General features: G+C 46.0%; 1 non-coding gene and 1 pseudogene across 1 annotated transcript; both read right to left on the minus strand.

Moving 5' to 3' along the window:
- Positions 1 to 28,611: 28,611 nt before the first annotated feature.
- Positions 28,612 to 28,728, minus strand: LOC147747355 (5S ribosomal RNA; annotated as a pseudogene).
- A 241-nt stretch (positions 28,729 to 28,969) lies between these two features.
- LOC147747356 (U6 spliceosomal RNA) lies at positions 28,970 to 29,076 on the minus strand. The gene has a single exon (XR_015300371.1). It is a non-coding gene; the product is annotated as a U6 spliceosomal RNA (small nuclear RNA).
- Positions 29,077 to 72,089: the final 43,013 nt, after the last annotated feature.

The following is a 72,089-nucleotide window of genomic DNA, read 5'->3' on the forward strand; positions in this document are numbered from 1 at the left end:
GATGTCCACAGACAGAACCGCCGGCACTCCCTCCCCATCCAAGATGGCATCCATTATTCCCACCAGGCGGCGGATATTCATCGCCGTGCTCCTCGTGGGTATAAACCCGGCCTGGTCCCTGTGCACCAGGCCTGTCATATGCGGGGCCAGTCTGGTGGCTAGGATGCGACTCAGGATCTTATAGTCCACCGTCAGCATGGACAGCGGGCGATAAGACCTCACGTCCGCGGCATCCCGGCCAGGCTTGAGGAGCGGTACTATCAAGGCCTCCCGCATGGAGCCAGGCAATGCCCCCCTCTCGAAGGCTTCCGTATACACCACCAGCAGCCTGGGCGCCAGAATGTCCGCATAGTGTTGATAGAACTCGATTGGCAGTCCGTCCACCCCGGGCGTCTTGTTACGGGCCATATGTTTAATGGCCACCCGAATTTCCGTAAGCGTGATCGGGCTACCCAGTTCCTTCGCGTCCTCCTCGTCCAGGACCGGAAGCGGCCTCTCCCCCAGGTACTCCGCGATGTCCTGAACCCCCACCCCCAGCTGACTCCGGTACAGTTCCTCATAATATCCCCTGAAGCGGTCCAATATAGCTGCCTGGGAGTACACCATCTCTCCCTGCGCATTATTAATGCTGAGGATCGGGCAGCCCCTAAGTTCCGGGTTAGCTAGTCTGGCCAAGAGGGTGCCCACCTTGTCCCTTTCTGCGTGTGCCCTGATAATGTACTGCCTATAGTCGTAACATCTCAAACGTTCCGTCTCCGCGGCTACCACTTCCTTCGCCTCCAACAACTGGGCCTGTAAACCTGGCCTAGTTGGCCTGCGGCGCTCCAAGTCCCTCAAAGCTTCCTCCGCTTTCATTAGGTCATTCAGCACAGTCGTACGAGCATTCGAGAACCTGCCCAAACACACCCCTCTCACCACCACTTTCATTGCATCCCATTCAGTAGATCTACTCGCAGCCGTGCCTTCATTCACACCGAAATAACTATCAATGCCTTGCCGGACCGCCTCGTCAAACACAGAATCCTCCAGCGTCTCCGGCCGAAGCCGCCATGTTGGTATTACTGAGCGCTCCCTCTGCCACTGAATATGCACCAATAGGGGGTTATGATCGGATATAGTCCTAGCCAGGTACTCCGCATGGGTAATCAACGGGGCTAGGGATCCCCCGCAAAGCACCGAATCGATCCTGACATGTAGATCATGGAGAGCGGAATAAAAGGAATAATCCCTGGTTCCCCTGTGCCTCTCCCGCCAGACATCCAGCAACCCCCATCGTTCTTGCCAGTCCTTCCTGTGCGCGGCCAGCCTGCGCACAGGAGAGTCTACTAGGGGGGGATGGGACCTATCCAGAGCAACATCAGTAATCGAGTTGAAGTCCCCCCCTAGCACTATCGGACCCGCCAGGAAAGAGGCCAAGGACCCCGAGAGGCCATCAAAGTATCGGCCTTGGTCAGTGTTCGGTGCATAAACACAACAGAAAACCACATCCCGTCCATATAACCTCCCCTCCACCGCCACAAACCTGCCATCCGGATCTATTGCCTGATTCAGCACCTGGAAGGGTACCCCCGCCCTCACCCAGATCAAGACCCCCCTGGCATACGCTGTGTAAGTGGTGCCAAAGACCTGGCCCCACCATCTTTTCTGCAAGGCAGCGCACTCTTTTTTGGTGAGATGAGTCTCCTGGAGCATAGCAATCTGAACCCCCCTGCGTACTAGGTATGCATGTACTTTGTGACGTTTCACCATAGTCCGCAGCCCCCGGACATTCCACGTTAGGCATTTCAAGTTAGGTAATGTCCCCATTCCAACTCCGTACAGTCCGAATCAAAGAACAACGGTCCATGGCCCCCCCAATGCAGTTGCCCCCCCCCAAACAGTCCCAAAACTGAAACATTCCCCAAACCCCACTCCCCAGGACAGAGCACACGAACCCAATGGCCGCCCCCATCCAAACCTTGATCCAACTCCTCACACACTTACCCTGTGGTCTCCACCACAGTCGACCTTAAGGGCCTAAGGGGGGTGAGTCGCCGCCGACCCCAGCTAGCGGAGCCCGCGTCCCGCACTTCATCCCCTCCAAAACACACAGCTCCCCCTCCCGGCAACCCGCCCCCCAGCAACAGGATAACACCCTACCATGAAGTCCCGATCTAGTCCCAGTTCTCTCTCAGCCGCAAAAAATAACCTCCGAAGTCTGTGGGGTTACTATCGGCCCTTTCTGGCTCTCCGCCTCCGAAAGTTCCTCTCCTGTTCGGCTGCCTTCCCCTCCCGAGTCCGTTTCGGCCCGTTCACTGTTCTGTTGCGACCCTGTAATGGCCGCCGTCGCTGCGAGTGCATCCCTCTTCTCCGCCGCCATTTGAGCCTCCCGTTTCTCCCGCTGGCGCCTGTTGCGGGATCTGATGCGTTGTGACTGCCGCACCCGGGGCTGCTTGGGTTGGTCTCGCCGACTTTGGTGTGATCTGTCCGTCCCCGCTCTGTACGACTCAAGCCATTGCCAAACTTCGTCCGGAGTCTGGAAAAAGTGCGTGGTGCCATCCATGATAATCCGCAGCTTGGCCGGGTAGAGCAAGGAGTACTGGATGCCTTCCTCCCTGAGCTCCTTCTTCACAGCAAGGAACGATGCCCTGTCCTTCTGGACCGCCTGCGTATAGTCCGGGAAGATCGTTACCTTGCTGTTCTCCACCTCATAAGGGCCCGACATCCTGGCCCGCTGGATGAGGAGATCTCGGTCCTTGTAGTGGAGGAGCCGCACCACCATCGGTCGGGGGGGGGCGGCCAAGCCCCGGCGGGCGAGCGGGCACCCGGTGAGCTCGCTCCAGAGTGAAAAATGGAGTAAGCCCCTCCGGCGCCACCACAGTGCGAAACCAGTTCTCCATGTAGGCCACCGCATCCTCCCCCTCAATCCGTTCCGGCAGGCCTACGACCCGCACGTTGTTCCGCCTATTGCGGCCTTCGGCATCCTCCGCCCTCCGCTCCAGTGTGCCCAGTCGGGCCAAAATGTCCGTGATCCTGTGCTCCGCTGTCACCACCGATGGCTTCAGGTCCAGCAACAGTTGGTCATGATCCTTGACCCGATCCGCCAGCTTCGCGTGATCCGCGCGTAGCAGCCCCAGGCCCGTGGCCACTTGGGCAATGTCATTGTGCAATGCCTCCTTAGTGGAGGTGATCGCCTCAAGGATGGCATCCAAACGCCGGTTCAGCCGCTGTTCCTGGTCAAGCTCCGTGGAGGGACTCTCACTCAGCCGAGTCGATGTCGCCGAGTCCCCCTCGCGGCTCCCGGGCATCGGCCCTCCGATAGCCGCCATGTCAGGGCGCTGCGTCACAAGTCCGGTCACCCGTTCTGCGGGTACGCCCGTGGGTCCGTGCCGGCCACCGGGCACCGGGCAGTACTATGTCCCCGACGACGTTCACAGGAACAATGGCCAGGCGGACGAGCTCCGTTCCGTCACCCCCTTGGCCTGCGGGGGGAAGTATGAGTCTTAGGGCGGTGGCCGACGAGGGCCCCCGATCTTCTGGGTGAATCGGGTCAGCGTCCCCTGGTCTCAGGGCATCGCCCCGCCAATCCTAGTGCGTCGGGCAGCCGGGTGCAGGGTCCCTTGCTACTTGGCGACAACCGGGCTCAGGGCTGAAGTTCGGGACCGTCCGACCTCCTCGCCGCCATTTTCTTCACACCCTGGGCTACACCTCGGCCGCCTCCTCTCTCGATCTCCTCGGGGCCAGCAGTCCCCCAGCGACTCTCCGATTACGCCCAGCTGTCCCCTTACACTTCAGAGGGCAGGAGCGTCGTCTCCGGGTCGCCTAGGGTCCCGAAAAACAGGAGAATTAGCGGGATTCCGCGCGGAGCTGCGAGCTCACGCCGCCATCCCGATCGGCGTCCAAGCCACGCCCCCAACACTAGTGGAGAGTCTTCAAGGAATCTTCCATTTAGTACCCTGAAGTTAAGATGTTCTTTTTTTATTTTTATTTTAGACCACCTATGAGGCATCTGTTTTTGCTGTTCGTCTTCCCGTGGGATGTTCAGCTTTGAGTCGGCATGTTCCAAAGTAGGGATTGAATACGCACTTCCTTCCTCCTCAACATAGCCAGGAGGTGCTGGTTTAGGTCCCCCATGAGAATAAAGTTTGATATTTCTAGTTTGCTTATGTAGCTTAATAGTTTGTTGATTAGGTGTTCTAAGTCTTTTGCTTTGCGCTTTGGGTGGATGAAAGCATTGACTATCACTGCCTCGTCTTGTGCTCCCCAAAGGGAGAGAGTAATCTTGACTGCTGTAGTGGCCGGTGAGGCAGGGCTGACTTTCTCCGCTGACGTTGTGCAGGTTGTGCATATATAGGATGCCAGTCCTCCTGATGAATGTCCAAAGTCTCCTACCCTTTACGACTGGTGTTGCGAAGCACATAAAACATTTCAAGTGGATCGGGTCTGCGAGCCAAGTTTCATGCAGCATAATTATGTCAAATGATTTGAGGTACTGCAGGAAATCTGTATCTGAAATTTGGATTGTCAGCCCATTGACATTCCATGAGCAGAGGCGGAATACGGTTTGGTTTGCCCTGGTGCCTAAATCCTTCTGTATGTATTGTCAGTGGGTGCCCCGGAGGGTGGTTATAGTTCTTGAAATCATCTCAAGGGCTGGATACCTTCTTCGGGGGGCTGGTGCTGCCTGAGTGCTGACTTGTTGGTTTTCCATTGAGGTTGTCCTCCATTGTGGTGAAATCCCCAAAGCCCTCTAAACACTGAGTTGGTGCTCCTGGGAGGGTTGGTTGCTGCAGACCTCGGACTAGGAGCTAGCAGCAGAGATGGATATCCTGAGTTTTGGTGAGGGGCATTTGGAATTTCGGAGCATCTGACATCACGCGTTCCTGAGAGAGATGTGGCGAGAGCGCTGACGAACACCGAGGTACTGAGGTGCTGCTGTACCACTAGCTGCCTCCCTGCCTGCACAACCCGCCCCAACCTACACCGACCTCCGTGGATCACAGACCACATTGCGGGGGACAAGAGGAGGCTGGAGGTTGGTGCTCAGGGTGAGAGACCGGGAAGTCAGCGAGGCCCAGGAAAGGGGTGGGGGTGCAAGCATTTTCCTACCACTCTACTGCATGCAGGATCAGGTGAGGCAGCAGCTTCCTTAGGACTGGCAGCAGTGTCATTTGTGGCACAGTGGCAGAAGCAGCGGTGGCAGCAGTGCAAAAGTTGCAGCTTTAGTCAGCTGCCACAGAGAGTGAGCCTCGGTTTGTTGAAGAGGTGCCCCGGACAGCACCGGTTGCAGCCTGTGGCATGACCAGTGAGCCCCACTTGCTACTGTCATTACTCCAGCCTCAGCTAACAATGCCAAAGGACACCTCTTGTCATTCCTGCCCACAGTCCCTAGCCAAACAACAGTGGTCTGGGCCCACAAAACTGCAGAGGCCCTCATCACACCAGCACTCATACACTACAGGACACGAGCAGGGAGATACAGGGTGATGAGAATGCCAGACGAGGGAAAAAGCAGGAAAACGCCAAAAGTAATCAGCGAGGAGCCAGGACTACAGCATGTGCAAGTGAAGCAGAGCTATCTACTCACACAAGGTGCAATCCTTCTTGCTATGGGGCCGCACCTATCAATCAGATCCATTTAATCAGCCAAATTCACTAATTCAACGGAACAGTCCCTGCTGAGTCCCAGCTGAATCCCTACTGAGATTACTGGAACAACTGGGAAGGTCATCCATCACTGCAGAGTGCAAGAGGTATACCCCCTTTTGCACTCACCTACTGGGGTAAAGATGCAACAGGAAGCAGTGGAGCATCAGCACTGGCTTAGGGCATCAGGAAGTGGCGCTCACCAGGGCACTAACTAGTGCACACAGAGCATAAAGCTCTGCACAATGCGGCCACCGGATATCAAATGAATTCAGGAAGGACCAAGATGGCCAGCCCCTAAGGCCAGCAGGAAAAAAGGGAAGAAACAAAAGCCATGTCCTACCATACAACCCAGCACCCAAGCTCCATTAATCGTAACTGAGCAAGAATCAAAGGACACAGCAACGCCAAGCAGTTAGGGGGCTAGTCTGAAACATCTAGCATTTCTAACTCAACTGAAAATCTACACAAAATATTACTTTCTAAAAGATCAGGGTGCCCCTTTTCTCAAGCAACGCCGCCGTCAAACGCCTGCAACCCCCTGCAAGCTCTACAGTCGCAGCTGTCCTTACATCTTACACTGCTCCAAGAGAAGTATATTCAACCTAAGGAAGACCCGGCCTGCCCACTCTCACACAACCAATCAAAGGCAACAACAACCGTTTCAACATCAATCACAACAGTTCAACTCACCCATTCTCCTCTCCTCAAACAACTCTTGACAACACACCATACCTATTATAATGGATCCAAATCTGTCTCCATTTAGGCAATCAGGAACCTTAAAACCAGAGACACATCATATAGCACAAGAACAAGAACAAAAAGAGGCACAACCCTCAGTAACCTCAGCACTCGCATTAGCATCAACCTTGGTCCCAGTTGGGGCCTGTTAAGCTAGCAACCAAATTAAAAGCATAAGGTCTCTGTGGAGCAACTCACTACAACCAATCCCTCACAGGATCCACAAACAGTGAGAGGAGCACACAGAATCATCAGCCAGACTCTTGACTGGGCATTACTTCAACTCCATCACCAAATTACAGCAATGCCACCTCAGACTCGGTGTCTCTGTATTCAAGAGCCAGCACCTCAACTCCAGTGGCGGCCTGGCTGCCCACCTGCACCGATCCATTTCCTGCAGAATCAGGTGGGACAGGTGACCTAACCCACCAAGAGGAGGGGTGGGTGGTCCTCTCTTACCTGAACACTCAAGAATGGGAGGATATGCTAGAGTCCTACCCGCTAGATCTCCGAAAAGGAGCACCCCCTGCCGAGGGGCTCTAGGACCACACAGCAGGACACTGCTATTACCCTAAGGAGGGGATCAAGGGGGATGGGAGCACTGAAGCACAACCTGGCACAGAATGGGTCTCCCTCCTCAATACCATGCAACTGTCTGTGGAAGCGCTCCAATTCCAGTCTGACAAGATGGACATTTAGCTGTTCCTACTGAACACCCTGATGTTATTTGTTGCGGGTATCATTGAGTAATTGGGGTCTCAACTGTTTAACAAAGAGAGCCCAATCTGCAGTACGATTAAGCTGTGGCTGGACCATATCATAGACAAACTATCCACTCTCCCCTCAATGCTAAACACCATGCTCAAAGAGCAAAGGAACGTATCAACAGCTTCCATATGCCCACCCCCCATAAGCAAGAACACTGAATCAGGCCCAGAGTGGGGAAGACACAACAACCTAATTAACTTAGGACTACTCCAAAATCATCAGTTGGAGGGTACAGGTACCCCAACCAGCAATGGGCCCATAGGAACCCCTAAGGAACCATCTGCGGCGGATCAAGCAGGAACACACAATCCAAAGCCCACTGCCAAGCAATGTCATCAGCAAAGAAGGAAAGACCGCAACCAGAAATTGTTCCAAAACCAAACAGCCTTTTACCCCATCTTCAGCCAACAAGGGGCCCAAACAGAGTCCATGCCCCATGAATTAGCCAATCAAAACAGGGATTCGCAATCATCTGATAACCAACCAGCCCAGGAGGCTCGTCTCCTCTCCAAACCGCCAGGCGCACAATCGCCCCAGGCATCAAGGCCACAACATCAAGCAAGACCTCTCCTCACAGAAACAGACGTTACTTAGATCAAGGACCAGAACACCCAATTGGGTCCCCTAACACACCTACCTGCCCAGCCAGAACTTGCCCAGCGATAGCAAGGGAGGAGTACCAAACAGGATCAGTGCCAGAAGTCACTAGGGGCCTGAGGCAGCAGAGGATACAAGTAGTGGGCCTGACACAAATGGGAAGTCAGCAATGGATCAACCAGGCGACTCACACTTGCCTGAGCAGCCATCAACAGGACCAACCATAAAGAAATCAAAGGCCAAGATGGTAAAACACGGAAAACCAAGAGAATCGGAGCAATTCCAACACAATGAGCAAACCCAGCTCAACTGTCAACGCGTAACTGTGCAGTTCAACAGAGGGCTACTAAATCAACACAGAGCCCCAGCACTACGCAGTCTGCCACAACATCCATATTGCTCATGCCTGAGTAGACCTCAAAAGGGAACCATGAAATTCTGAACAGGGGGAAGATCCTGCGGCCATTATGGCCCACCCCAAATCTTGCAGATTGAAACTCAACTGATTTACTCTCACTACAGTTCATGCGTCCTGCAGTCCACTCAATGCCTGAGGTCACTAGAGCTACGTGGTGAATGACTACAATCACCCTGAAAGTATTAGCTGAGTACCACATCTTCAAAGCCTGGGAAATCAACATCGCCCCTCATTAAAACAGAGGATATCCAACACATGAATTGTGTAATTTGAGATGTCACCAACACAGTGTTCTCATGAATTGTGTCATTTGAAATGTCATGAGTGATGGAATATATGAGGTCATAACCAGTGCTTGGGAGAGTTGCAAATTCTAGATAGGTCAGGAAGCTATAACTGATGAATTTTAGTGGTTCTTTGAGTTGAAAAAATTTACATTTTTAACTTCTCACCTAAATATAATGATACATTAGCCTGTTTTTTCAGTGAATTTCAACAGTTTTGTAACCTAAAATACGGCTGTATTAACATTCCTAACTATGCCAACCCCCCTCCCCCCCATCACCTGCGATCAGGCCCTGCGGCCAACCCCAGTGGACACCCACCTCATTTTTTTTTATTGATTTTGTCATCCTGCTGAAATAAGTGAGCAGTTAGTGCTCTTTCTTAAAAAAATGGAAAGTACTTTTATTGCAAACACATTCTAGAAAATACTACACAATATGGTGGATGGAAATACCTTTGGTGACACCCTTCAATCACATTATATCCCAGTAGGTCCTGAACTTTATAATTACAATACCCCCCACTAATGGCAGCTACAACAGTACCCAGTACAATATAAAGAGGAGTAATAGTATTTAAGGCAGGCTAACTGGTTTTATCAAGGTCTCGCCATTCAATCTATAAGACCAGGAGTAGCTCACACTTGATGTATTAGCAGGACGCCTCATTGGTTTAGTGCGTCTCTCTTTCGCATTGAGGAACGTTTTTAGCTCCTTTTATGTAGCACTTTTGCACTTTGTATCCCACTGCCTGTAATTGTCATTGAATCTGATTTGTGTTTTTAATAGTTTTTAAACAAATCGCTTATCTTACATCTTTTTACCTTTGCCATTAGAATTTGCACCTCCCTGGCCTGGTAACGGAGAATGCTTACACTGTAGCACTTCCGCTGTACCAGGGAGGCTCAGGGGCGGGTCTCCACTCAAGATGCAAAACCGGTGAGGAGATAAAAACACGGCCGTCCGTGCCTGACCCGTGCCTAGTGCTAGTGATGCTGCCGGTTTCAGCCCCCACTCAGCTTCTGGGCTTACTTATTCCAGGGATCAACTATTAGATCATAATAAAACTGGTAGGTGCTGCCGGAAGGCCAGCTCTAGTATTTATTCATCCAAGGTACCTTTCCAATGTCCTAAGTGCAGTTTTTTAATCCACCCGTTTAAACCACAACTGGCACTAGCTAATTGTAAACAAGCCCCGACTGAGTTGAGTGAACGAGGACAGGATTAGGCACTTTAATCAATGCATACTCGCTTTGTAAATATGCATCCTAGTTTCCTATGTTTGTTGAGCTGTTGCAGGGATTTTGCTCCTACACAGAACTGTGCACAGAGACCCAGGACCTCAGTGAATTGTGGTGGACAAAAAAACTCACCCCAGTACCTAGAATCCCTAACCAACTAGCATCAGTGTCACATTAGCTCTGCGTCCTATAGCAAAGGAACCAATGATTAGACAACCCAGAACATGCGACTTGTGTTATACTCAGGAATGGTGGGAAACAAAGACACTCTTTCCTTTTTTTATTTTCATACCAGTCCACAGCAGGAGTAACAAGCATTTGCAATGCAATAGGTCTCGCATTAGGAAAGTTTGAGCTATTGGTATTGTAAATGAATTTTTTTTTATGTGTTGGTTTTGAAAATAGCGAAATTAATAGTGTAGTGTAGTTCCTAGTTTCCCACTAGGCCCTGCGCATTGGAATAACATAAACAGTAGTATCGACGTGGAACTGCTTATATTCCAGGCCTCCACTGACTATGCTAAACTTAATTGGGTTGTGTTACCAACTAGCTCAGAGGTCACTGGAAACTTTCTTCTCTGCATAGGAAGTGATCAGCTTCCTTGGCACAGACAAGAAGGGATTCAGCTTTCCAACAACCGTGCAACATGACAACTTTGCTCCTCAGATCAAGAGTCGATCTCTAGGGTCGTGTGAAACAATAGACATGTATTTCACTCAGTCAGTCTAGTGCAGTTTACTTTCACGAGATGTAGAGAATAGAGAGACGGGCGTTTGTCAATAAAGGGTTAACATTTATTGAACAGTCTTTCTTCTCATACAAGAGAAATGTATTGCCACAATTGCAATAACTGTTATTATAAAAAGTACGTACAGTAAGATAAGAATAGCGAAATAGAACTGTAAAAGCATTGATATGGTTTCTTAGCCATACAATGGTTTAAAAGTAATAAAACATATATACAGTCATATATACATTAGGCTAACATACTCAACTGGTGCTTCTAACTAAGCCTACCCCAGTGTGCCTGACCTAAGCCTAACACGTGAGAAGGGGGAGTAAGTAAGTAGCTTAAGTTAAGTTGGTTTTGCCAAGGTTTGTTTCAAGAATTCTCGTCTAAGGGTTTAGTCAACACCATACCTCTGAATAGAATGATGGAGGATTGGTATCTCCTTCAGGGGTCTCTCTCGATATCCCAGTCACCTGCGAGGGTAAACTGGAAGCGCCGGGACTGGATTTCTCTGCCCGAGAAATGCAGCGGCTTCTCTCAGCGCGTCGAGGAAGGAGGGGTGACAGCGTCCGCGGGCAGCTGGAATCTGCTGGATGTCTTCGCAGAGGGACGGCTGTTCAGCTCCTTAAGCGTACTGCACCATAGGTCGCGCTGTAGCGGCGATATTGGTAATCAGTAGCTTCACCACCACAGGATAGCAGGCTGCAGCGACAGAGTGCTAGTTTTTACCAACACGGGGTCATGCAGGCAGCTGGCATCAGCAACATGTTCGCTCCTTGCTTAAGGCAACGTTGGTAATATTTATACCTGACAGGTGCCGGGTTTGACGCAAGTTTGCTGGACATAAGACGTCAATTAAAGATGTCACTAGGAAGTGATAGTTATCAGTTGCTCATTAGAGTTCCATTACTAATCAAAACATAGCAAGCGGGGATTTCCAGGTTTGCTAAGTTTTTATCTTGTTGAAGAACTCGGAGTGTTATCTAGGAATATCAGATAGTGACTGCTGCTCTGTCATTGCACTAATTGGTCGCAAAGGAAGTAGCAGAGAGTCATGCTGGAATGTGGCTCTGTGGCTCTGCTCGTGTGAGGCCAGAGATGACTTTACAGAAAATCGCACTTGAACGGTTATGCCAATATAGGGAATAAATGGATTTATAGCCGAATAGGGGCATAAGGTCACAGTATCGATCAGGAACCTAGATAAGCACATGACACCCACTCCACGAATTCATGTCCATCAAAATTACTAAAACTAAGCAATTAGATGCATGTGTAACATGGTGTAACATAGCCCACCCCAAAATACATAAATGCATTCGAAATAGGCGTACTTGTAATACATGGAATTTAGGTACTGTACGTAGTTTTAAAGCATAGTAATCATTCAAAAATTATTGCATATGAAATCAATGAACGATTATGCATAAAGAATTACACATGAAGTATCTCTGACAGAAGAAATGCGAGATAAATCATCACATAAAAATGCATTGTAATAATATGTGTGCTAGAGGCTGGTGTTATGTTGTTATGTCTCTAGATATGTTTTTAGAAATAGAAGTGTGAAGCTTCTGTTCTCTAAGAATAGTTTTTACGTTAAGCAAAGAATTGTTCGTGCCAAAAAAGAGAGGGTCAATATTTTTTAAAAATTGTCCAATTCAAAAGGAAAAAATCAGTTTACCAAAGCTCCTGGCAGTTTTATGTTGATCAAAACTGAAGGCCGAATTCAGAGTTCATGGGAACGCTGTGTGTCGGAAAGCTATTCAAAAGTTATTGTTTCTCTGTTGGTGAGAACATCGTATCAGACAGGCTCGCAAAGAATTGGTCTACAAAATCAGGTGATAGTTCAACCAAATTAGATAGCGCTGAAACTTGGCAGGTGTGAGAATGATTGCTGTCATCGAAGACAGGACCAGCCCTGCTCACAGAACGTTGTACCTGGATGATGTTGCTTTTGTCACTCGCTCCACTGTTACCACTTGGCTGTAGTACAGGAGTCTCCACGAATGCCGTCATCAGGATTGGTAGCCGCTGGGGACAACACAATGCGTGAGCCGTTATTGGACTTAGCAAAGTATCGACGTCCATTGGTACTGCTGATGGAAGTGAAAGACAGATGTCCAACACGCATTCATCGCCGCAAAGCATACACCGTAGCACAGGTAAAATGCAATTTTGCCATATCGGTCTGAATGAAAGGAACCAGGTCATGTTTAGATCTCTCAGCCTGGCCAATCCGAGGACGTTAGTTATCCTGTCCCTGTAGCGCATTGCTAGGATTGTCTCTTCCATTCCCATGGGAGCTATGTCTGAGCCGAGGCTTGCCATAACGTAGCAGAAGGGTCAAAAATAGAATCCCTGCGATGAGTCCAAAAAATAGTGGAATACCACCAAAGATGGAGTGCACAAAATTAGGAAAGATTCCCAAAATTGCCTGGAAGGGTGTTAGCAGTCCCGTAAAGACTGTCTTAAATATGCCTGGGATGCTTGTAGCACTAGACATGTTAAGGAGTTGGTCGAGCATTTGTACGAAATGCACGGGGCAATTTGTTGATAAAAGGTCATGGACTTCAGTAGCCGTCCTTGCGACTAGAAGATCATACGTCTCTTTAGATGACGTTATAGGCACTGTTGTCTGTAAAAGCACAGATTTCATTTTGCTTAATGTATCAATTCGTATAGAATAGAGATTCAGACGAGGCCAGAGGGGAGTCACTAAGTCTGGAGGCCCGCTCGGGAACAATGCTTGCATGCAACATTTGACCATGGACGTTACTTGTACTAGATAACTTTTTCCGGGCGCGAGGCCACAGCACCTGTGATCCGTTCTAAGAATGTAACTCCCGTTTGCGAGTTGCATAAAGAAGGGCTCTATCTGAGTTGCAGGTGTGACTAGCTGGTGGCATGAAAGGTTGTTTGAATTGCCATCACATGCTCCGTGTAAATTAATACCCTGACACAAAAGTATACCGCTTAGTGAGTGTTTACAGTTGTCACCACTAAGAAATACATTTTTGTCGCTGTCACTATAGCAAGAATGAGTGTATGGTAATTTCCATTCGGATTTAACATATCCCTTACCCAATTGTTCAAACTGGCCAGCAGGTATGTATTCAAGGCATTTTTTAAAGCGGAAAGTTGTTATCGGAATTGTGATAATTCCGTGTATTATCCATTCAATGACAGGGCTCTCTGACATTGTCAATGGTAATCTCTCGAGTTTCTCGATGCTCAAGATTGTATAGTCTGCTCCTTTCTGTGCCAAACTGATCTGTTTATCAGTAAGGTTAAAGATGGAAAATAATGACGTTGTGTTGATTAAACGCCAAGGCACATAGCCTGAACGAAGGTTTTGCAGCGTCCAGCCTAATTCTATAATAGAGCGTAATTGAGACTGGCCATGTTGTAACATTAGCAAATCTCTGTCTATCACATCAAAGGCAGAGGATACAATATTGTCCAAAGAATATATTCTGGAAGACAGAGTCATTAACCCATTGTCTACCACAGAAAGTGATTTTTCCAAATTAATACGATCAATTTCTCGTATCTTTTCAGCAGTTTCAATTTGCTTTACTTTCCAAGCCTCGTTGTAAGCAGCATAGATGCTGGTCGCTATGAAACGCTTTTGACGCTGTTTGCGTGGTCCAAGAATGAAATCGCGCAAATCAGCACCATCTTTTAATAAAGACAAGTGTTGCTTAATTTCAGCCAGTGTGGATGTAGTTAGCCATTCTAGGCAGAGTTTCCCTACACTGTATGTTGTTATAATCCCTGGATGTTGTCTCTGGGAATATCTTGAGTCTAATCTGGTCATTTTCAACCCCTGTGTTTTAATCAGGAATCTATCTTGACAGCTATTTGTGTCTGTAGGCCAGATTAACCACTTTTTCCAATCAGGATGTGTTCTGTTGAAATGTAAAATGTGTAACACGTCTAACTCATTATCTGCAGTTGTATTCTCAGCTATTGGCTTTGGTATAGACGGTGTTTTCATTTCTTTGTTCTTAGCTAGGCCAAGACAAGATGTTTGGTGTACAGTGTCATTTAAAAATAACATTTGTTCTGGTATCATGCAGGTTCTAAACAGTGCTTCTATGCCTTGCACCTGCCAATCTTTTGTACCCCAAATTGTTTTCGTTTCAATATTATTTTTCCAATAATCAAAACCAAATGTCATCATTTTGTCATAAAATGCTTCTGAATATATCAATTTTGAATTTGTCAGCATTGTTTTCATGCCTGTTTTATCTAATAGTTTGTAAAAAAACGTTTCTGCATCACTGGTGTTAAACCCTGAGAAGTATTTGAATTTCTCAAAAAATGCTTTAGAACTGCTTTTAGGTGGTGTAGAACAATGTTCCTATTGATTATACATAAAAACATTTCTAGGCTGTGCAGATTTATGCAAATAATGATCCCCATAGTGGGTGTAACAGAATAACTGCTCATAACTAGATGAACCTTGTAAATAATCATGATCTGTGAATCTAGCTGACATTACTAAATCAGACATCATGTCATTAATACTGTTAAAGTCCCAATCATCAGAGAATGTACTTGGTGTCACAAAGTCACTTAAGGAAACCTTTAGTTGATGAGGATACTTCAGGATTTCGACCGGACCATAGATCTCATAGTCTGTTTTCTCCCATACTACCCCACCAGGTATTGGAATTGCTGTGACATTTACTGTTGACAGTTCTCTTTTCTTCACGTGGGATGATCTGTGTGGTTTCAGGACTAGGTTGATGTTCTGACTTGCTGTGTCCATTGTAATATATTTTCCTTCAATGAATTTTCCCAAACACAGTACCATGATGAGCCAAAGCAGGAGGAAAAATACACCTAGACCGAACCAGAACTCTAGCCAAGGGGAAATTAGGTAGATTTCCTTCAGTTGATGAAAGAGTTCCGTTGCTTTTTCTTTAAAAGACTTTTTGTTTCTGGCATCACTTCGGGGTCGTTTAAATCTTCAGAGAAGTTGTCGAAGTTGATGAAATAACCAGAGGCAGTTCTGTCAATTGATGGGATTGTTCTTTCAATAGCACTTTCTGATGCCACATCATTGTAGACTGGTGTTGTTTCTTGACGAACTGTTTCAATCTGTGTTTCAAGAGGCACGAGTTCCATGGCATTATTGCATAGTCCTTCATTGTGCACTGCAGGCTGATCGAATGTGATGAGTCTTTCAGTTTGAACCTCTTGGATTGTTGCAAGTTTGGGTATTCTGTTGTTTCTTGGGAGTCCACTGGGCCTACTGTTGATTATAGGCCACATGCTTGTGGTTTTACCAGATCGATAGACACGACTCTGTTCTCCTTTTTACCAGCAAGGGGCGGTAGCACAACTGATCTTGTTCCGGTGACTGCTAAGACAGGTACTGCTTTTCTGTAAGAAGGCCCAAATTCCTTCTTAACCGCGATCTTTTCTCTGACTAGATCCCCAATCTTTGGAATCCAGACAGGCCTTGCTGGGGCTGTTGCGGGTGGTGCCTCGTCAGTGGTATTTGGCTGTTGCTTTAACTTTATGTTGCTTAATGATTTTCTTGTTTCATTCAGTTCCTGTAAAACAGCCAAACGGTCTTTTACTTCAAACTGCTTTGTTTCTTCTTGTACCACTGACATCTGACTATCGAGGTCCTGAACGTTCATTCTAATTCCGAACAATAGTTCGTATGGGCTGAAACCTTTTAGAGAATTTCTTGGCATGTTGTTAAGACTAGTCTGGACACTTATTAAATGTTTGACCCACCCAGCGCCTGAACCTAATACCTTCGCTGTTATAGATTGCTTTATGTCCCGGTTTTTTCTTTCTATCACACTTGTGCGACGGACAAGAATACCACAACCCAATTCCCATGCTAGCCATGGCCTCCTCATAAGCTCGAGAGCTGAAAGCAGGACCCTGGTCAGAATGGAACGTGGTAATTGCGTATATGCCGATATGGACTCGCAAATCTTTTATAACCTTTCTAGCGTCAGCCGAGCGCTGGAGGCCTCATTTTTTAAGTGCTTTTCGTCTTAATGGTGTACACTGGGACGCGTTTCTCTTCTTTGATTGCGCAGATAGACCGCCTTATGCTGTCTAGAAGGGATCCTGAAACTACACTTGCCTGTTCATTACTGCGATCTCTATTGCAGTCTTCACAATTTTGAGCAAAACATTGAATATCTATACTCATTCCTGGCCACCAGTACTCTGATTGCAATTCTTTCAGAGAGGCTTTGATTGTTTGGTGTTTCAGACCCAACCCCATGTGTGCTTCCAGTAGGAGGAAGCCCCTCCTGCTCCTGTTTGGAATTACTCTATCCCCCACTCCAGGGATTCGAGCAAAAGGAACGGAGTTTGCATCGATTATGTATGCATAATTGAGTGGATAGTTTACGGGTAATGCTGCACAGTCGCCTTTTACGGTCGTTTTTACTGCCAGCATGGTTTCCCCGTCTATGTACTTATCTGTACGCTTTTTTGTGGCTACGGAAGCCGGTTTAGTTGCTTCCGCGGTGGCTGTTTTAGCCAATGAATTCCCTGCAACGTGAACGCCATCACGTTGAAGACTCTGTGCGTGAATCACGTGAGTCTTTTGTAGTTCTTTACTTAAAAGAGCTACCTCGTTCCAGAGCAATTTATGCTTTATTGTGGCACCTGTGTCATCTTTGTAGTCGTTTTCAATCCAACTCTGCAGCTTATTGTTGTAAGAGTTGACGCAAAAATGAGAATCGCACACTATAAGTGTGGGGAATTCGCGTTCTGCATTTTCGAGCGCCATCTTTAAAGATCCGATTTCAGTTCTCTGAACCGAACAGTTTCTTACAGATTCAGTTTTTGTTACTTTCGGTCTGAATTTACCGCACAGCCAACGACCTTTAATGATCGCACATGCTGCATTGTAGGATTTGCTCTCTACATTAAAATGCTGTACAAAGCTATCTGTATAGATTATACAGGCATATTGTGGGAGAGGCAGGATTTCGATTGGCAGAGGATATTCTTCTTCATATTCTAAATCATTCAGTTCTTCGTATTGCGGGGCGAAATAGTATTTCACGTCTTCCGCTCCTAGAGAATCTATGCACTGTATCCATTTTGGATCCAGTGACACTGTAGGCAGGTTTACTGGGCTGAATAGCGCCTCGAAGGTGGATTCCGCTGTAAGGATATTAATCCGTTTGCCGTGTGCTAGTTCTCGTTCATTTGCTAATGCGATTTGCACTGCGTTCACAGTTTTTTCTGTGCGACTGAATGTTTTTTCTGCTTGTGTGTACAAGTGAGATTTAATTGAAATTGGTACCTTTTCTCCCTCATTAGAGGTTAGGTACGTGAATCCGCATCTTCCTGGGATGACTCGGATTACAAGATCGATCGTGTTGTCACGTGTATCTAATTTAGTTTTTGCTAACATGTCTGTTTGCAGTGATCTCAAAATTTCTGTGTGTTTTTGAGTCCAATTGATTTGTTTTAAATCAGGTTTAATTAGTTCGTAGAGAGGTTTAACCCTCTCTGCGTAATTTAGGATGTAAGTTCTTCCGAAATTCAGAAAACCTAGTATTGATTGTAAATTCTTCAGCGTTTTTGGAGCTTGGAGTACAGCGCACTTCTCTAAGAAGTTGTCCGCTAGGCTTTTCCCTTCACTTGATAATTCGTACCCTAAAAATAGTACTGTCAGATGGGCAATTCGGGACTTTTTAAAGTTGAATTTGTAACCCTCTGCTGCGAACCCAAGTATAATGGTGTTCACTCTTTTCAAGTGAGTATCCAAGTCGTCGTCTGTGAGATAAATATCATCTACGTAAGATAATGCTTCATCATCATAGATTTGTAGTAACTCTGTTACCCTAGCTGAGAATAGTCCTGGGCTGTTCTTGAATCCCTGTGGGAGTCGACAGAATTTTTTCTGTGACCCAAATGCGGAGAAAGCGGTCAAGTATCTGCTTTCTGGTGCAATGTTTTGACAAAAGAAACCATTAGAAATGTCTAATGTCGTTTTGTATTTTTTCCTAACTATGTTATTCATTAGGGCTGCACTATGCGAGTTTTGTACTGCAAAAGTTTTGCAACATGTATTAAGGTGTCTGTAGTCCAAAACTAGACGATATGAATTGTCTGGCTTGGAGACAGGAAACAAAGGATTGTTCATTTGAGAGGTGCATGTTTCAATCACCCCCTGGTACTCAAGTTGATCTAAGATCTCCCTGACCTGTTTTTTAGCTTCTTGCTTTATGGGATACTGCCGTTGGGCAGTTGGTTCACTTTTCAATTGGATTTTGTGAGGCGGTGAATCCTCATCCCATCCTACATGATTTTTATATAATGCAGGTGCCTGGGCTACTGCCCATTTCCTTGCATATGTATATTTTTTGTGAATCGGTATGTGATTCGAGAAGGCAGGCATAATCACTTCTTCGCCACGAGGGCACTCCCTGACAAACTCTGGGGGCCAATCTTTTTCAGCTAACAGAATATCATAGCCTTTTGAGAGCTTATCCCAAAATAGACCCTTAATTCTCCTAGTCTTATCACCCTCCATACGCAATGTTATTTCGTATATTTTATGGGGCTCGCTAAGTCTGGCGTCGGCAGTTTCAACCTGAATGTATTCATTCGTGTCCACTGTCTCCAGATGACTCATCAAGATCTTGCGCGCTATACTGATCTCTGCTGCACTGTCCAACATTGTCAATGCCCACTCCCCGTTTTTCAACTGTGTCCTCAGTATTCTCGGCATGGTTGATTACTCTAATACTGGCTACCTTCTTTTTCTGAAATTGAGATTTCTTATTTTGAGCAGGTTCCTTGTCTTTGGACTTGGTGTGCTCTCCTGGGTCTGACCGTTCTCTTCTTTCCGAATTCTGTGGAAGAGATCGAGAGGGACGTGTATCAATACTTTGATATCTATCAGGTTTTTTTAGATTATCCCTATTTCTAAGGTTATATCTTTTCTCAGAGGGCTCCCGCTGGGGAGACTGGCGTTCTCGAGTCGGAGTTCTTTCCCTCCGTCGAGGAGACCTTCCTCTGGACTGGAAAACTTTTTCCTTGGGATCTGGATTGTTTATTTCCATCCCAGCTCTTTTTAGGAGTGTTTAAATTATTTTTAATAAATAATTTTTCAGGATTTTCGAGCAGTTGGGGCTTAACTGGTTTCCCACCCAAGCTGTCTCTACCTAATTCTTCATAGCACTTTTCTATGATTTTTGCAAGTTCAACAGGATCTTTTATATCTGTTTCCCTCAACTTCTGGCGAATCGCCACAGATGCTGCTTCTCCCTTTATGTTGGCTAATAATATAGCCGTGACCTGCTTGAAATCTTTCAGTAATTTCATACCTAGATTTAAAGCGGGCTCTGGACCGAATTCATTTTGAATCTGTTTTAGCACGTCTGGTATTACCGCCATAGACGGAACACCGTGTGTTTTTGTGTAAATGGAAGCAAAGACTGTACCCCAAGTGTCGCAGTCCTCCACGTGTGGTGCGATTCCCATAGGAAGGCAGATGGTCAAGATTCTGTGTTTCTCAATAGGGGTAGTATCAGGAAATACTGCCTCTATTTGAGTGATTTTCTGGGCTAACCAGAAAGGAATTTGTTCCCGTTTTACGGGTGTTTTACCAAGACATGACTGTATGTTCTGTGGTGTAATTTTATTTGTGTTCCCCTGATGAGGGGTCAGCTGTGGTGTATTAACAGCTGGCTGGACTGTTGCAGTCCGTATTACATATTGGACTAATTGCCTATGTATTTTTATTAATGTGTTTAGCTGTGCTAGCAGCTCTTCTCTAGACATTCTTATAATGTCAGGATGTGGTGTGTAGCTGGCTAGAACCGGCCACGTGGCTCCTGGTCTACCTAGTGGACCGAGCCTGGTAATGTGATCATTATGTTTTAGGGCGCCATTAAACCAGAGCAGGTGCTCTTGAAATTTAAGTGGGATTTCAATCTCCTCAAAAGGAGCGTACTCTCCCGGAGGTTCCTCTATTTTGTAATAGTGAAACTCTTGTGTTATAGCGTTTACCGCTGGAAAGTTTATCCATGAATAGAATACCTCTGTCTGCCGATACTCGTGAGCCTCTATCACGAAAATTACTGTACCACCTTGAGGTGTCAGTCCGTGTTCTATAAGTTTTAAAGTTATAGATCTTCTTAAGTGGACCGGGATGATAATAGCATCCGGGTCTGTGTATTCGGGACCTTGCTGAGTCGCATCTGCTGCGGCCCCAGTGGTGCCGTTGTTTTCTACTGACATTGTATAAATGCAGTTTTTGCAGAGTAGGTCTCCAAGGAGACAAAGATTAGATGCACAATATTTTGGAACACTGTATCCTTCAACGTTGAATAAACCAGAGCTTTACATAGGAATCTCTTCCTACTAAGGTCGGGCGGATTTTAACCTTTCACCCACTCCAGACGTCTATTGGAGTATTTAAGGGAGAAAGGGGTGTGAAATATGCACGACTGAGTTACTCTACAAGTCTTGCGTTAGTTTATCGCCTTACCAAACGTTGGGCGCCATGTAGTGTAGTTCCTAGTTTCCCACTAGGCCCTGCGCATTGGAATAACATAAACAGTAGTATCGACGTGGAACTGCTTATATTCCAGGCCTCCACTGACTATGCTAAACTTAATTGGGTTGTGTTACCAACTAGCTCAGAGGTCACTGGAAACTTTCTTCTCTGCATAGGAAGTGATCAGCTTCCTTGGCACAGACAAGAAGGGATTCAGCTTTCCAACAACCGTGCAACATGACAACTTTGCTCCTCAGATCAAGAGTCGATCTCTAGGGTCGTGTGAAACAATAGACATGTATTTCACTCAGTCAGTCTAGTGCAGTTTACTTTCACGAGATGTAGAGAATAGAGAGACGGGCGTTTGTCAATAAAGGGTTAACATTTATTGAACAGTCTTTCTTCTCATACAAGAGAAATGTATTGCCACAATTGCAATAACTGTTATTATAAAAAGTACGTACAGTAAGATAAGAATAGCGAAATAGAACTGTAAAAGCATTGATATGGTTTCTTAGCCATACAATGGTTTAAAAGTAATAAAACATATATACAGTCATATATACATTAGGCTAACATACTCAACTGGTGCTTCTAACTAAGCCTACCCCAGTGTGCCTGACCTAAGCCTAACACGTGAGAAGGGGGAGTAAGTAAGTAGCTTAAGTTAAGTTGGTTTTGCCAAGGTTTGTTTCAAGAATTCTCGTCTAAGGGTTTAGTCAACACCATACCTCTGAATAGAATGATGGAGGATTGGTATCTCCTTCAGGGGTCTCTCTCGATATCCCAGTCACCTGCGAGGGTAAACTGGAAGCGCCGGGACTGGATTTCTCTGCCCGAGAAATGCAGCGGCTTCTCTCAGCGCGTCGAGGAAGGAGGGGTGACAGCGTCCGCGGGCAGCTGGAATCTGCTGGATGTCTTCGCAGAGGGACGGCTGTTCAGCTCCTTAAGCGTACTGCACCATAGGTCGCGCTGTAGCGGCGATATTGGTAATCAGTAGCTTCACCACCACAGGATAGCAGGCTGCAGCGACAGAGTGCTAGTTTTTACCAACACGGGGTCATGCAGGCAGCTGGCATCAGCAACATGTTCGCTCCTTGCTTAAGGCAACGTTGGTAATATTTATACCTGACAGGTGCCGGGTTTGACGCAAGTTTGCTGGACATAAGACGTCAATTAAAGATGTCACTAGGAAGTGATAGTTATCAGTTGCTCATTAGAGTTCCATTACTAATCAAAACATAGCAAGCGGGGATTTCCAGGTTTGCTAAGTTTTTATCTTGTTGAAGAACTCGGAGTGTTATCTAGGAATATCAGATAGTGACTGCTGCTCTGTCATTGCACTAATTGGTCGCAAAGGAAGTAGCAGAGAGTCATGCTGGAATGTGGCTCTGTGGCTCTGCTCGTGTGAGGCCAGAGATGACTTTACAGAAAATCGCACTTGAACGGTTATGCCAATATAGGGAATAAATGGATTTATAGCCGAATAGGGGCATAAGGTCACAGTATCGATCAGGAACCTAGATAAGCACATGACAATAGCTTTGTCATTTACAATACCAATACTTTTAACTTTCGCAAATGTGACACCTATAGCATTTGAAATGCAATATGTGTTGTATTTACGTGACTTAGATGTATTGATATTACAAATAACAATTGCTTTTAATTTTTCTTAATAATTAATACTTAAATAAAAGTTATTGTAATTTATAATGGCAATAGCTTAAACTTTTGTAAATAACTTTTGTGAAGATTATGTTCAGTGTATTATATTGTGATGAAAATCCAAGAACAGAAGTGAAAGATTAACATCTTTTTATGACATTTGTAATAAAGCTTGAAACATTGAGAGAAAATATTTGAACAAGTTGTTGAATGGTTGCACAGATTGATGCTGTTGCCACGAGTGATGCTGTGGCGTTCAGGGATGCTGTGGTAGTGCATAATGATGTGGTGGTGCCCCTGAGTGATGCTGTGGTGGTGCTGAGTGATGCTGTAGTGATGCGATGATAGATAGAGTGTAATTATGTGGCGTGTAACTATGTGGCACTGAGTGCTATTTGGAGTGTATGTTGCATTGAGTGCAGTGTAATTATGTGGTGTGTAAAATGTGGCACTGAGTGGTATTTGGAGTGTTTGTTGCGTTGAGTGCAGTATAGATATGTAGCATATACTTATGTGGCACTGAGTGGTATTTGGAGTTTGTGTTGCATTGAGGGCAGTGTAATTTTGTGGTGTGTAATTATGTGGCACTGAGTGGTATTGTTTGGACTGTATGTTGCATTGAGTGCATTGTAAACATGTAGCATATAATTATGTGGCACTGAGTGGAATTGTGTGAAGTGTGTGTTGCATTCAGTAAAGTGTAATTATGTGGTGTGTAATTATGTGTCACTGAGTGGTTTCTGAAGTGTATGTTGCATTGAGTGCAGTGTAATTATGTGGCGTGTAACTGTGGCACTGGGTGGTATTTGGAGTGTATGTTGCATTGAGGGCAGTGTAATTATGTGGCATGTAACTATGTGGCACTGAGTGGTATTTGGAGTGTATGTTGCATTGAATGCAGTGTAATTATGTGTCGTGTAATTAGGCGGCACTGAGTGGTATTTGGAGTGTATGTTGCGTTGAGCGCAGTGTAAATATGTAGCATATAATTATGTGGCACTGAGTGGTATTTGGAGTATATGTTGCATTGAGTGCAGTGTAATTATGTGGCGTGTAAATATGTGGGTCTGAGTGGTATTTGGAGTATATGTTGCGTTGAGCGAAGTGTAATTTTGTAGCATATAATTATGTGACACCGAGTGGTATTATGAGGAGTGTATGTTGTATTCAGTAGAGTGTAATTGTGTGGCGTGTAATTATGTGGCACTCCCCCTCTCCCACCCCACCTTGAGAAACAGCAGTAATCTTCTCTGGTGTGGCAATGAGCTACCCACCCCAAAGAGGCCAGTGTCTGAAGTTGTATCTTCTAATTTGCTCATTTAAATATACATCTAGTAGCAAATTTCTGAAAGGCATAGCTTTTTCCTAAAAGCCTGGAATCTGTGATGGAGGATGGAGCAGACTATGTCATAATCTTATTAAGCGCCTCCACCATTAATTTGTATTTTGTTGCTGCTGCTCATTTTATATGGTTTCAGAGTACCTAGCTAACATTCCAGACCACTCAATTGGACCCTAAGCATTCTCTTGTGTGGTGTGTCTATCCATTAACCTTCATGCATTGATACAAGTCAACCTTATGTAATTCCTTAAGGATTGTTTGCAGCCCCACAGATTCTCTATTTTTTAGCTTTTGGGTGATTCAGGGGCCAGCAGTTGTGACTGATCTATCTGTTTTCAAAAATTTGTAATGAGAGTCATGAAATAATTTTTTTGTTAACGTGGCCTAATCCCTCCTGTACACATAGGAGAGTATAATTGAGATGGCCTCTTCAGCAGGAGCACAAACTATTGTCTTATTACAGAGAAGTTGAAGGCTTCTGAGTGGACTCATCAGAGCATATGTCATGACTCACTGTATTTTGCCTGTGCCTCTTCATTGCTCCTCGGCAACTATGACCACACAATACTTGCATACTTTGTTTCCATCCATATAGTTTCAGTTAAATTCTCTACCTATCAACCTTTTCTTTTCAAGACATGCCAAGGTGGAGCGACAAACACAAAAGCTCACCTTCTTGCGCCTCGTCTGAATGTCCGTGCACTCCGAAGAACAGCAGTGGGCTTCCGCAGCCGGCCCGAAAACCGGAAGTTCAGGAGCATCACGCCTGTCGTTGGGCCGTACTTCCGCCCCACGACAGGCGTGACGGGAGCAGTGTTGACGCGGGCTCCCATGCCTGAGGGAGAGCTCCGCGTGTGCCAGGAGATGATCAGAAGAAGCAGAAGCGGCGGCTGAGGCCGCCAATGCAAGTGCGGGACTCCCATGAGTGAGGGAAGCCCTGCGTGTGCCAGGTGATGCGGCGGAGTGACGGCGCCTGTAGCAGCGCAGCAACATAAGAGCCTGGTGAGTGGGGTGGGGTGGGGGGTGTGTGAATGTGTGTATGTGTGCGCGTGCATGTGTCTGTGTGTGCATGCGTGTGTGTCTGTGTGTGTGTGCGTGTGTAATTGATTGCAGGAGGCTGACTTGCTCTGGAAGTGGGACAGGAGATGTGCACGGCGCATGGGTGAACGTGCGTGCACACATGCTGAAATCGCCGACGGCCCTGCCTGTGCCCATCCCTTGTCCCACTTTCCCAGCAAGTGGATAACAATAGAGGCTTCGCTTTCTGGAATAAAGGACTAGGAATGGCGGAGCGGCGGGACATATATTCCAAGTGCATTCATATAGCCAGGGCACAAGTCCTACAAAAAGAAGTGGGGGGACGCTGACGTCATTACTGGAAGTGACGTCACGAAAGGTGGCTTGCACCATCAGACTCATTGCCTCCCCTCGCTCACCCCTTCGATGCGATTGCATCAGAGAAGCAAACGCGTGAGCAGTGTTCTCAATGAGCTCCTATCTCGCCCCATAGCGGCCATAGAGTGAATGTGTGGCTCCATTTGCTCCAGTTTTCGAGCTCCCGGTAAAATAAGAGGGGGGACGCCATCCACCCGCGTGGTACCCCGACTCGAGCCCTGCATATAGCACTTACTACCCCTGACAAGGCATTGTGGCATATATATGCACGTCCACATGCATCAGTAGAACATAAATGTTGGTAAGGGATCATCACGTCCCGCCATGAATCCTCCCGGGACGCTGGCAGAGGAGAGACGGATAGGGGCTACTAGGCCGCATGGACTTCAAGTAAACGGAGAGAGTCGAGAGCCCTGGAAGGCAATTTTATAATATAATCAGATTAGTGCAGGACCAAGACGAATCCTGCTCCGGAAGTAGACCCGGATTCCGTCTGTGTTAAGGGTGCATAGCTGTCAATACTGTTAGCCGGCGCATCCTCCGGTGTTTATAACATGTACCTCACCGTCTCTTCCTCTTAGAGCGCAAGCGCACCACTGAATAGATATCTCCCATTTCTGTCCTCTCTTTCTGACACACACAAAGAAGTATGTTGTGTTTTAAGATCATTGTGCAGACAAGCATCAGAGGCGGGTAAAGAGGCAAGGCATAAAACGGAACACCTAATTGAGCTAAGCGACAAAACTGGCTCCTTACTAGAGTACAGGGCTTCATAGCCCTTACATTTTACAACAAGCTTAAGCTACTGGCATTGTAAATGACAATGCCTTTTGTTTATGTTTGAGAAAACAAAACATAAATAAAAGGCATTGTCATTTACAATGCCAATAGCTCAAAGTCACGTAAATGCGAGACCTATTGCATTGCAAATGCTTGTTCTTTTATGTATTGTGCTGCACACCACTGAGTGGTCTCAAGCACACAAAGTAACACGCACAGATGAAGCCTAGACATTGGCATTCAGGCATGATAGAGTGATGGCTTCAGACCCTGTGTATCTTCAAAGTACATAGCTTACTGGTTTGGCCCTAATGACTGCTCAAAGTTACATCACAGCCTCATGGATTATGACGATAAGGCCCATTCAGGCCTCTGAAGTGGGGAAATGAATGAGGGGGAAGTGCTTTGAGACCTTTTTTTTAGCTTCCACAAAGACTAAAAACTCAGGCCCTCTTCCTCTTTTTGTCAGTTGTTTCCCTTGACCCTCCCACACTAATCAGCAGGGCACCCACTTCAGGACACCTCGCTTCATGTATAGACAGCATTTGCATCTTCCCAACACTGTGTAAACAAACCTTGCCTTTTGATTTATAAGCAGGTGTCCGTGGACGCCGCGTCTCATGGAAGTATAACCGGCACTGTATTAACCTGCCCTGGTGTCCACCCCTGTAGCCATGGCATTCAGGGCGGACCCAGCCCGTCGATGGCACTTAATTAGTGCATTAAGTAACCCTAATACCTTTGTGCTAAATAAAACGCATTCTCCCTCCCATTCCCTGAATTGTTTTATGTCCCCTCGGCCTCTCCCCACCTACCAGGAAGGTCACAACTAAGGAGAAAATATCGAGCCTTCCTCCGGACCTCTGTCTATGGCGATGTTATCTCTGATTAGTGCATAACAAAGTAAATCTGCCCCTCAGAGTGCTAAAAGGACACACCTGAAGTGCTATAACACAATCCACGGGGTGCAACAGGACGCCGATACTTCTGGCCCCAGCAATCGTCTACCAAATGGGGAAATAGTGTGCACATGACGTTTTATGCACACGTACCCTTCTGCGCTTAGTGTACAGTTTTAAATCACATTTTTTCTGCGCATCAAAGGAGCTCCTGTGCATTCTTTCGCCATCCAACAGGCTGTGATTGTGGACACAGCCATACACCCTTGAAACCCAGTTACTCTTTTTAATGTTAAAGTAACACCCTGTCGGGAGAGGGTGCGACTTAACGGTTAGAGGGCCGATTTTAAAGCTGGGGCCATGTTTGAGTCTGCGAGAAGGCTCAAACATGCCCCGGTTACTTACCGGTAATCTTCATTACTCCGAGTATAGTCTTCCTCGCCACATGATTTACATAGTGAGCTTTAGCTCCACAACAGAACCCTCCAAAGCAAAAAGAAACCACCTCCCACCCCCTCCCAACATGGCCGACCAGTCCCACCTGACCTCTATAAGAGGCGGGCCGGCCCAACCAATCAGCCTGATCTACCAAGCAAACAATGAAGCCGATAGCCAGACAGGGAGGGGGGGAGGGAACTCATGTGGCGAGGAAGACTATACTCGGAGTAATGAAGATTACCGGTAAGTAACCGGGGCATTACCTCCTCGTAAGTCTTCCTCGCCACATGATTTACATAGTGAGCAAATACCCAAGCTAACAAGGCTTCATTGACCACCATAACCACAACACCACATGGTGATGCAGAGAAACCAACCCAAGGTTGATGTAAACAACTGAAAAGAAAACAGGGACCACAGGAAACCTGAAATCAAGACCTCCAGGAAAAGGAGGCCAACCAGGAGTCGCAGCTCCAGCACTCAGAACGGCCCCAGCGAAGTCCCCCCGGGACTGCTAGAGACCCACGTACCAGGCGGGTGATGACCACGCCGAAGTCAGACCAATACTCCACAGAGGAGACACCCACTAAGGGGGCCCAGGGAACAGAGCCACACCTCGCAGACCGACCCTGGGCCCCCGCCGGATCCACCGAACCCAGCGAAGCGTAGGGAAGGATGCCAGCCTGTGTAAGCCCGCAAACCAAGGAGGAACGAGGGTTAGCGGCCCGAACGAAACGGGCCCAAAAGGCATAACACAGGTCATCCCACCGGGAAAGGAAAAACGTGCGGCTAAGAGAAGCCAAAACAGCACGCCGAACAACCAGCCCGGACAAGGGAGGAACCACGTTGGTCGGAAAAAGCGGTAAAGATACCACCTGAGTCCGAGGCCCCAGGGAAGGGACCCCGGGAAGGACACGGGGGACATGCCGGAGGAGCAACCCCGTCCGGCAAAACCCGCAAGAAGGGCGGGGAGCGGAGGAACGACCCCCGCACGCCCATCCGCCCAGCAGACACCATCGCCACCAGGGAACCTGACAGGCGAGGAACCGCAACCGAGGGCCGGGTCCCAAAAGGGCGGGCCCCGAAGAGCTCGTAGAACGAGAGAGGGAGTATGCAAGTGTATTGCGATGTGCATAGCGCACGTATCGCCCAAAGGCAACAAGGTGCGTGCCTTGGGAACCCGACCTGGTATTCCCCTGTGAGATATCCCATCCAGGTACTAACCAGGCCCGACCCTGCTTAACTTCTGAGATCGGACGAGATCAGGTGCATTCAGGGTGGTATGGCCGTAGGCTGCAGGAAACAAGGTGAGACTCAGGCATCCCGCCGCAAGGGGCCCAAGTGGAGAATAAGCAAGCATCTGCCCAGAGTTGCAGAGTGTGAACCCGTGAGACGAGTAGGCACCGGCATGAGAATTCTCGAGTCCATGGAAGTATTTAAGCCCAAGACCCACCGAGGCGGGGAACCGAACCCAGGTCCAGGACCAATCTCAGTTACCGGGACTGCCGCCTCCAACCCCTGAGCCACACTGCTCCACCAACATGGAACGCTCCACGAATTTGCCGGACCTCCTTGCGCCGGAGCCGTGGCAATCCTCTCTGTATCTCTCCAAATCATGTATACGTGCCGCCGGAGCGAGCACTGGAACAACCGCGGGAACCCAGCAGCAAAGGCCTCCTCCGCTCCAGAACCAGGCCTGCACAAGGAGGCAGGCCAGCCGACAAGAGCCGGCTCAACACCGGCGCCGAGAGCGGGGGACCCAATCACTGTACGGGAAGATCCGGGATCGGCCAGGTGGCTCGAATCGCCAGCTCGGCCAAGGAGAGGGAACCCGGGGCGGAGGAACCCGCCGGGAGCCAAAAACAGGAATGCCCCAGGACATGCGTGGCAACCACGCGCGGGTGCCAGGCACATCACCCCAAAACAAGTCCATGCGCAGCCGGGTCGAGCACCCAGGAGCACCCCGGCCCTGCCCAAGCGAATCCAGCCGAGGACCCGCGAAATCAGAGGGCACGGGGGAAACGCGGACATCAGACCGAAAGGCCACGCGAAAGACCGGGCAATAAGGACCCGGATGGAGGAGCAGAACCCGGGCAGGAGGGCCGAGTCCCCCTCCCAGAACCTATCCACCGGAGGCAGACCGAGCCGAGGCACCAGGCGCCGAAACACCACCGGGGTCAGGGCGAGACAAGGCAACGAAGGGAATTCCGACACAGGCGAGCCGCCGCCACAGAGCCGGACCCCGGGGGAAGGGTGGCCCGAAGGGACAGGACCGGTGACACCGACCCACCCAGGGCGACTGACCCGTTTTTAGGAACGCCTCACGAATAAGCGAGACAATCATGCGCAGGGGCCACGCCAAACTCCTCCGAATTGTTCCAACATTTGTACATGAGTGGCCGATGCGAGCACGGCCAATACATGGGGACAACGAAGCACAGGCGCCAAGGCGGCAGGTCAGGAGGAGTGCCAGCAACCCCCGATGCACGAGGTGCTGAGTGTCCGCCGGAGAACCCAACGACCTCCAAACGACCCGGCGCCAAAGGACGCCCCCCCCTGAAAGAACCAGAGGGAAGTACCGGGACCAGGCACACGCCCCCCCGAAGGAGGACAAGCCCGAGACGAGGACCGAAGGGACCACCATACATCGGCCCGGAAGCCGACGGCCGAGAGACACCGCCAGATGTGAAGCCTCATTCCCATGTGGGGGGGACAAAAACGGGGCCGCGAGGAAGCACATGGCCAGACAGGGAACCCCAAGACCCACACCCGGCGAATAAGATCCGCCAGGCGGGCCAGGCGCACCGTCCCCACCCATGGGCCCAGAACAGAACCACAGGCGAGACACGGGAAGGAGAAGGCATAAGGAACGCTACACGAATGTGCGTGACCACCTCGCCGGGGCCATAAGTTCCACCTCCCTTGGCGACCCATTAGGCCCTCGCGCCTGGCCGCTGACCAGACTTCAACTCACAGGAAGTGGCCGCGAGGGGCGTAGCTCGCCCGACCCGAGCAGCAACCTGTACAGCTATGTCTGCAAGGGAGGAGGTGGTCGTACAAGCACGCTTCATTTTTATTATATGTGCTGCCGAAGCGAGCATCACTAACCTTCCGAGGAGGTGGATCCCGCGGAAAACCGCAAGACCGGACACAGTCGCTGTGGAACCCCCCAGGCACTCCCTGTGGGGCGTCCACTCTCGGGCACCCACAATGTGGATGACAGGCCGCCTCAGCGATGTGGGGGCTGTCCTGGCGAATAAGCAAGCTATTGCTCCGAGATGCAGAGTGGGACTCCATGTCAGGAATGGGCACCGAGGATAAACAGGTCGGTGGGATATTCGAGCCCCCGATCCGGCGAGGCGGGGAATCGAACCCTGGTCCCGGGCAAGACCTCTGCCTCAGGGCCTGCTGCACAAACCATTGGGCCACACTCCACAACCTGGCGCGTGACCCCCCAGCACAGGGGCCATGTCAAAACGACTGTCGCGTAAGCGCACAACACCCCCTAAGGGCCTCAAGGCGCCGGTATGAATGCCTAAAGCCCTCCGTGGACCAACCAGGACCGACCCAGCTCATTCACTGAGAGCGAACGAGACCAGGCGCTTACAGGGCGGAACGGCCCAATGCCGCAGGGGTACCCTCAGGCACCCCCAGAGAGACGCATCCCAGGTGGAGGCAAGGCTTCCAAAGCCTCGTGGGGGCCGGGTATGCGACAAAACCACGCTATCCGTGCCCAGAAGATCCTTGCCCTGTGGCAGGGGACCGACCCCGGTACCCGGGCCAAACCACACTGGAATAGCACTACAGCCCTGGCCGGATTCGAACCCCGGCCAGTGAGGGCCGTCCCTACCGAAGGCCCAAGTCCACGGATCCAACAATGCAGCCGCAGCGAGCCCCTTCGGAAGGGGCGGCTCCGTCGCTGGTGACGGAAGAGAGGCCAGGACAGACTGAGGTCGATTACGGCCCCTTGTAGCGGACGCATCAGGCCCCTGTGCCCTTAACCTGGCTACACGCCCCAGACCGTCCACGGGGGGAACACGGGCCCCCCCGGATGACAACTGGAACAGCTGTGTCCCCCTGAACGCGCCCCAGGCGCCGGGGACAATACCTTGCAACAGCCGAGCCGCCCTAGGACGGCAGACTGCGGATCGGGTGGACCAACTCACCGCCCCCGCAGGGACGGACCCTTCGCGGGGGCAGGCCCACCAACGGCAAAAGCCTTACCTGCGCGTCCTAGCGCCCCGGACCTTCCTCAGGGCGTCAGCACCGCTCCGCGTGCCGCCGCGCCTGCAGATGATCAGCAGCCCCGGTCGATACAGAGGCCGCACCTGGCCGAGCGACGCCCCGCCCCCACGAGGCGGGAGGCACCCGTAGCCAACCCCCGCGCTGCAACCAGCCGCGGGACCCAGGATGAAAACCCCGTCAGGAGGCGGAAGCGACCAGCGCCGTTGATCCGAGGCAGCAGATCAAACACCCGTACCCGACCAGCCGAGCCCCGAGGACCCGCCGACCGACAAGGTAGGTGCTGCAAGGCTCCGTAGTACCGAAGCACCCTTCTACAACATTAGGGAGTAAATGTATGTCTAATGCATCCATAGAATGACAGTCAACGTAATACGCCATATTTTATGAGGAGACCAGCAAGCTCAGCATCACTGCCGCACATTCTGGAGTCTGTCGTCCTAGACACTATCGCCTCAAACTCCCGCAAGCGCCGCAGCGACCCCGTGCGAGGCACGGTACACGCAGGCAGGCCAAATCACGGGGGCACGGCCCAGGGCCACCCACCGCGACGCGGAAATGGCACAAGACTGGGGACGCCGGGGATTGAACCCGGCGCCCCCTACATGCAAGTATGCGCACCACCACTGTGCAATACATCAGCAGACAGGAATACCAGGTAAACGCGCCGCACTAACGCGTGCAGGGATACAGTGGATCGGAAAGAGAGACTCCATCCTCGGAATATGTCCGTTTGTTATAGTCCACTGCTAGACAGCGTGAGCCCCAGGGACCCACGCCATGCGTTTCAGAGGTAACCGGGGCCCCAGCATACATACAGGAGCCCCCCCAGCGCCGGACCCACCAGCCCGCTCAGTGGCCAGGTCCCATGAGTAACGACCTGGGAAGAACACGGGAATGTACCAACACCCCTTCTCCCCGGCCGCCCCCCCCCCCTGTAGACCCATGGCACGCTAGAGCAGCACCTAACCGGCCCCCTAGGACCGGGGGAAGGAAGAGGGGGGGGGGATTATTTAGGCCTAAGGCACTCGAGACCGCTAGAGCAGGTCCTCCACCCTAAACCCCAAGGGCCAGCTCACGCCGGCCCATCTTACCTGAACAGTGCTCTGGAGAGAATCGTGCAGAACAAAAAAAACAGGCTGATTGGTTGGGCCGGCCCGCCTCTTATAGAGGTCAGGTGGGACTGGTCGGCCATGTTGGGAGGGGGTGGGAGGTGGTTTCTTTTTGCTTTGGAGGGTTCTGTTGTGGAGCTAAAGCTCACTATGTAAATCATGTGGCGAGGAAGACTTACGAGGAGGTAATGGGGTAATTCTCTGCAAATTACTTAACCTCCCTGCGTCTAAAAAATGTATATGTGCACTTTGAATGCAAGCAGTGCTCATGTAAAGCGCCCTGATGACTTCAGATCGGTGCCTTCTATATATTCTGTAAGCTGTTGTCTTCCCAGGGATGGACTTGGTTGTCACGATCCTAAATTTGGAATTTTAATTTAAACCGCTAAAGAAGCTGTGACATTGCATACATTATGAGGAGCATAAAACAGAATGGTCCGAAAGGAATGCCACAAGGTATCTGGTGGGGGGATGGTATAGCTCATAAAAACTGAACGTAAGTGTTGAGGGTAGAGTCAACTATCCTCCAGGCTGAGCGCGAAGTAGACAATGAAACACCGGTTTCTTATCCTAGTTCATGTGTTTTATTGGATTCATGAGAGCATTTCAAGTGTTCAATTCAACACAACTCTATGCAAAGGATTTTCCTTGTTTACATAATTCCATTCTTATGTAGCCAAGTGATTACACGTATTTCTCAAACTTCATTGCACCCAATGCATTTCGGGTCCTATGAACTATGACCCTTCGTCAGGGGTCTGTGAATAAGGAACAAACAGGACCAAATTAATCACTCCATAATGGAGAAGAACATCAATCAAAGTCAATACATTGCAGCGTTCACAAAATGAATACCAAAACAATGGCCTGAATTCAGAAACAGAAAATAATGAAAGTCGATGTGCCACCAAAACGAGACATGTCAACGCCACCAGATGAAAGAAGCTGCTCAGTGCATCGTTATAAAACACAAGCGCTGTGGGCAAAAGAATTCACATCACCAATAACTGTGCACTAGTCACACGAGAAAACAAGAATAGACACAGAGTCCAAACTTACGAGTAATCCGGGAGCAAAAAATGTAATCACAATAGAGGGCTGCCCCCAACAGAAGACTCCACACTACTTCCAGCCCAAGATTTACACCAAGTTTGCGTTTCTGAAAGATCCAGGCACCGTAATATTTTCAAAAACTAGCGGTATTAAAGGATTGCAAACTCCTCTGCACCCAACCAACTTCAGCCTGATACAAAACAAAACCTAAAACAAACAGTCGCACATATCCACACGATGGACCCACAAAAATTACAACAAAAACAACAACTAGAATAAAAATGAAACAAGCAACAGGAACTTAATTAACATCAGGTCCACTAAAGATCAAGAACCAAATGACAAACTAGAAAAGACAAGAGACCTAGAGTTAAACCTAGGAAATGTAGCAGAACCTGGCACCACCAATCAAAAAACAGAACTAGGGGATTCCGCCAAACATATTGATAACGCACAAACACAATACTAAGTACCTTTATACTCACAGGCAGGTACAGGGCTCATCAGGTCCCTCCCCAACAAATCTGCCCATCTAAGAGAACTTGAGATAGCCATGTCAACATCATGCCAGCAAGAAGCGCTAGAAAAAGGCACAACTGTTAAACCTAAACAGCACCTCCTAAATACAGAGGAATTCTACCATCCGGTTAACACCCAAAATTCGGAACAACTAGGACAAATCTCTGCAGCTCACTGAAGTGCCTACCAGGCGAGTTTAAATAATACAGTACAAAGAGCAGATCAAAACCCTAAGGCCCTCCCTGGGCAGATTACCAGCGTCTCCCCCTAACACTGGTCAATTACTCAAGAGAATGAAGCAATAACAATTGAAGAAAACAGCTCTCTGGGGCATAGTCAGGCAACCCTCCACAACACCCACCATAACTCCAATTGTGACATGTCCTTTCTAGCTTCTCAAGAGTGGGAGGAGCTAGTGGCGTATAGCAATGACTCAAAAAAACAAAACAAACAGCGTGAAGACAGAACCTAGTGACAAAAGCAAATCGTCCAAAGACACATTTCGGGAAACAGTACAAAGCACAATTCAATACTCAACTGCAGCTCTACAATATTAATCCCGTAAAATGGATTTACAACTGACAGTGCTTCAAACTTTGGCAGATTTTACTTCTGCAATCGACAGGAAGCTTGCCGACCTAAACGGATTGATAAAGAGAGGGCAAGAAGCAGCCCTCAACGACAAATTACTTCAGCAAGAATGTACCTGTGCCCCAATTGTAGACAAACTATCCATGTTACCAACACTACTGGGCGACTTACAATCTATTGCACCAACAACTGTAACTCAAACAGCGGAAAGTCTGGACTTACCTACAAAGAGGGAAATAAAAACTGAACCCCAACATATTGAGAAGTTAATTTCACATAGGACTGATGAAATAGGAGAGAGCAGGGTCTCGCAACATCCCAACACAGCTACTCCAGAAAAAGTAGCAATAGAATCATTCGAATTAATTAATAAAATTACACCAACGAATATCCGTTGCAGGAATAAAAGGAAGGTGAGGAAAAAGAAAACCACTGCTCCGGCCCAACATCTGATCAATTGGCTACAACGGTGACCAGTAGCCACAAACATCACAGCTACAAACAATCAATGTTCCCCAGTTTCATTATCAGAAGAAGGCACCAAAGACGATTCTATGCAACTGCAAAAAACACTGTGAGTGGATCCGCACTCTTTATCAAATACTGAGCAAATAGAGGCTAGTGCTCAAGTAACGGAAAAAAACATTCCCAGCAGCCAATTAGAAATACCCCTAAAATCCAAAGTCCATGAGCTTACATACATGATAAAAGCCCCGGGCAAGTCTCCCCAGATCCGCAACCTACGAACGGAAGATGAGAGACTAATAATATCAGAGCCCACGAGCAGAGAGTCATGTCACTCAATAACGATAAACCCAAAGCTAACTAGAGTCACGGAAGAAAAAACTTGGGATCGTCAAAGTCAATTACCAACCATTGTTGATAGCAGAGATAGTAAAACTAACGTCCCGGACATCTTTAGCTCATATCAGTTTACAACCGTTGCTAGTCACTACCCTGAGCCCTTGACCCAGGAATCCGCCCAAGAGAAGGAGTCCGATGCAATCTTCTTTGCCCCCCAATACAAGTTGAGAGGCTGAGCAGATATCTTAAATAGAGGGAACTTGCTACGGCTCCTGCAAGCCATCCCAAAGTTAGCCAATATTCATAGTTCCGACCTACTGTTCGTTGAGTTTTTACCAAACAACTGCCCGCCAAACTCCGAAGCCTCCAAAACTAGATGGAAAACACCGGAGATAGCTGGTAGAATTATCTAAGTAAGCAAAATATTTCAAAGCTGGGGGATCATCCTAAAAGCAGTGCCTACACCACAATACCCCGCTCCCTTTCTAATCACAGACAGTCAATCCAGACCACCGATTTCAGTCTTAAGGGGAACAAAGGGACGCTCCCCAACAGATGGCCAACCCCTTCCAAAGGAACTCTTACCAACGAATTGAAGGCAGGGGCTACAACGTACAATTCTCATAGTGCAACCAAATTGACATAGGACGTCCCCCCATTACACTTTCAATTGGGCCCCAACAAAGTTAAAATCTGCACTTGGAACATCAACGGCTTAAACTCCAAAATAAGCTACCATGACTTTTTGAACTATCTTAAAACTTTCAATATCATTTTACTTCAGGAGACCTGGGAAGACAAACCCTTTGATTTACCGGGCTGCACTTCTAGCTTTATCCCAGCTACTAAGGGATCCACTTTCGCCGCTCAGGGGGTTTACTCCTCCTCTCTTACATAACAAACTTTGGAGAAATGTTACCCATAACAACGCCCATCACCCCTCCAAGTTGTATTCATGCTTCAATGGTTAAGTTGATCCTTAACCATACAGCACAGAAGGTAATACTGATAAACATCTATCTACCCCCTAAACATAAACTACAAACATCCAAGGAACTGATCAAAGAAGTTACAAGAGTAATGGAAGAAGAGGACACAGACAATGTTATCTTGGCAGGAGATTTCAATACGCACCTTTTAGGGAATAGCCAGGAAGACAATCCCACACAAGACCTGACTGGCACATGGGGAATCCTGATTCAGAGCCCCTCGAAGGAAACCAAACTAGCGAAGTGTTCAAACTACCTTCTCTCAGAATTAGAGCACCTGAACTTGAGGGCAATAAATGGCTGTTTCAAGGGGGATAAACCCCATGGCACCTACATACCACTCAGTCAAAACATCTTCCCACCTTGACTTCACATTCACTACGTTATCCATGTTTGACAGGATAGCCTCATTCCAAATAGGCAACAACACACTTAGTGATCACATGCCACAAGAAATGAAACTTCAAGAAGCCTCAAAATTATTCTTGGAGGCCGACAAATCCATCATTCCGGTAGGAACAATAAACCTCAAACGTATAAGGTGTAATTCAACAAACATAGAAACTGTAAAAAGAAGTGCTTAAACAAGTACAGGATAACCTAAGTCAACAATTGGAAAGTTGGGAAAAATTCACCTGTACCCTTGGCAACAAATTTCCTACCAAAACAGGTCTAAAATGAAAGAACGTAAACGATCCGCCAAGGATGATAGTAAAGAGTCCAGCCTCTAAACAACTGAAACTAACAATAAACCAATTATTACGACAACTCCGGAAAACACCGGGAAATCAGAGTGTGCAGAAGTCTCTTTGTGATTCAGAGGCCCTTCTTAAGAGAAGAAAATGGATCAGGAAAACGACCATGAATAATGAATTTTAGGCCAAACTTCTTTACGACGCAAAACAGAAAAACAGCGTCACATTTTGGCAATCCATAAATAAATTACATCAGTCAAATCACCATGGAATCAACTCTTATATCACTGAGGAGGCCTGGATGGACTTCCTCTCTAACCATTTTAATGGCACAGAACAAATACCTACACACCCCAAAAGCCTAGGATCTGAGAGTTCTAGCAGGATTGCATGGGAGCCAACACTACATTGCCCACCTTGTTCTGAGGATAGCGAAAGAAAAGTGCCAAATCAACAACAACGGGTAACAACTTTAACTTTTTCACAAAATGATACACAGAGACTAATGGAGTGGCACACCTCCCAATCAGCCCAACAGATAAAGAAACAAATAGCAAGGGGCCGACTGGCTGGAGCCCCCGAACCTAATGGCATTCCACCAATGCTGTTCAAGAATGACCCAGACTTCTGGAGCAATGCACTTGAACCTGTCTTTAAGTACGCAATCAGAAACTCTATAAATCCTGAGTCATGGAGAGGCTCATTTCTAAGCCTAATTTATAAACAAGGAGCAAGGTCTGTGTCGAAAAATTACCGCCTGATAACCCTGATTGACATTGAGGCAAAATATTGTTGCAGCATTAAACCACGTCAACCGAACAAAACTTTTGCAAAAACTGGATGGCTGGGGGATTCCTCCAACTCTCTTACACCAACTATAGAACCTCCACACCAACACATGAGTCAGGATAAAGCTCGGCGAAGGCCTACATATATCAAAATATCCTTACTACAAAATGGCTTAAACAAGGATGCGTTCAAGCCCCCCTGCTATTTAATCTTTTCTTAGCAGACCGTCCGGGGGAGCTGAATAGCTGTGAAGCCCACGCACCAAAACTAGGGCATTCCACTCTGTCAAACCTTCTATACGCAGATGACCTAGTCTTGATAAGTAGGACCCCAATTGGACTCCAGCATTTACTAAACGTAGCTCATAAATTTTCGCAAGCAAACTCACTAAAAATAAACTTCAATAAAACACAAATTATGGCAGTCAGCTACAGCAAAAAGAAACATCTTAATTGGTTAGTCGACGGCCATCGTTTGGAGCAAGCCGTAAGCTACAAATACCTAGGGGTAATACTGGATCAACACAATTCGTCACAACTGCAAATAGAATCTCTGCGGAGAAAGGGGGTAATGACCTACCTATCTATAAAGCCCTTAAAGAAGCTTTTACCGGATTTGACGTTCGACCCTTTGCTAAGGGTTCTGCAAGCTAAACTCCAGGCAACAATAACTTATGAGAGCTAAGCACTGAAGGGAAAGAAAGATGTTACAACCCTTGTCAATATAATATCCAGCTCGTATCGAGCGATCTTTTAACTCCCTAGAATGGTCTCCCCGGCCCAAATTTGATTGGAATTTGGGCTACAAAAACAGTCATTGGAATGCATGGGAGTATATGTGAATTGTTGGCACAAAATCAAAGGCGATGAAAAAGGAACTCTGAATGACCAACTTTGGAAGGAACTTTCCCACCCAGAAAAATCTCCAGCAAGCCAATACCTCCAGAAATCTATTATACAACTATGTCTAACATACTTGTGGAACATCCTGGCGAATCGTTTTACATTTTAAAAAAACGTAACAAAGGTAACCCGCTTATTATCCACAATAGAGGATAAAAAATTAGCCAAATGATCGCACGACTGGATGGTCCTAAACACATACAAAATGCTAAAACCCCAGCTCTACCTGAAAATGGGAATAAAAATGAATACCAAGGAAAAATTCCTCAAACTCCAGCTGGGGGTTGGCCCCTTCCATCAATTCATGCCACCTTGGGAGAGAAAGGGAGGAGACCAGCCTTGTCGTCTATGCGGCAGAGGTGTTGAAGACGCAATCCACGTCATATGCATTTGTAAGAAGCTCAAAGATATAAGGGTTACCCTGCTAAAGCCAGCATTCAATCAGTTTGGAGTTAGATCGTGCAGACAAGCGGTAATGTTGTGTTTTAACCCTGAGCTGGTCCAGCTAAACTGTTGGCTAATTAAATATCTTGACATAACTGTAAAAAGACTGAAACACCGGACAGAGCGGCCCGACGACTACTTACTACAAGAACTGACATAACCATTACAGGAATGGACATAGTCGAAACAATACCTACAGTCAATACGACTAATGTGCAGAATGTTTTAATAATTTGTGCACCTTCTTTAAAGTGTTGTAAAATTGTACAAATCCTTCTAATTATTGTTGCTGATAAAAAGTTGGGAATTTTTATAATGATTTTATCAAAAACTGCATGATATTTTATTCTTTGGTGTTTTTCAATGGTTTTAATTAATCAAGCATAATAATAATCATGTTAATAATAATAATGTGAAGTAATTCATGCATCCTAACTTACAACAACAGCTATATGCAGTGCCGTGTGCAAAAGCACTAAAAGGTAAAATGGAGTTTAAACTTCTAATAAGCCTATGCTAACATAGCAATGTGCGCAACAAGGCCCAGCCCTCACTATAGCCCGGGCAGGTTGTCGTGGGGCACAGAATGTGCAACCATTTTGTAGCAAGCGTATTAACAGCAGTACACCAGCAGACAAGGCGAGAATTAAGGTCCCTGATCAACGTTCTCCTTGTTCTTTGCAGGAAACATCAGTCTCACCCACCAGTGGAGGAGACGATGGCAGAGGACGGGTTGCAAAACAGGAGCAACCCTGCAAGACAGACGGTAAAGGCAAGCAGGACGACTCTACACGTCAAAGGCCCCAGTTTTGGAAAAAGAAAGTTGCTGCTTTAACAGCAGGATATGCCACGGATAGTGAGAACATAGCTTCAAAACCTGACGTGGGCGCTGACTCTATTGGACAGCGCTGTGGAAATTACCATAGTGCGGGAGGCGCTGCGTCCACTTCTGAAGGTGACAGCAACTGACACGTTTGTTGTTGTTGAGACAGCTGACACTAGAGTGGCTTCCCCTGAAAGACTTTTTGAAATCATTCTTTTGATTGAAGGTGACATACAAGGTACCGTAAAAGCGTTATTTTGGGAGAATCTAACTACCACATATGGCATTTTGAAGGCGGAGGTCGACTGGCCCCCACCTTTCATATTAGCCGCTCCACAAGGGCAGGAGGTAATCCTCCCTAGTTTTGCGCATTTTGCAGAAGAGTGGACTAAGGTGCTTGCACCAGCTTTGTACCGTACTCACTGTGGCTGGGAGAAATTTACCCCCCAACATGAGATACCATTGCGGTCTATGCCACAGCCTCAAACCCAATACCCAATGCGGAATGAAGCAAAAGCTCCTGTGGCAGAAATCCTTGAACAATTGGAAGATCAAGGTGTGATTGAAACGTGTGTGTCTCCGATGAATAACCCTCTTTTTACTGTGACCAAGCCTGATGTCTCGTACCGTTTGGTATTGGATTACTGGCACTCAAACTCCCATTGTCATACATGCGAGGTGCAAAAAACTCACAGTTCTGCCCTTGTGGATAGTGTCGTGTGCAAAAGGTTTAAAACCACACTTGACATATCCAATGGCTTTTTCGGCCATAATCTGTCCTCTAATAGTAGTAAATGGACCGTTTTCACCAGTGGTGGCAAACAACGCTAGTTCAGAAGATTGGCTAGGGGCTATAAGAACAGTCCAGGCGTCTTTGCCGCCCACATCATCTCTCTTTTAGAGAGACTTGACCCAGTTGCATGTTCGTATGTGGATGACATTTATCTCACAGATGACAAATTAGGGCCGCATCTGTGTCTCTTTGACCGCATAATTTGTCGGTTTGCGGACTTCGGTTACAAATTCAACTTTGCAAAATCACAAATTGATGAGTACACATTGTTGTTCCTGGGCTATGAGCTCAACAATGAAGGTCGAGGTTTAGCACCTCACTTCTTGGAGAAATGCGCACAGCTGCAGGTTCCTACAAAGCTGAAGAAACTACAATCTTTACTGGGCTTTTTCAATTTCGGGGGTAGTTACATTCCCGAATATGCCCAGCGTATCAAGCCACTTTATGCTTTGGTACAACCTACTTTCTCCAAATCTTGCTGGCTGCTTACTCATTCAGCCATCTTGCAATCTTTGCAGGCTGATCTTCTAGGATCTAAATTCTTATTGACTTGTGATAACCACACCAACCTAGTGATAAGAATCGTACCTAGGGCGGTGGGTTTCACGTACCTGACTTTTAATTAGGGTGACACAGTCCCTATCGCTTACAAGTCACACTTGTACACTTCGGCTAAGCTGCGGTTTTCCACTGTGGAAAAAGTTTTGACAGCAGTGCAAATGACGATTCTGAAAGAACGTGCGCTGTCGCAGGGAATACGCATTTTGGTTGTTACTCCGTATCTTGCCCTGGAGACAGTGACGAAAGCCAGAGTACCGAATTCAAAAGCCTTGTACCCTCAGTGGATACAATGAGCTAAGTCCTTGACATCTCCGGATGTCACATTAATTTTTTACTCCTCTTTGCAGCCTCAGGAGTAATTGCAGTATAAATTGTTTCATCCGGCTCCTCTGACCATGCACCCACTGGAGGATTTCCATTGTATCATTTACACAGACGGTTCGGCGCAGCCGGCAACGGTTTCAAAGCACGCGTATTCTTCGGCCTGCGCAATAGCGGTTGGTACTATGGTGAATGGAGAATTCAAGTCCGATGTCATGCATACACAGACATTAGGGGACTGTACTGCCCAATTGGCAGAGCTCCATGCTTTAATGCTTGCATTGGAGTACGCTGATCCTGGTGTGACTACTCCTATTGTAAGTGACTCTTACTACTGTGTACAGTCTTACAATGACAATTTGTTGTTTTGGAATCAAAATGATTATTGTGATTCCAAAGGTAGCACAATAAAAAATAAAATGATCTGGGTTTGAGTGGCTGAGCTTAAAGAACAGCTGCCACTCGTATTTGTGATTCATACTCTTGGTCACCAGCTTGTTGGAGTTCACGCTGTTGGCAATAGTCTCGCTGATGAAGCGGCGAAGACAGCAGTAGCGACATATTTTGTTGAAGCAGTTACACATTCCAAAAGTAAGATTGATGATGACATCTTGGAAGCTATTGCCGCAACAGAAAAGGGAAGTAATTACCCTAGAGGTTTCCCTTCAAAGTACTCTTATCACTTAAATCTTGATAAAGTTTCTTAAGTGAGAATTAGCGACGTTGGTGACAGATTGATTCCCAATGTGGACCGCAGCTCCACACTGATTACAGCTGCTCACGAGGGTATGGCATCCGCTCATCCCGGCGTCTCTGCGACTGTATCACTTTTACAACAGCGTTATTGGTGGTGCGTATTGTACAAACAAATGTGTGATTATGTCCTTCATTGTGACATTTGCCAGCAGATTAAACCTTCAACTGCTGCACGCCCGCCCCAGACACAGTTGTATATATCTAATAAACTACTGGGTTGTTTCTATTTAGATCACTGCAGTCCTTTCTCCTCTGATGCTGCGTATAAGTACATCTTAGTTGCAGTTGATTCTTGCACATGCTTTGTGTGTGTGTGGTCCCAAAGGAGTGCTGATTCTCGAACTGTTGTAAGGGATTTGCGTGTCTTTGTGGGAATTTTCGCATGTGGTAACTTCCACTCGGACCAGGGTCCAGCGTTCGCCTCTAAGACGTACAAGGATGCCTTACGTTCATTGTGGGTCCAAGTAAAATTTTCGTCTCCGTACCGGCCTGAGAGCAATAGTGTTGTGGAGTGGATGATCCGTGACTTAAAGAAATCCTTGACAGCTAGGGTTTTAGGTACAGGCTGGAACTGGCTATCCCACTTCAATAGCGTTCAGCGTGCACTTAATAATCTCCCTAGAAAGTCTCTGGGTGGGCGGGACCCCATACAAAATGCTCTTTGGCATCAAAATGTTTGTTCCGGACCTTGAATGTCTAGACCAGGCGGCATCTGCCGCTCCTTTGACGTAGATGAACATTGTGCTGTTTTCCAGAATCTACAAAAGACCTGTGACAGTCTTGCAAAGGAACAATTGCCCTCCACATCTGATGCTTTGTTGCAGATTCCGGTAGTTGACTGGCTACCCCAAGTTGGTGAACTGGTCCGAGAGAAGGTCGAGAACAAGAAGGAACTCGGCCCTTTGTATCGTGCTCCAGTTCCTGTGCTTGGCGGGCCAGGTACAAGAACAGTAATTTTACCTCCACTTCCTGGTCGAAAGGAAAACAGGAACATCTCCATTGACAATGTAAAACTACACAGAGTGGCCAATTCTTCTTAGTATGACACCTGCGGTCTCTTGTCCAGCGATGCTGAGAAACTCTGTTTTGGCCCCAGCACCTACCACCAGGCCTGATGTTGCCATTGAGATGAATACCTTTACTAATCCGTTATTGATGCCACCTGCTGGTGATCCTCTTGATGATACTGAGTACACTTATCCTACAGACTTATCTATGCCCAACTTAGAGACCTGTGTGGCTAAGCAATCACGTTTTTCATTTGACACTGACACTACCACATCAAAGTCTGCCTCAAAAGTTTTGATTTTTGCTGTTTGGTTTAGAAAACATTTCTTAATTCCTCCTTGGACTTACATTTGGCTGGTTCTTTTTTCAATTTTTTTATTCATGTCCATTGGATTTGTGGTGTATTTTTTCCGTCTTGTGAATGGACACTATGTTAAATAAAGATCTACAGTTAGAATGATTGATGGAACTTTGGCACCCCACTTCTCATCACACATCATGAAGAGGGACAATACTTTTGTGAATATCACTGCTTGGCCTGTCTTAGATGGGATTGTATGGGATGCTGTAAGATTTCAGATACATGGTCCCACAGAGGTTATTAATGTCCCCAATGTACTACGTGATTCAATGGGGGATGTGGTTAAACAAAATATACGCTCTGATGATTCCGATGTCCAAGCCATAGAGGCTCTGTTTTCTGATTTGAAATATTATGCTGCCTTTGATGCTGAAGATTTGTATTTAGATTCTGCCAATTATGGTGACTTGTTTTGTTACCAACAATATGGCAATCATTTTCTGCACAAAGCTAACACATTTAGAAATTTGGTTAATTACACACAATTTGAACATTGTCTGGCTCCTGTTGAAGGCAGCTCCAAAACTCTTTTGAAAAAGTGTTCTTACTTTACTGATTTTAATCAATCCAACCCTGATGCATTTTATTTTAGAATGACTGAGAAGCCCTCTTCCAAAGTTAGACTTACCCACATTAAATTATTATATTCAAAGTCCTTTGTCGACCAATTGGCAATAGGAGGCTATGAGCTGTGGAAAGATATGATTGATCTTAAATCTGTTTGGGGATCTAAGAGTTGGCAGGTGCAAGGCACTGAGGCTTTGCATCGTGCATGTCTCATCTTGAACCATATGTTGTTTTTGAATTCGACCATTTCACAAACCACCTGCTTAGGATTGGCTATGTTTAAAAAATTAAATGCTCCTTCTATTCCTAATTTGGGAGAATACTCCAAATTGAATAATCACACCAGTAAGTCCCTTAGTGATTTACAGACTCTGTTACAAAATTTGTCCTTTAACATTTCCAGTTTGGATCCCCAAGGCTGGTTATTATGGCAAAAAAGTGCAGATTTATGCCAGCATCGTTTTCTGGTTTGGCCCCTGGCTATACACAGGTGTGAGTGGATCCCCGTTTTGAGAGTGACGATTCTGCCACTACCTATTCAGTGGGCAAGCTATGTCAGAACTGGCTCAAACACTCCACCTTAGCATAAGTTAAACTCCATTTGTCTAAATTGACTGACAACGTTGACTTGAATGACTTGGTGAATGGTCCTGCAGCAGGCAGGTACAAAAGATGGATTTATGTTGTTTACAGCGAAGTTTGAAAACTGTCCCAAATTGAAGCTGCTTCTAGGTTAAGAGCTATTGATCAAGCTAATTAAGAAAAAGTGCTTGCAGTTGTAGATAATAGCATTAGCACACTTTCTTCCCAAATTTACACACTATATCATATTGTTTCTTCTGTTGTTGATATTGTGCAAGATGAAGTCTCAGTTTCATACCATGGTCAAAATCAATTGCGTTCTATTATGCAGTTTGCATGGACTTTACAAACGTTAAAGGCTGGGAAGGTGCCTTGGGACTATATGAACACTTCTTCACTATTTCTGCCTTTTAATTTGACTGTTAAACAACTATTTATTTCAATGAAAGATGCTACATTTTCACTGTTGCAAATTGAAAAGTTAGAACCTTTACCATTTTCCGTGGCCGAAACAAATTCTGCAGTTTGGCTTATTCATGGATTAATAACGCTACCTTTTCCACTGTTTAAATATGAAGCGTGTATGAAGCACTATGCCATAGGTAGATATGAACCATTGGGTATCGCATATCTTCGTGAGGTTTGGTCTCTTCCGTACACCTATAGGTGTCTGAGGGAGGGTAAAGAAGTTTATTTAAAAGGTGAAGTTTGCACTTCCATACCTGATTGTTCGTTGGTCTGCAGAAATATACAAGTGCATGGCTTGTGTAATTCAGAAGCCCCAAATTTGGCCTGTATTTTAAAAGGTACACCCGCCCGGGTTATTACACCTACTGTCACGTTGTTAGCAAACGGTAGTTATTTATTATTGAACAATGAAGATTGCTGTGGTATGCTGGCAGGGATACGGTACATAGTGACTGTCTCCCAACGTGTTGTCTGTTGTAATAATGTGCTGTTTCCTCCTCCACAAGGGAAGCTCGATATATCCATCTGGCCTTCCATTCCGACCTTGAAAGCAGAGTTCAACAAAGATGAGTCGAATAAGGGCTCTTTTGTCTCAAAAAGAAGTTGCCCTTACATCTGCGTGTGAAACATTCATCCTTCACGTGGCTAATACTCGTACTGAGGTACATGCCCTACTAAATACAGATCTCCCCCTGCATTTTGGAAAGTTGATTCACACATCATACATTAGCTTTCATTACGGAAACCTGGGGGAAGCATCCTCAGACCCAGATTTAGCAATGGCGGTCCATACCGGGTTTTACAATGTTTAGACAAGACCGGATGGGAAAAAGGGGCGGGCTAGCTACTATATTTAGAAGTATGTGAAAAGGGATTTTTATTCCCAAAATAATGGACCAATTTTGGAATCCTTATGTTTAAAATTCTACTAGACAACCACTATAAATGTAACAGCATTTTATTCTATCGACCCCCTGGCCTCGGGCAGAGTTTCTAAACACCATAGGCAGCTCCCTGGATAATATATCTCAGCCATCTGACTTTACACTATTGGGTGACTTCAATATTCAAGCTTGAGGATCCTTTATATAGAGATGCAGTACATTTTCTTGACATTACAAATAGTTTAGGCCTCAGTCAGCAGGTGACAGGTTGCACGGATTTTGGGGGACATCTGCTTGATGGATTGTTCACAAACAATAAATCCTTGCATTGTCTTCATCACTCCACTTGTATGGTCAGGTCATAGAGCGGTTATATTCGCACTCTCCGTCCAAAAGCCTCAGAGAAATTGAAATACAATCAGTCGAAAAGGGTTCAACCTTGGAAAAAGATTGCAATTGATGACCTTGAAAGTTCTCTGTCCCAGAATCCACCCAATTTTATAGAGAATCCATGTGTGGCAGCCGCGGCCTTTGGGGAATGGCTTAGGAGCTCAATAGAGCAGGTGCTCCGGGCAAATCCATCACGGGCTATAGGTCAAGGCACTCTGAACCTTGGTATTCAGAGCATCTTAGACTGCAAGAAAACCTGTTATTTCACTTCAGCTATAATAACTGCAAAAAGTTCCTCGAAGGAACTGTTTGCTACAGTGAAAAAGTTAGCTAAATGCCCTGAGGTGACTTATTCACAAATAAATATGACCTTCTGCAATTTTTTGGCAACATTCTTTCAAAACAAAGTTAGTGCGGTCTATGGTGGTTTCTCCCAACGTCCTTCTCAAGGGACGTTGGCATCTTTAGGGAATCCAGATATTTCTGTGGTGGGAAGGGAAATTTCCCAGACTCCCTCTGACATTAGCAGCCCTCCAGAACTATCCTCTTTTCCTCCAGGAAAGTCACCCCCAAAATGTTCCACCTCTTGCCAGAGGTATTTGCTTCACACTTGTCCAGTATTTTTAATCAAATGTACTCCTCTGGTATATTTCCCACCAACTGGAAATTGACCTCTGTCCTCCCCCTCCTAAAGAAAGCAAATTTAGATGGGGCAGAGCTAAATAATTAGTCCCCGATTTCCAGACCCCCCCCCTGCCTGCAAAAATGGTGGGAAAAAGCCATGAATACGGTTATATCTGATTATATTGAAAGCATGACTTTCTGGACACCTCCTAGTTTGGTTTTAGAAAGCAACATAGTACTGAATTGGCTCTGATTTCAGCGTCCAAAACGATTAGGCAAAAAGTTGATGCAGGAGGCAGTGCAGCACTTGTGTTGCTTGACCTCTCTGCCGCATTTGATGTGGTGAATCATAAAAAGCTATTGGAAGTTCTTGAAGGGATTAGCATTAAAGGGAAAGCGCTTTCTTTACTAAAATCATTCTTTTTCGGACGAGAACAGTTTGCGGCTCTTGCTGAATTTAAGTCGCCGAACTTCATATTGCCATGTGGAGTTCCACAGGGCTCGTCGCTGAGCCCCACTCTTTTTAATATTTATGTTGGCCCGCTGGCAAGGCTAATTGGATCCCTGGGTTTCTCTGCTATTTCCTATGCAGATGACACCCAGATTGAGGTCTCTAAGACTGGTTCTCCAGCTGACAGGCACAGTTTCATACATGTCTTTGCCAGTTGGTGCACTGGATGGCCACTATTTGTCTGAAACTGAACTCTTGAAAGACTGAGGTCTTACTCTTTGGTAGTCACACAAAGTTCTGGTCCCATGCTTTGTGGCCCTGTGAGTTGGGCTCGCTACCTAATCCTAAGAACAAGGTAAAGAACTTGGGTGTGACATTTGACGCCATGCTTTCCTTTGAGGGCCATGTAAACCAAGTCACATCTATACACTAAAGGTATTGAGAAGGATTCTTCAATTTATTCCAGCAGAATTGAGGAAGTTAGTTGTGTCTTCTCTTGTTTTATCTAGAGCTGAATATTTTAATGGTCTATTAATGAAATTTTGCAAGAAATGCTAGACCAAGTTGCAGATTGATCGAAATGCTGCAGTGCTTCTAACAGTCCAAAATATAAATTTGCCTCTGCGGCACTCAAAGGACTACACTGGTTACCAGTGAAGAGGCGAATAGAGTTTAAGGCTCTCTGCATTGCATTCAAACCTTTTCATTACACAGGGTCGGCCTTTTTCAAACAGAATTTGCAGCTATATGTTCCGGTCCGTCATCTACACTAAGCGTGCTCTCATAATTTGGTGGTCCCCAGATTTAAAAAGTGTTCTTGGGGTGGCAGGAATTTTCTGGTCAGTATGTCCAGACTTTGGAACACACTTCCAGTGCGGATTAAGGAAGAAACTCACCTGTTGCCTTTTAGGATGGCGTTAAAGACATGGCTTTTTAATCTTTGAGGTGGTCATAAATTGGTCTATTATGTCCTGTGTCGAGATAGAACCTTGAGACCTAGCGGTGAATATTTCGCGCTTTATACATTTCTTTTTCATTTCATTTCAGGAGTCAGAACAATAATACCAACAGTACCTACAAGTTAGGATTCATCATTTAAATCAATACAATAATAATTCTATTAGAATACATTCATTATCAATGTAAACACTGAAATGTTTGTCAATGAAATTCTCAATAAAGCAATAATATTCAGAATAATGATCTATATGTGTTATAGTCTTTCTTATACTCTCCTGGTCAAATAATGTAGCCATAGTATAAACCAGAGCCCAAGAACAAAACTTCCAGCCCTGAAAGTGATTGTATATAATGTGGAACCTTTCCTGGGGTCAGAAATTCAATGACCCAGGAGTCTTAATGTAAGTTTTTTTGATAAAATACTCCTGGGGAGCTGTCATTCTCCATGCAGTCCCTCACAACACTTAGATCAAATGTTAGTGCTGTAGCAGCCCCTCCTTGGGGGACCACCAGAAGTAAATATTTCAATTGAAGTCCACACAGTGCATTATGGGGTACTCCAGCCGGAGTGTAGTGATAAAGTGTTGCTACTTTCTATACCCAAGCAGCGAGGTCACAACTCTTTTTACGTTTTCTTTTATATATTTTGGGTGTCCCTGTCCCACCTGGGGCCCCCATAGCGGCCCCATAGCTTTAATGCTTGTTAGGCCTAACCCAGGAGTATTAACATAATACAGTGTCCAATATTTAAAAACATTTTAGGCCAGTTCTGCAAGACTCCTGTGGAATCGCAACAAAAAATAGTAATTTTGGCACCAATAGAGCAAGGGATCAGGTATCACTACCCTGCCACCTTACATAATTTTTTAGAAACATTTTCAGGACCTAGTCCCCAAGTTCTGTAGTGGCAGCCACAACATTTCTGTTCATGTTGCGTCGAGCCAATCAGAACTCTTAAATGTTTTAATTCAAGTCCAAGTGTCGATATATCTATACATTTTAAAGCTTATGTTTTTAACTACTGAGCCAAATCTCAAAAAGCATGCTTCCTGGGTAAAGATCTAGCTCTGTGCCGAATTTGGTGTAATTCAGTTCCACCGTTTTGGCCTTAGAGCACTTTAACTTTCCCTTTGGAAATTGAATGGCCAAATTGTGTTTTGGCACCCTGTGTCTCAGCCACTGCTTCATGGATCACCCTAGAACTTTCCAGGAAAGAGCTTTGGTGGATGGACTTGTTTTTGGGGGAGCTTTGTGAAGATTCGTGAAACAGCACTCAAGTTAATATCAAAACAAAAACTGCTCTTCCAATGGAAAGTATGCCCTAGTTATAACTAAACAGTGGTAACCGCTATATATTGACACAGAGGGAGCGAGAGGAAGAGAGAAACAGAATGAGAGAAAGAGAAGATACATAATTGGTCAATTTAATAACGTCCAATAATATTATCAAGGGATCCTGGTGCCATCATTAACCACAAGACTGAAGGTGTGCTTTCATCAGTGATGTCATCTATGATGTTAATTGATATATCGTATATGAGGTCATAATTACTGCATGATACAGGAGGTTAATTTACCTACACATAGCAGGCGTATTCCCATGTTTTAAAGGTTTGTGTTGCAAGCATACTTGCAGTGCATTTTGTCCCGTGATTTCAAAGTATTTTCAAAGTATTTTTTTTAATATATGTAACGGTCTTATAAGCAAAGCTGACCTTAACTTTACCTTAACCTATATTATTTTCAGTGAATTCCTGGGTTTTTGATCATATGCCACTTTCAGCCATTCCTTTCAGCTATCCTGATATTTATGACCAAACTTCACAGCGCTAAGTTCCTGAGCCCAAACCACTGCAGGTAGCCAACCTCCACTGAATATGTCAAAAGGTCATGCCCACAAGGACCTGTCCTAAAGCCATCCCCTGTGGTCAACCTTCTGTGGGTGGCCAAACCCTCTGTACTTGGCTCAAGGTCAGTATCTGCACAGCCTGTTCTTTAGCCAAGGTCTGCACCCAACCTGCCATGGAGGGCCAATCTCTGCTATGCAACGCTGAAGGCAAGTTCAATGAGGTTGGTTGTAGGGCCTGAGCTATGGACAGGCCCCACGCCTACCCGCTGAAGGCAGTCCCTCCCCCCACCCCTGCAAACAACCTTTGGCAAAGCACGCAGGATGCTTACTGAAGGGCCTGGACTAAGGTCACACCCTTTCCCCAACCACTTGACGTGTGCAGCTGGGGTTGGCTGTAGGGCCTGGCATCCTGCAAAGCCCTGCTTCCACCGACCGTGGATAGTGAACGCTTACCTCACACAGCCTCTGACTGTGCATCGAGGGGGTTGGCAACAGGCCCCAATCTCCAGCCATATCCTGTGCTCAGTCTGCGGAGACAGCCAAACCCTCATGCACATTGGTAGAATGTATTTAGATGTTTATGTATTTAACGTTCCCCAGCTCTGAAAAGAAACCTTTAAAAAAAGTTGTATTCATTATTACAACCTTTTTTATTGTTTTGTTCATTTTTGTAACGTTGTTACTCCATAAGGCTGATAAAGAACCTCTTGTAATATTTTTTTAGGTGACACCCAAGAGAGAAGAGATCACTCTCTGCTTTTCTTCACCGAAGTAAATATTGTTTTGCTCTTTGTGTCTAAGATGAAAACATCATCAGCCTAGGAGAAGTCAGTATTTCATGTGCTTGCAGGCTTTAAGTATACTCTCCTTCTTCCTCATTTTTCTTTGGTCTCCTCCACTATTCTTCAACCAAAGAAAATGAATTGCAAATAATTGCTTACTTATGCTGTATCTTCCCTGTGGTGCCAGATGAAGAAAAAAACAACTGTGGCGCCATTGCAAAAATTGGTTGCACAAAGTAAAGGTGACATTTCTTGTATTCAAATACTTCTCTCCTCTTGATTTAGTAAAAATGTTCCATGTCTGGGACTCTTTGGATGGATGCTCAATTTGTCTTGAAATAGTTAATATTTCAACCTCAACATCATCTTGAACCTCTATTGATGGAGTCTGTGAACTGGAACCTGCTGTTTCTTGATTCTGTTGTCTTTGTTGTTCAGACATTGTTATTTTAAAGATACTGAGCTATAGCACTCAGAATACCCTTCACTGTTTAGAGCTTCAATTCCGAATTCCCCAATTCCAAAAATGAATTTCATAAATCTGGTAACATAAATAGTAGAGTTTGATAGGAAAACCTATTGTTCCTCATAGATTAATAGTCAGTGTTTGAAATAGGGGTTTCTAGTTGGCAGGTTTGTACCGGCTTATCTCAGAGGCAATGTGTAAAGCATTTGTACATATCCCACAGTAATTTAGTGAAAACACTACAAAAGGACACCGCACCAGTTTTAGAAAAATAGCCAATATTTATCTGTGTAAAACAAGAGCATAACAATAAAAATCATCATACAGTAATCAAAATATGATTGCCCGTTTGGGGCTACGGTGGCATCGTGAACAAACAAATCCAACACTTCAGGCCGATAGCAAGGTCATGGGCCAGCTACGGTGTAGGAGGAGCCTGCAAATAGTACCCTGCAAATGCAGGGCGCCGTGGGCTTGCTATGAGCTCTGAAACTACGGCATCATAGGCAAGCATCGGTCCCAGAGGTCAGTGAAAAGTCATTGGGCCTTTTAAGGCACATGTTTTGCAGCTCGAACTCGAAGGGCTTGAAGTAAGGAGAGCTGGCATCCATGCTGTCTGGGCTGCATTGAGAAGTGAGATGATGCGATGTGCGATGCTCAGAGGTCACGGTGCATGCAGTGGCTTGATGACGGCATCCATTATCGTCGGTGAGTCCAGGGCTGCAGTGTGAAGGAGGGCGGTGTGGCGTGCAGTGTCCACAGGTCATGGGGCAGGTAGCACTGTTGTTGCTGAACTGCTGTTGACGGTAGACCCAATGTTGTGATGCGAAGCAGGGTTGTGCTTCATGTGGTGCCCACAGGTCGCAGAGCAGGCAGCAGCATCAGTTGATGATATTGGAGTAGATGGCACTGACGTCAGTGGACCAGGGCTGTGGTGTGGGACTGGGTGATGCTTCTTGTACCTCACGAGCATTGTCTATTTGCCACATGCATGCAGCGGCGTCGATGTCTGCGTGGAGTGGTGCTATTGGTGAGACCAGGGCCGTGATGTGAAGCTAGGTGCGATGCCTTCAGGTCATGGTGTCGGCAGCAGTATCGTACTTGTTTTTTCTTCTGTTGCAGCACAAAACACCCAGTACCGAGTGCTGCTGGTAGATGAACCTGGAGTCTTGGATTTTCCTGAGACTTTCAACAGGAGGCAAGCTCTACTTCAAGCCCTTGGAGAAAGTCAGGAAATAAGTTGAAGAACATTCAGTGCAGTCCTTTCACTGCCCAAGACAGAAGCTCCAACTGAAGGTCAACCCAACAAAACAACACACAGCATAGGGTTAGTACTACTCTTGGCAGCTCTTCCAGCTCTTTTTCTTGGGAGGTCCTTAGTCCAAAAGAGTTCTAAAGTCCTGGGATTTTAGGTCCAACACATATACCCCTTTGAAGGCTTTGTTCGGAATGTCTCTCTGGCTCAGTAAAACTAGTTCGGTCTTCCTTGATCCAGCTACACTACAGGGAGTGGAGACTGCATTGTGCCAAGCAGCCACCACCTATTCAGGTGTCAGTGACAACTCCTCCCACCACTCTTTCCCAGGATGTGCCATTAGCATAGACGGGCACACCTCAGCCCCCTTTGTGTGAGAGTCTGGAGTGAATGCACAAACAGACCCTGTCAATCTGAAACCAGAAGTAATCCACTAGCAGGCAGAGGCACCTTGAATGGTTAAGCAAGAAAATGCCCACTTTCTAAAAGTGGCATTTTTAAACACAATTTAAAAACCATCTTTCCTAAAAGATGTGTTTTGAAATCCTGAGCTCAGGGAGCCCAAACTTCAAATCTCTCTCTTTCCAATTGAAAGTTACACGTGTAATATGTTACAAGGCAGGGTGAGAGATGGCCCTTACAATTGTGAAACACTCAATGGGCAACATTTCACTATTAGGACATTTAAAGCAGCTCAGTACATGTCCTACCTTTTACATACACAGCACCCTGCTCAAGGGGGGGATCTAACACACAGCATGAAACAAACATCAGAAAAGTTACATCTGTGAAGTTACCTTTTAATTTTTGACATATTTCAACCTTTCAAGGTTTAAGGGCCTCTCCCCCTATCCCGTACTCTTGCTGCCAGAACAGCTCGCAAACCACTGCCCCCCTGTCCTCTAACACCCTCGTCTCACAGGGACATCGATTCTCTTCATGCCAAGGCCACCAAACTAACCCAGAGCATACATGTCTCCATCCTAGAGCTAATGAACCTCCTCCACCTCGCCGAACTCTCCCTCGCCAACCATATGCCCCCGCTAAACGCCACCCTTGCATTTGCCAGAATTTACTAAACAACCTCCTCCGCTATCCTTGAGACATCATAGCCCCCGTAAGCACCCATGCCAACTCTCAGAGGAAGAAACATGTGCCCTTGTCCTTTAATACAACCCCTACTCTGCCACTCCAAGCCCGCTAGATCTCACTGAAAAGCAAAATCCTTGCTATCCACCGAGACCACAACTCTACCCCAGCTATCTTTTATCCTTTAAACGCAAAAGCTGAACACGCCATCTGCACGGTCACTATCAACCCCAACAGACCAGCTACCCTCTGCAACAGAACTATGGTCAAGAGTAGTCTAGCACCCGTTCGCCTGTCCGCCCAGACTCCCGAACCTCCTTCCAAATCCCCTCTATCTGGTCTTTTACTTAATTGTCGTTCGGCAGATAAGCAGGCCTTGGATATTGCTGATCGCATCCTCCTGAAAAAGTTCGATTTAGCAATCCTCTCAGAATCATGGCTCAACGAATCCTCATCTCCATACCTGGATCTCCTAGTCCCTCCCAACTACAACATCACACGTCTAGACAGACAAGCTAACATGAAAGGAGGAGGCATCGCCTGCATCTGCCACTTTAACATTCTGGTCACAGAACTTCTGGCGGACACCACCGAATCTTGTTAATACCTCGCCCTCGCTATCATCAGCAACTCCACCCCACTCTGCAACCTGCACATCTTTTACCACCCCCCCCCCCAGGCATGAACCACTCCTTCACTGACCACCTCATGGAAATCATCACAGCTAGCTGTTCCCATAATGGCAATGATATTTTCCTTGGTGACTTTAACCTGCACTGGATTGATCCAAAGGACTCACATGTCAACGTCATCAAGGACCTCCTGGTCGATCAAGCCCTGACCCAAGCCTGTTCACTACCAACTCACGCAAAAGGGGCCTCTCTGGATTGGATTATCTCCAAAGAATCAACAGTCAAGATAATCTCTATAGACCCATACGACTGGTCTGACCGAAATGCCATCACCTTCCTCCTACCTGACGCACACAAGTCTTGGGCACCGCAACCGGTGATTCCAAAACACTGGATCAGAGACACTATGAATCTGGACCGCAGGAAACTTAAGGCATGCTGCAAATCAGACCTCCCCCCGCATATCACAACAGCCAATCGCCTCAACGAGCACTACTCTGCAACCATTTCAAACATCCTGGACGACCTTGCCCCACTAAAGCTGAAAAGAACACAAATCAAAGACAGACACTGGATCCCTTAACAATGAGAGGAGAACCCTCCGACAAGCTGAAAGATCCTGGAGGCAACACCCCTCTACCATACATCTAAAACTCCTCCGCCAGGCCAGAAATACCTACAACAGGAACATACTCAAGTCAAAAAAAGAGTTCTTCAGAACTGCACTAGAGAAGGCCAAGAACAGACCCCACAAGCTTTTCAAACTGGTCAAACACCAATCTAATAAATTGGTCAAAACTTCAAAAGGAACCCCTAAGTCTCTTATATCCTCAGAGGAATTCTCGTCCATCTTCGCTGATAAAATCTCAGCTCTTGTAAACAAACTCAAATCCATCATATACCCTCCAACACCTCTTGACCCGCCTCCTCCAGCCCACTACAGGCTTCACCCAAAAACCATGCTCACTGGACTAACTTCAAACTCTACGACGACGACTCAGTGTCCAAAATCCTATCTTCCATAAAACTGAGGAAATATACATTTTATGGTCAAGAAATGTTACCTAACGTGTACCCCACGTCTCCATGTACAAGCTTAAAGTGCATGTAACTTCCCTCCTGTGCTAGCTATGAAGACGCAAATACATTTGCGTCCAACGTTAATATGTCCTATTTCAGATCCACCCTGAACGGGTTGAATATTCCGTTCCTAAGTATGCCGTGCCAACGTCTTTTTGTAGTGTACTTTACACGTTCTTCAGCTCTGGCGAAGTAGGCCCTGAATTCTGCCATCGAGCCTTTTCCTGCCTTCTGACTCTGAACGCCTCAGCCTGGGCTGCCTCTGTACCCGTGACCTCTGCCTTACTCCCTGTGCGGCTAACGGCGCTTAGCTCAGCCTGCTGCCTGCCAAGACCGTATTCAACCTTCGAATTATCTGCTCCGCTCCTCAAACATACATTCCTGCCTACTAGTTCAAGTAAACATCCTTCCAGCTGCAGAGCAAAGGGCCCGGCCTCACTGTCTCCGTGCAAGTAATTCATAGCTTCTGTTACCATGGTAGGCCCATGCCCCCTCGCATCTCATGCAGACACGTAGACGCCTATACACGCACTCACAGTTAGTATAGAATAGCCTCTGCCCAAGAGACCTTTCCCTCTAGATAATGTGGTTCCCAAACATCAGATATTAGATATGATATAGGTACGAGTTGATCTGACATGCCAGACTTCTGTCTCTTTCCGCTAGTGTAAATGTCAAGTCCCCTGCACCCTCCAGCTCCACGTCAATCACACGTCATGCAGCTGCGCGCGCATCCAGACCTCAGATTTCTGCTGACATTGCAAGACTCTGCTTTGTACCCACCTACTTGTGACGCTTACATGTGACGTTTCTTGCACACACCTCTATGTTCACGCCAAGTTCACGCCTTCTGATTACGTATTGCTAACACGTGTATGCTGTTATCTTGTTTCTCTCAGCTGTTACGCCTACTGTATTGGTATTCACTATATGGTTTAAGTATAAAAGTTATGTCTTGTCAATAAAGTATGCTCTATCCCTTCCTGCACCCCAGTGGTGTCAGGAACACGATATCCGGTACCAGAGCCATTCCTTTTTAAGGAATAAAACCCCTAAGAACTCTAACACCACGGACTCTGCATCTTTCTTTCCGATTGAGTTATTTTTGTTTAAGTACTTACCTGCATAGAAATTAGGACGGTAAATCAAATATTTACCACATTATTTTGGCGCCCGAACAGGGACCCCTCCCCACCTTACGCGCCGGTTGGTGCGTTGCAACCTTTGCCCCCTGCCATAAGTCAAGACGGACAATTACGCGTACCCGCAGGATTTCCTGTATCTCCCTCTGGCCCACGGAGGTGACGGAGACTGCGATCAGCACCCAGACGAGGCGGTGAGGAGTGCGGAGGATCCCGACCAGAGCCTAGCCGAAAGAAGCAAGGTCCGAGGTGTCAAGAGGCCCACCAGTTTCCGAAGTATCCACGTGTCGAGTTGAGTCGAGTCCAGTCCGGTCCAGTCCAGTCGAGTTTTCCGAGGCCTTCCGTTCCGTGCTTCCCGGTGGGTACCATTGCTGGGACGTATCTAGACGGGTGCATTATTATGTATCCGGTAAAGACGTGTTTGGGTACACAAACGCGGTCTGCACAGTGTATCTGTACTGTTTAGCAGTATATCAAGCATACAAGTTCTTGCACTGTCCTCGACAGTGTATCTGTGCTGTTTAGCAGTACATCTAGTATCAAGGTAGTCATATATGTTCAAAATGTTTTCATGTGATTAATGTCGTGGTATGAGTGACTGTTTGATGTACATTATTGTGTTTTTGTGTAACTAGCTGTGTTCAGAGTAAGTAACCAAATATCGAGTATCCAGTACTAAGCAACAAGATGCCGTTCTTCAATAAACTAAGACAGATAGGAACTAGGAAAGGGATGTTAGAGGAAGAAATTCCTATCCCCCCTAGGGACACTCCTGGAAATTTTATGTACCATAAGCATGGCTTAGATGCCATATTGTTTCTAGATTTATGGGCCGATTATACTAAGCACCTAGACGAGAGACACAGATGGCCCGTTACAGGAACATGGGATGCCGAGTGCATCGTGAAGGTAGAAGAAGCGCTATGGAAAAAGAAAGCCAGACAATCTCAGAAAGACGCTATAGAATTTTGGCGTAAGGAATCACATAAACGTGTTGAAAGAGCACTCCGCAGAGAAGACAGACATAGAGAAGAGTCGGATAGAGTCCGAGAAAACGAATTAGTTAATGAAGGGATCCGAGTAAAAGCAGAACAAGTAGACCGCATGCGAAATAATCTTTGTAAATGGCATGTACTTAGTGGCCGAGGGTTCGCCTGAAGCCACTTCAGAAATACCGAAAAATCTGCCGCCACCATTGGTTCCGACTAAAGTAAATCACAGGACCACCAAAGACATATTCCTTGCTTCCTATCTAGACGATGTAGCACCCGCTTACACCAATCCACGTGCCCGCGTCCCGCCTACTGACGGTGACGGGGACGGAGGTGGCAACCCGCCTCAAGACCATATCCCGCCATTGCCGCAACAAGGTTCCCCTGTTCGACAGCCTGCTCCACTTGTTCCTCCACCTCCACCACTTCCCGCACCTAAGATTAATATACCGAATCCGATTGTGCCTGATCCCAGTAAGAGACAAGTTCAGGTACACATACAGACTCCACAGAGAAATAATGCTCAAGCCTCTGCCTCAGGAGGTGCGACAGGGGGTCTCCAGACCCCGCCAACCACACACAGATTACACCTTAGGGACCTGCTGAAGCAACATACACCCCAATCACCCCGTCTCGACATACTCAAAGAACCCCTTCCAATTTGCAGATATGATCCAGTACCCGGTAAAGAGGATAGAATGTTGATAGCATCACTATGCTTGCGACAAGCTACAGATTACCTAGTGTTATTCCCAGGGATGACTGACCACCTAGATAGAATATATCATTTTGTCCAGACTGGGGAAAATCCCGAAAGTATTAAGGAGGCCCTGGCACACCAGAAAGTTGACACTCAAGCATATGTATTACGTTTTTTCATAAATTGCTTAATAAGAGACTGAGACAGGCCTGGGGCAGACCAGGGAGAGATGGAAGCACTAAACAAGTGGGGTCAAAATATAGCAGACGGAAAGCATGATAAAGTGAATTGTATATCGAGCATGTACAAGAAAATCAGAAAGGCAGTAATAGAAATACACAAAAAAGAAAAAGAAAGTGACAAGAATGACTCCTCCGAGGAGGAAGGATCTGAAGAACCAGAAACGACTACAGACAGGATAGCGTATGTAGGTAAGGGAAGTTACCTTAGGAAAGGCATTCGTCCGGAAAGCAAGAGAGTTTTCCTCTCTGCCATATCAAAACCAAGTTCTCCCGAACATCTGTTTCAAGTTACCGATAAAATGCTTCAAGAACAAATGGGGTACCATGTACTCAATTCTATGGATGAACAAGAACTAGCCCGGTCAGCAGTGCTATGGGCTGACAATCCTAACACATACAATGATGATACAGTAGCACAGACATTTCTGAACCTTTCCCCAGACGAGCAGAAATTAGCTGGTATATACATGATTCAGCATCTCATCACGTTATATAGACAACAACATTCTGATCCAGGTCCCTTACCTGATAAATTAGAAGCACTACTTATGAATAGATGGAGAGGCCTAAGTACCAGATTAATTCAAATAATTCTAGAACAACGACGGAAATATAACGCTTTCTTAGGCCCACAATATGTTCCAGCTCAGCCACCAGAAAGAAAAATGTGTCACTTTGAGCATTTCGACAGACAGAATCCCTTACGAGAAGTACACCCCGTTATGGGTGCTAATAACACCTTGGAACGTGTGTTTGTGTACACACCTTTAACAAAGTTAGAATTGTTAGAAATGAAGAAACTAGTACCCTGTCATGATAAAGACCCTGCAGGTTTTCACAGAGAACTTAAAGACATGTTACTCATGGGAGATTACACGTATACAGATATTATGAAATTGTTAAAAGTACTGCTGCCCACTGGCATCTACGAGAAACTCAAGGAAAAAGAATGGGAGGTGGGAGATAAAAAGATTATATGGGCTGAAATAGAAGACGAGGAAAAAGGTCGTACCCCAGGGGTAGGCCTTGGGGACAAAGCTAAAGCATTACCAGGTCTAATAGTACAGGTCTTGCCAAGATTATTGACAACTAAAAAGGAAGACTGGGACGCAATCTCAGCCTGTAAACAGAAACACGATGAAGATACCAGTGACTTCTATTCAAGATTCGAGAAATGTTTCATTATTAATAGTGGCCTAAAACCAGGTAGCGAGTCATACCCACATCTTTTTGTAACAAAGTTAGTCGAGAATTCCCTGACATCAGTTAAAAACCATGTATATAAAGTTGAAATTACATGGCAAGCAAATACGCCATCCCAGATGTTACAAATGTTACAATACCACCAGAATAGAATTAGAGAAGAACAGGATCACGAACAGAGACGTATGGAGGACACAAAAATGAAAATGTTAGTGGCCCAGTCGGTTTCAGCCGACGGACAGAGAAAGGGTACGACCCAGACAGGTAATTCAGCAGCTCCCGTTAAAGGGACATGCAACTATTGCAAGCAGCCAGGTCACTACGTACATGAATGTCCAGTCCTGAAACACAATATAGCAACAGGTAAAACTAAAGAAAGACCACATCCGCCTAGACAAGACCAGGTCCAGCAACAGACTTCACAGAATTCCCAACCTATGCATGCTCCACCACATACAGCACTGACCGCAGCAGTATCACAGCCACAGCCACAGCCCATTGCCGCGACACAGCAAGTTTCACGACAGATGAACCAGTATGCCCAATCTGATTATCCCGATTATCAACAATACACATGAAACAGCCTAGAGAGGGGGGTTGGCTTGCCTCTTATTGAGATTCCTGTAGATCAAGAAGGTCCTTATGTACACAGTCAAGTATTGGGAAAAGACAGAAAGTTTTTAATTGACACAGGGGCAAGCCGCACAACAATCAGCCATAATGAAGTCCCAGGGGCACCCCTCTCAGGCTCACAGAATGTTTTCCTTGGTTTTTCAGGACAGCCTATTGTAAATGAGGTATCGAAACCAGTTCCCCTGGCTGTGGGTCCATTATCACGCGTTACAGACTTGTTACTCACGAAATCATGTCCAGAAAACCTGTTAGGTATCAAAACATTGAAGGCTCTAGGAGCTGTGATATGTTGTTCTCTGGAAGGAGTTAGACTTTTTCTGCGTGACTTTAAGGGTCACTATGTATTACGAGAGTTTGATGTCAGATTGAAAAATGTACCGAAGCACCTGTGGGCACAAGGCCCGACTGATGTAGGTTGCATGCACATCACACCATACCGTGTTACGCTCAAACCAGGAGTTGTTTTACCACGAATAAGACAATACAAGTTACCACCTGATGCTGTAGTGGCTTTACTGGAAATCATTGAAGAGCTCATTGCCCAAGGAGTGGTCGTAGAAACCGACTCCAATATCTGTAATTCCCCTATCATTCCGATTCTTAAACGTACTGATCCCAATGCACCGCCAGTATATCGGCTGGTGGTTGATTTACGAGAACTGAATAAATGCATTGTTCCACAGTATCCTGTGGTTCCCGACATCTCATCCCTATTGACTGCTATTGATTCAGAAGCAACGTTCTTTACTGTAATTGATCTCAAGAACGCCTTCTTCAGTGTACCCATTGATCCAGAGAGCCAATACCTCTTCGGATTCAGTTTAAATGGACGAAGTTTCAAATTTTCACGCGCACCTCAAGGATTCACAGAAAGCCCCAGCATCTATAGTCAAGCACTGAAAAGACAACTTGATTGTATCCAAATGCCAGTTAACACCGCCTTACTACAATACGTCGATGATCTGCTGATCACCGCACGAAGTGAACCCGAATACGAACAAGCATCACTGACAGTTTTACATTTTCTGGCCGACAAGGGACACAAGGTGTCTCCTTCGAAGCTACAATTCTGTGTTCAGCAAGTGGTGTACTTGGGTCACTTGCTGTCCAAAGTGGGGAGACAGCTCACACCTGACCGCATCCAGTTAATTATAAATATGCCACAACCCCAGACACAAAAGGAAGTGCGGGCCTTTATAGGCCTCACCTCGTACTGCAGACAATGGATTCCTCAATATGCATTTCTAGCTACACCACTCATTCAGTTAACAACACAGGAGGCAGCGACTTCGACTGCCCTCCCTTGGACTCAGGAACATACACAGGCCTTTGAGGAATTAAAGAAAGCTTTATGTCAAGCACCAGTTTTAGCGACACCATGTTACAGCAAACCTTTTACACTTTTTGTTACAGAACGTGATGGTACAGCGTTGTCTGTCCTCACTCAAGATCAAGCAGGTTCACATAAGCCTTGTGCTTATTTTTCAAGTACATTGGATTCAGTAGCCCAGGCGCTCCCTGCGTGCTTAAAGTCAGTTGCAGCGACAGCCCTAGCAATCAGACAGAGCGATTCAATCGTATTAGGACATCCATTAACAGTACAAGTTCCACATTCTGTAGAGGTTCTTTTAAACCGAACCCAGACTCAACACTTGACTATAGCACGACTGACAGGTTATGAATTGACGCTATTCCAGCCACATATAGAAATCAGACGCTGTAACATCCTGAATCCTGCAACATTGTTACCTTCGATTATGACAAATTCAGCCCCGCATGATTGTATAGAGATCATTAATGCAGTAACAAAGCCCCGACGAGACTTAACAGATGTTCCACTGACAAATCCAGACCTGACACTTTACGTGGATGGTTCATGTATGAGAACAAACACAGGAGAATTAGTGGCCGCGTATGCAGTGACCACTGAAACTGAAGTCAAAGAAACATATCGTATTGATACACTGTCCGCTCAAGCAGCAGAGCTCATCGCTCTGACCCGAGCCTGTATACTAGCCAAGAACAGAAATGTTAACATATACACAGATTCCCGTTATGCTTTCGGAGTCGTACACGACTTCGGAGTGTTATGGCAAGAACGAGGTTTCCTGACCTCTCACGGTGCCAAGATCCAACACGGTCCCCTCATTCAAGCACTATTAGAAGCAATACATCTGCCTTCAGGCATATCCATCATGAAGTGTAAAGCACATACTAAAGTTACAGATTCCATTTCCCAGGGTAACGACCTGGCAGACCAAACAGCCAAACATGCAGCATTGACTCACACCCAGACAACTGATGTGACAAAGACAATAGTGCCGACACAGTGTATGACAGTTAGGGATCCCACACTAGACGTAATAGATATTCAGACACATGCTACTCCAGATGAAATCAAGAAATGGACTGAACTAGGAGGGATCCAGACAGATCAGGGATGGATGACGAAGGGAAAATCTACATGGTTTCTCCCCGACTCTATGGTTCAAGTCATAATAAATACAGCACATAGTCCAGCACACCTAGGAGAAAAAGCTATGTTAGACAGTTTACAGAACCTATGGTACAACAAACATTTACGAGCAGCCGCAAAACAGAAAGTGCGTACTTGCATGATCTGTTGTCAGTTCAATCCAGGTAAAAGCGTCCCCGTAGAGCAAGGTGGATTTCATCCTCCCGATCACCCTTTTGAAGTCCTCCAGATGGATTACATCCAGATGGACCATTGTCGAGGATTCAAGTATGTCCTCGTAGTTGTTTGTGCACTTTCCCGTTGGACCGAAGCATATCCAGTCCCAGATTACACTGCCCCGACCACTGCCAGGCAGCTGGTTCGAGAATTCTTCCCACGGTACGGCTTGCCTCGTATCGTGTACTCAGATAACGGACAGCCATTCTCATCCGAGCTCATGAAGCAGGTTTCACTTCTGCTAGGATATCAGTGGAAATTCCATTGTGTCCGACATCCCGAGGCAGCTGGCCTTGTAGAAAGGCATAACCAGACACTGAAAACATGCCTTGCTAAAATCTGTAAAGAGAAAGGGGTCGACTGGATAGTCGCCCTGCCAGTTGCACTGTTCTATATGAGAATGGTCCCCCATTCGAGATCAGGACTATCCCCGTATGAGGTGGTCTTTGGCAGACCACCAAATATGTGGGGGACGCCCATGCCTAAGAAAATAACCGATGTTGATTGTAATATGCTGACAGATTACCTTGCCTCCTTGATGTCTGCACTCCAATCATGTCGTTCACAGGTTGCCGCAGCCTTTCCCGACAACACTGATGTAAAGCCACACGACGTCCGTCCCGGGGATACTGTGCTGATTCGCAACTTCGACAGGAAAAGCCCGCTGGAGCCCCGCTGGAAAGAGCCGAAGATCGTCCTTCTGACCACGAGGACGGCAATTAAAGTTGAAGGCCGAAAAGGGTGGATCCACACGAGTCATATTAAAAAATGTAATGAACTGTTGCCAGAGACTGACTCGTCCACCCCCTCAAAGGACTGCCTCGATACTAGTGACTTTAAAGTTCCCAAGAGAGAGAATACTCCCCAAGAGGAGTACAAAAAGAAACTACTGTCTAGCAAGTCAGACAGTTTAATTGTTTAAGTCCTCCCCTAGGTGAATCGGTTAAATAGTTTCTGACATGTATCCCCTAGACCGAGATAGAGAGAGAGAGAGAAAATTCAAGAAACATGCATATTGTAAATCACTCCGTAGTCACTGTATAGTGACATTATTGGTTATGTTTTTTCTAAGTCTTTTGATTATTGTTGCAAGTATATTGCTGCCTATATACTACCCTATCTTCAAGCGTGAACAATCTGCTTACAATGTCACTGCCGAGCATTCTTTTAGCGAATTACCCCCTCATGAATTATCTTACAGACTTGCGCTGCGCAACATCACATTCATTAGTATGTTACATCACTCCCATCAGACTAATAATGCTACAAACTGTTGGATATGTGGCCGACTCCCTCCCTATCAGAAATACAAGGGAGTTCTGCCCCTCTTTCCGTACCCGTTCACTCACAATGGCTCATGTGGAGCATGGTTTAGAATAATTAATTCCTTAGATCCTGATATTGCTGTTTTCGAAGGAAATTGGGTTTGGGGAAACCTGAACTTAGTACTGCTTAACGCCTGTTATCCTGACAAGAAGGGACTTCCCACTAGAATAGGAACTGATCTAGAAAATGAAGTATATGGATTAGGTAATTATACAATTAACCTTATGATTCTTACTGTTGAATCCGAAGCTGCACCAGTTCTCCCTGCTATGTCAGTACTACCAGTCACAGGTGACTTATGTGTCAGAAAGAAGGGTTCAGTACACTTAGGTCATAGTAAATTTACTACTGTGGTCGAATTCAGTGATCAAGGCAAGTCTTCCTTTAGAGCTACTCGTCATTCCTACTTTGTTTGTGGCCATACCGCATACATACGCTTACCTCCAGATTGGGATGGTACCTGTTACATTGCATTCCTTCTGCCACCTGTTTTTCTAGCCCCTCCTGATTATCACAGAAATACAAATCTAGTAAAGAATAGACTCTGAAGAGATCTCCCGATTGTCGACTATACTGAAACGGCATGGGAGCAATACACAGACTTCAATAAAGGTTTCTTCCCCTACTTAGGTACCGTCTTTAATAGTAAACTGATATGAAGATTAACTAGAACACTCGAAGCAGTAGTGAATGAAACTACCTCCGCTCTAGGCAACTTAACAGAGGAGCAATCTGCCATGCGGGTTGTTGTTCTCCAAAATCGTCTTGTTATTGACGTCATCCTAGCAGATAGGGGCGGAGCTTGTAAGGTCATTGGGTCAAGTTGCTGTGTTTTCATTCCAGAAAACGCGCCAACAGTATATAAAGCTATCACACGTCTTCATAAAATTGCAAGTTTGATACATCAAAATCCAGGCACCTGGACTTGGTCCGGTTGGTTCTGGACAACGTTGACCGCTTGGGGATGGAAGATCCTATCCTTCCTAGGCATTGCCCTTGTCATAGTATTCAGTTGCTGCCTGTGCCTACAGTGTGGGCCAGCGATTTGTGGTCTGTGCGCCACTTCATGTATTCCACATTCCAGTTTTCACTCAAAACGCGAAAAGAAGAAAGAAGAGCAAATGATGTTACAAGAACAGACTGATCGATTTATGAGGATCGATATATCATGAAGGGTCCGTAGGGAACAAGGAGGGAATGAGGAAATATAAATTTTATGGTCAAGAAATGTTCCCTAACGTGTACCCCACCGTCTCCATGTACAAGCTTAAAGTGCATGTAACTTCCCTCCTGTGCTAGCTATGAAGACGCAAATACATTTGCGTCCAACGTTAATATGTCCTCTTTCAGATCCACCCTGAACGGGTTGAATATTCCGTTCCTAAGTATGCCGTGCCAACGTCTTTTTGTAGTGTACTTTACACGTTCTTCAGCTCTGGCGAAGTAGGCCCTGAATTCTGCCATCGAGCCTTTTCCTGCCTTCTGACTCTGAACGCCTCAGCCTGGGCTGCCTCTGTACCCGTGACCTCTGCCTTACTCCCCGTGCGGCTAACGGCGCTTAGCTCAGCCTGCTGCCTGCCAAGACCGTATTCAACCTTCGAATTATCTGCTCCGCTCCTCAAACATACATTCCTGCCTACTAGTTCAAGTAAACATCCTTCCAGCTGCAGAGCAAAGGGCCCGGCCTCACTGTCTCCGTGCAAGTAATTCATAGCTTCAGTTACCATGGTAGGCCCATGCCCCCTCGCATCTCATGCAGACACGTAGACGCCTATACACGCACTCACAGTTAGTATAGAATAGCCTCTGCCCAAGAGACCTTTCCCTCTAGATAATGTGGTTCCCAAACATCAGATATTAGATATGATATAGGTACGAGTTGATCTGACATGCCAGACTTCTGTCTCTTTCCGCTAGTGTAAATGTCAAGTCCCCTGCACCCTCCAGCTCCACGTCAATCACACGTCATGCAGCTGCGCGCGCATCCAGACCTCAGATTTCTGCTGACATTGCAAGACTCTGCTTTGTACCCACCTACTTGTGACGCTTACATGTGACGTTTCTTGCACACACCTCTATGTTCACGCCCAGTTCACGCCTTCTGATTACGTATTGCTAACACGTGTATGCTGTTATCTTGTTTCTCTCAGCTGTTACGCCTACTGTATTGGTATTCACTATATGGTTTAAGTATAAAAGTTATGTCTTGTCAATAAAGTATGCTCTATCCCTTCCTGCACCCCAGTGGTGTCAGGAACACGATATCCGGTACCAGAACCATTCCTTTTTAAGGAATAAAACCCCTAAGAACTCTAACACCACGGACTCTGCGTCTTTCTTTCCGATTGAGTTATTTTTGTTTAAGTACTTACCTGCATAGAAATTAGGACGGTAAATCAAATATTTACCACAAAACCCAATAATCATTTTAATGACCTGCTCCCTTCCAACTGCCTAGCTGCTGTCACCCAATCCATTATTCCTAGCTGGACTACAATAATTAACGCCTCTCTCCAGCATGGAACGTTGCCAGACCCTCTAAAAGCCAGCCAAGTCTTTCCCATTCTGAAAAAGCCATCTTTGGATCCAGCCTTCCCTGACAACTTCAGACCCATCTCCAACATCCCTCCTCTTAGCCAAAGTGTTGGAGAAATGTGTGCAGCAGCAGCTAAGTCAACACATCAACAACTTCCACCTACTCGATGACTTCCAATCCGGATTCAGACCAGGGCACAGTACTGAAACCACTATGCTCCACATCGTGGATGACGCTCTCCAAGCTCTCGACCAAGGCAAAACTTGTCTCCTCATACTCCTGGACCTATCCTCGGCCTTCAACACGGTCAACCATGTAAAACTTCTCAAACGCCTCAAACTCAGGATGGGCTTGGATGGCACTGTTCTAGAATGGTTCAGATCCTTCCTCCGTGGCCTCACCATAATTTCTTAATTGGTATTACTCAAATGCTTTCAAGAAATTTGAGAGTGACTCCGCTGAATATTAATACAGGATAGAAGGCAACCAATATACCACCCCAAACTTGCATCTTGGATTATCTTTGAAGGCTTACCTGAGCTCAGCCAAACACCATCTAATTATAAAAAGCCCTGCATGTCCATAAAGGATACCCTGTAGCCACACCATAAAAAGACAAACCTTTTATCTGTTTGTCCTTAGGAAGGTGGTACAAGTCCACCGAAACGCGCGTCGACCTGGCGTGAAGAGTCATCTATGTAATCTGTGTCATCTCAGCTTCAGAAAAAGAGCTTGTCCTGATTACCAAAAGATGTGTGTGTAGATGTATGAATGAGTAGTGTATGCTTGGTGATTAGTGCGTGGTTTTTGGGGTATTTCTGTTTGGTTTTTTTTTAAGAGAAAATTAATTTCATGCTTGATTACTAAATTATGCACACAATGAGTATGAAAAATGTTTTTATATATAAAAAGATTCAATGCAAATGAAAAAAATAATAATAATATATTAAAGATTGTAAATGAATTAGAAAAGTAATTTTGATACATATGCTAAAAAATGAATAAAAATACTAAATATACTTTGATCTAAGTGTTGATCCGAAGAGAAACATTTCTTGAAAGCATTTGAGTAATACCAAGTAAGAAATTATGGTGAGGCCATGTGGGAATGTCTTGGATTATTGTGGATATTGTCCCCTCTTTTCCCTGGCCATACATTATCCAATAGAGGGGGTCCCAAACTCATGCTATCAGATCCTTCCTCCAAAACCGGTCCCAGAGATTCCTCGTCAACGGCATCCAATCGGCACCATCCCCGGTCACGGTTGGAGTCCCGCAAGGTTCAACTCTGTCCCCCCACCATCTTCAACCTTTACCTGAAACAGCTTACAGAAGTTCTACGCTCTGCTAATATCTCCTATCATATGTACGCTGATGACACTCAGATCTACATCAAAACATCATCTCTCGAAGAGATCCTCTCCCTGAACGATGCCTTGGAACACACCGTCCAATGGCTTGCCTCCAATCAACTCAAACTTAACGCAAAGAAAACTGAATTTCTCCTGACCCGCCGCCCAATACCAACCTTGAGATTAAATCATGGGTTAAGGCTATCACAGCCTTGAATTGCCACCGACCATCGTGGACTCGGCCAAATCCCTGGGAATCACTCTTGACAGCAACCTGAACATGCGTGACCACATCAACTCAATGGCCAAATCAGCCAGATTCCACCTAAACTACCTTAGGAAATTGAAAGCCTTTCTCGACGCTCCCGACCTAAAAATGGCAATCCAAGCACTTGTCATATCTAGACTGGAGTATGGCTGTTCGACCCTCTCGGGTCTACCCAAGGTCTCCCTGGAACCTCTAAAAGCCTGCCTCAATGCGGCCGCCAGACTGCTCATCGGCACGAGGAAATTCAGCCATATCTCCCCGCACTTGAAAGCTCTCAACTGGCTCCCCCTGGAGGCAAGAAAACAGCTCAAATTAGCATGCATCATGCACAAAGCCTTATACTCTAACTCCCCTGCATTTCTGAAGCAAAAACTTGTGATCTCCAGAGGAATCAGAATTTCCCGATCTGCCAGAGACCTCCTGCTCCAACCCGCACGCTTTTGGAAAAAATAACTTACAACCAAACTTTCTCCGGGGCTGCTCCTAGAATATGGAACTCTCTCCCTCCTGACATCAGAAGAATCCCCTCACCGTCTTGCTTCAAAAAGGAAGCCAAAACATTCCTTATGGGCAAACTTCTTTCTTAAACTTGCCTCCACCACCACTACAGCCTTGATCTACGGCCAGCTACTGCATCCTTTTGGATTATATACCTCACCCCTGCTGAAACGTGGGACCTTCACAAACTATGATAAACGCAATTTATAATTTTGTTATCTCATCTTGAGTACTTGGACATTCAATCTGTAAATACGTGCTCTATCTCCCTTATGTATCCTGCACCCTGCCCTCTTCCACTCAATTCATAGCTGGATGATGATATGCCTACTCTGTACATGCTTACGTTTCTCTGTAAAGCGCTCTGATACCCTAATGTGTCAAGTTCACTCTCTATAAAACACTTAAATAAATACATAAATATGGTTCGTGGTATCAGCATTGCAAATTCAGGGCCTTCCGGATCCAAACATGCTTGTTTGCCAAAGTCAGGGGACGGTCGATAAATTTGTATGGCCCATTGCAGGGATTTGATTGGTTACTGATCTTGTATTCATCTCCATTCGAATAGTGCATGAGTATCTATCACAGTTCACTGGCTTCCTGCATTACAGGAGATTGTACAGTGGTTTGACTGTGGTTTGTGTTTTTTAGGAATCAACACATTTTGTATATTTGCAATGGCTACTGTACAAGAAGAACAGAAGGGGAAAAATCCAATGGAAGAAGGGAAAGAAGAAAACAATGAACTGAATATTGTTCACATAGAGTGCTCCAAGTCACCACAAGAATCTGTCATTTTGGACATTTTTCACCATTTCACCTGGAAAAATAAAAATTGTCCTCAAAGTGTTTGAGCTCGAGAAGCTGAGCAGAGAACCTTGAGGGAAATACAGCTTCAGAATCTCATTGATACTCTTAATGCTTGGAATGAGCAGTAATGGAATCCTGAAAAGAGGAAGAGACGTGCAGAAGAAGCAAGTACATCTATTTCAGAGCTGCAACATACCATTTCCCCATCAGAGAAGTTACCTCAAGATATCCTGCAGGAGGAGAAACCAAAGATTGTTCTCTGCTTTGCAAATGTAGGATTGCACAGCACCGCTTAGTTTGTGGAAAAGTAATCTCTTGAGGTGAACAAGGTCGCACAGATTGCAAATGTCAAGAACCTTTACATTAGAAGACCTGCAAAAAGTATTTTTATCAATGTAATCTAGTTATTTATTCAATTTAATTTTTGTTGTTCCCTATAACTAGTGCTTTCAAACTAGTTTTTCCCCCCTAAAAGTAAAAATATAAAAAGCTATTTAAGCCTATTAGAAAATAGAATGGTTCTTTCTAGAACCAACACTATTGGAATAAAAAGATAAAATATATGTTGTTTGTTTTGTATGTGAGTCTGAGAGAGTAAAAGCCCACTGTAGGTGAACACTCATCTCTAAGCACATCATGCACAAAGCTCACCATTTGCAAATGGGACTGGAAAAAAGTAAGCAAGCAAGAGGGAAAGGTGACGGGTGAAGTGTGTTATGATGTATGTCGCACATTACTCTGCCCTGCATCCTCAATACTGCATAATGAGTGAGACATAGAATTCCTACGGTGGAATTACGCTGATAACCAGCAAACAAATAGGACAAGAGGAACCCACCAAGTGCAGGAGACAGAAACTGCATGAACCAGTGAGGATGCAAATGCAGAGAGAGCCTTCAGACATGGAAGTTACCATGGTTTGTTACCGATCAAGAAAGTGGGGGCTGATTTGCACCAGAAACATTGCAGTGGGAAAGTTCACATTTAGAGGGTGGAGACATTTCACTTGATCCTGGAAAAGAATGCATCAAGGGCACACTACCTTTTGCAGAAAAGGAGACATCTCTATGCATGAGGAATCAAGCTGTCTTCAAGGCCACAAATGCATAATGCACGGTTGACATCTTATCAAAGTGGAGTGGATTAAAAAAAAAGATTCTTGAAAGAGGAAACAAACAGGCACTGCAAGTTTGTGCTCTCCAGAGTGATTTTCGAAGAGGGTGTGAAAAGTTGAGAAGATGGGAGAATGGCAACCACACAAATGTTTCTAAAAAACTTTGTAAGTGTCATAACGTTCAAAGCTTGCACTGTTTTCTTCAAAAAGAGATCAGTTTTATCAGCCCAGTTGCTAAACTGGGAATTTATGCTACAGCAAAGGAATATAAAGGGCAAATGGAGGACTGTTGTTCTCTCCCC

The sequence above is a fragment of the Lissotriton vulgaris genome, chromosome 1_1, assembly GCF_964263255.1.
Source record: "Lissotriton vulgaris chromosome 1_1, aLisVul1.2, whole genome shotgun sequence".
Lineage (NCBI taxonomy): Eukaryota > Metazoa > Chordata > Amphibia > Caudata > Salamandridae > Lissotriton > Lissotriton vulgaris.